The sequence below is a fragment of the Malus sylvestris genome, chromosome 11, assembly GCF_916048215.2.
Source record: "Malus sylvestris chromosome 11, drMalSylv7.2, whole genome shotgun sequence".
NCBI lineage: Eukaryota > Viridiplantae > Streptophyta > Magnoliopsida > Rosales > Rosaceae > Malus > Malus sylvestris.
This window is the reverse complement of record NC_062270.1, coordinates 18,453,729-18,525,817: the sequence shown is the minus strand read 5'-3', so window position 1 is coordinate 18,525,817 and position 72,089 is coordinate 18,453,729.

Below are 72,089 nucleotides of genomic sequence, written 5' to 3'. Positions count from 1 at the left end.
GTGGTTGGCGAGCAGGTGGGGAGTGCTGGGGATTAGGACGAAGTCGCCGATTTGGAGAGGGAGGTTGGGGAGAGAGAAAGTGAAACAGTTTGGTGGGTCGGAGGGAAGAAGGTGGATGCTGCACGGAGGACGATTGAAATCAATTTTGGGATTTTTCTGTGTTTGATTTGAAGAGAAAGAAATTGTTTGGGGGTCTAATTCGTCATTTTTTTTCGTTCCGTCCTATGCATACCAAACATAATACGAAGCTCCATTCCGTTCCGTTCCGTCCCGTCCCGTCCCGTCCCGTTCCGTTCCGTTCCGTCCCGTCTGCGTACCAAACCCACCTTAAGGGAATGAGTTCACTGAACACAATCGAACGAGAGTACTTGCATGGAGGTCTACTCACATGTCAAGCAAGTAACTCTAATGGTTGGAATAATGTAAGTAGTCATTTGACCTGAGGCATCGTCGTTGTCTTATGGCTAAGTACTTAATCTTTGATTATGTCAAAGTCACCCCATTCGTGGGTGTCCACGGCATAATTGGGGTTAAGCCACTTAGTCATGAAGGCAAGTGAATGCGCAACAAGGAATCTCTAATCCTCGATAAGAGAGGAAGAATACTCTAAGATATGATTCGGGAACCTTCGGCCGAAGTATCGAGCGTAATAAAGGAAAGCGTTCCTATACGACTCAATAGAATCATATAAGAAGGAATAATCACATTAGGGGTTTGACATAATATATCCATACCCTAGTAATGTGATTGAGAGTATTGTTTTAGAGAAGGATCGAATTACATTGTAATTCCAACTGAATAGGTTCTCCGAACAACTGTTAGATGTCAGTCATAGCTTATGAGTTCTTCTAGATGATTAAATGTAGTCATCAAAGAAGAAAGGTGAATTAAAAGGAAGTTTTAATTCACTAAGTGATTGGATTAAATATAATCAATTGGATTGATGTCAATCACCTCACTGCCTTGCTAATTAGAACCTAAAATGATTGTACACCGATACACTCTTGTAGTGAGTAATTAATGGATGATGGAAATAATTAATTGGATTAATTAAGTGTTGTGATTAATTTAGAAAGTCTAAAGAAATCATAAAAGCGATAAAAGATCGTTTTGGGCTTAAAGAAACGTTCGGGTTTAATTGGGTCCATTGGGCCTAAACCCATTGGGCTTTTATTCAAGCATTAGATGACTAGAAATAAATAAAAGCCCAAAGCCCAAACAAACACAAAGGGGCCGGCCATTTAAAGTGGAGAGGGAGAGATGTTAGTCAATTTGTTGACTAGGTTTCTTTTTATCTATATAAGGAACTTTATAGAGATTTATTCCTTAGGGTTTTTGTGTGTTTTAAAACAACAAAGAGGCAAAAGAAACATCTCTCTAAAAACAAAAAAGGCCGGCCACCTTGAGGGTGATTTAGCTAACAATCTTTCACCCTTTTGGTTATTCCTCCATCCATCTCACTACACTAGTGGGTGTGGATATTTAGAGGTCTTCTCTTTTGGAGACTAAAGGAGAACCTTGGAGCACTCTTACTAACAAAGTGGAGGAGGCAAGGAGGGAGGCTAGGCTCAAGGACTTCAAGGAGCAAAGGACTTGGAGGTGGTCCATCCTTGGTCTAAAATCAAGATCAAGAGGTATAGACCTATACCTTCACTTTGTTCTTAACTTAAATGTTTTAGATGCATTATATATAAACCTATGAACCTTGAAGGGGATTTGCATGACTATAGCTTTGATATTATTTGATAACATGCTTCCGTTGCTTATGTATATAAATTTTGAATTGTATATGCATGCTAGTCATTTAGAAATCCCATGTGTTAAACTAATAATTTTCCCTTCAAGTGGTATCAGAGCCAAAGGTTTATGTATAATGTGTCCTTTTGGATTTTATGCATATGGGTATTAATATTATGTATGACATAATTATTGCTTCATTCAAAATAAGTTTATCTTTTGTTTTTCAATAGTTGAAAAATGTTAGTCAATAGTTGAGAAAGATATGTATGCAAAAGATGTTTTGTATGCATGAATGAAAATTGAGTTTTGAACTAGTTTGACATATTATTTCTTCATTTAAAGTATGTTTATCTTTTGTTTTTCAATGGTTGAAAAATATAAATCATGAGTTGAAAAATATATGCATGTAAAAAGGTGTTTTAGATGCATGAATGAAGAGTAAGTAATGAACAAAATTTGAGGTTTTGTTCCTTGTGGTAGGCACGGCATTAAGGGGGTTTTTTTTGGGCATGTGTTTGTGTTTTGTTGTAAGACACTCACACATCATTTTAAAGCTAGAAAGTAGAGCCCTTGTCACTTTAGTTTTTTGGGTTTGAAAAAATCACCAAGAATACACAAATCTTGAAAATATGTTCATGGTTTTGTTCTTGGTGTTCATGGTTTGTTTTTGGTGAAAATGGTTTTATTTGGTTTTCATAAATTGTTTTATGGTTTTGGATGATATACTCATCATCCATAGCCTTCCCAAAAATTTATTAAATCCTAGACTTGACTAGGAAATTTCCATCAATCATTTTCACCTAAGTTTTAATTCCAAAACCAAGGGACAAGCAAATTTGGATTTTTCTACTTTGCATTGAATTAAAGCAAGATGGGTGAGACTTCCCATCTCCCCTTAATGTGGCCGGCCACCCTAGTGGATTTATCCACTTGGGGGGGTTTTTGTAATTTGGAAAAAGATATTTTATACTTTTGAGTATTTACAGTTTGACCCCTAACTTTTTCTTATTTGCATTTAGGCCCCTACTAACTAGAAAGTTAAAATATTTGATTTTAATTTAGTTAGTTGTTTAAACTCATAATACTATTATGCCCATATACACTAAATCTAAATGTTCATGTTGCATTCCATTTTGATTATTTAATGTGATTAAGTAGTTAGAAAAGGGTGACTATGGACTTATGCCTTAAACAATAATTGAGCTATGAGATAAGGCGCTAAAATCAAATTGTTTGAACCTTGGGAATGTGTTTTAATTACTGTTTTTATTGGACCTTGTCACATTTGACATTAATCTATCTCTCCCTCTTAGTATGTGTAATTTGTAGGAATTTGTACAAATTGGTTTGTAATTCTTATTATTTCTTAATCTCTTTTAGTTAGTTGATTCCCTCCAGTGCTAGACTAGAGTTTCTTTAACTATTGGTAAGGAGACATAACTAAAAGAGGGTTTTGACATGAGATTAAAGATTAAATGGGTCCAATGCCCTAATTAGCAATGAATGATTGTCTTTCATTTCTAATGGCTCAATGAAAATGTTTTAATTGGATTGAAAAGCACGTAATTAAATTGACACAACCTCCCCGAGTTTATATTCAACAATGTTGGCTCATTGTTGCAATAACCTAATAAGTCTATGGTCATCCAAGAACCTAAGATAACTATAAAGTCCAATTTCAAAGGAATGCAAAAACCTTAGTAGTAGTAGTTACTTCCAATATTTGAAAATTCGTTTTTGATATTGATTTGTTTTTCATAAAACAAATAGTGGGAGTATCATACGCTACTAAACTATAATGAAAACAATTAGTAGTTATATATATCTCCAATACTTTGAAAAATGTTTTGATATTGATTTGTTTTATGAAACGAATAGTGGGGATATCATATGCTACTAATTTCATTAACTTTGGACTAGTAGTTGTAATAGGACATTATTTATTTGAATATGATTAAATAAATAAAATTGATGAGACCTTAAAATCCCTCAACCAACATACAATATTAAGTTGAAAGCGTAAGAGTGCTTTGAACACTTTTTCGTGGCCTTCCACCGTGGTAGGCTCCAATCGTTTATGACTTGTACATCGCCTTCACCCTATCATGCGGGAGTGCAAAGTGCATGTTTATACTCAGGAGGAGTTTATTTAAAACATTTGATGAGGTTAAGGTAGGCAACGAGTGTGGCCAACATCGTATCATCGTGAGGTCATGCTTGAACCCCTATCTAAACCGGCATGGTGGGAAAGAACTTAAGTAAGAGAAATGATGCCAACATCGTATCATCGTGAGGCATTGCTCTCTAGAGGCCAAAAAGATGGGTAATCACAAGAGGTTGTTGTGAATGGGTATGTGTACCCTCTCATTATTATTTTTGCTAGCCAACATCGTATCATCGTGAGGTGGGCTTGGTAATAGTGAGCCTCCCATAACCCGCTAGGAGCTTTCTTTGAAAACTCCCGGATTCCATCTTGAGGGATATGGAATTTGCCAAAAATGGTGGGTGGTGTTATTCTGTTTAAAGACCCGAATCGTTTGACTTAATCGACAATCAAACTAATTATTTTACTGTTTATATATTTAGATATGGTTGGAAGCACACTCGTGAAAATACTCGACAAACATTGCCTGTAGGGGCATAATTTCCCATCGTGGTATTGTAATGTCAAGATTCTCCTAACATTGGAGAAGATTGTTTACGTACTAGACAAGGCTCCACCTCACATACCTCTCGGCCCTGAGGCTACTGAGGATGAACGTGCTAAGTTTGACAAGCACGTTGAGGATGACACACAAGCCAAGTGCTATCTGTTGGCTTCCATCAATGAGGAGCTACAGAGACAGCACGAGGGCATGGACATTGCATCTTCCATAATACTCCATCTTACGGAGTTATATGGTGAAGGGACACGCAACCGTCGCTTTAGCACTGTTTGTGAACTTGTGAAGACCAAGATGGTCAAGGGGGCTCCAGTGCAACAACATGTACTGAAGATGATAGGATTCATTGAACAATTGGAGAACCTTGGTACTCCACTTGACGGGGAATTGGCCCAGGACTTCGTATTGGCTTCTCTTTCTGATTCATTCGCGCAGTTCGTAATGAACTACAATATGAATAAGATGGATAGTACTCTCTCTAAGTTACTAAATATGTTAGTAATTGCCGAGAAGACTATGAAGAAAGAGAACGTTGTAGGGACTTCTGCAGTAGTCTACAACAAGCCATCCTCTTCCAAGGCCAAGCCGCAAGGCAAAGGCAAAGGGAAGGAGAAGAGGCCACCCACTCCTAAGACGAAAGGAGGAGTGAGGAAAAAGAAGGCAAAGGAGCCCAAAGGGACTTGCCACCACTGTGGAAAGGAGGGGCATTGGAGGAGGAATTGCAGGTTATACCTTGCAAGTCTCAAGGACAAGCCACAAGGTAGGGTTTATGTTCTTATCTTCAATTCTAATTGTTAGATCTTCTAAATATTTATATTTGATATAAAGAGCTAATCACTTGTATAATTGTATATAGGTGGAGAAGCCAAGTAGAAGATGAACAAGCAAGGAAAATGTGGTGAAGGGTTCGGCCAGTATGTTTTTTGCTTACTACTTAGGAAGTTTGTTAGGCATTAAAGATAGTCTTTAAACTTTCTTATTTTGTTAAGACTTTTTATGTGGCTTCATACGATGGAAGTGATAGACGCATATTTATGCGACTTAGTTAACTAGTTTTCTTGCATTTACGTTATTAGTTCTTAGTTATTTTAGTACTTTAAGCCATTTTCGTGTGTTTGTAGGTCCAAAGGGCTAAGGTAGCAAGAAAGTGCATTTTGGTGCATTTTGGAGCAGTTTTGAGCTTGGAATGGATTACATATGATATGAGCAAGATGGATGGACGAATTTGAAGACAAAAGAGGCTAAGAACATGCTAAAAATCTGGTGAAACAAATACAAGTTGCAAGAAGGGATAAATTTCTAAAAGGATTGGCCAAAACTTCACTCAAAACACATCAATGCCGTGACTTTTACTTCCACCTCCACCAGAAATTTGAGTAAAGATGCAATGCTTAAATCACCATGACTTGTGAGTGGATGATGCAATGCTTAGCTAACCATGACATGTGAGTGGATGATGCAATGCTTAGCAAACCATGACATGTGAGTGGATGACTCAAAACCTACCCCAACAACAATTCCCACTCTTGCCGTGACTTACCTACCCATTCCACCAGAAATTTGTGCTTAAACAAGTCCATCATCTCCCTATAAATACCATGCAGCAACCTCATTGAATTCATTCAGAAATTAACCATTCTCCAAGCCTTTCCTTGCCTCTCCTACATATCTAAACCCCTTCCCATCCATTCCTCCAAATAACCAACCCTTCAACATCATTCCAACCTTGTTGTTGCGGCAAGGAGAAGGAGAAAAGTCATTGGACGCGCTTGCTATCCAACATGGATCATTGGAACGTTTAGGTGCTTTCTTCCCTTTGTTTTTCAATGTTTAAATTTGTTTATCTTTGTTTTGTAATAATGAGGAACTAAACCCCCCTTGGCTAGGGGGGGATTCGAAATACATGTTTATGCTTGCGTTATGATTTGATTACTTCTAATTGCGTTTCATAAGTTGTGAATTCAATTTACTTATCTATGTGAATTACATTGATTTGTGTGTGTTGGTTGAGAGTGCACGCTTAATTATCATGCATAAATTGAATGCTAGGATATAAGGAAATTTCACCTAATCGTTATGGAATTATATTCACAAGTAGTAAAGGTTGATGATCTCAATCGCGTTAAGTAAATTCTTGGCATAAGTTTCATGCAATCATAGTAACAAGTGCTTCGTTAATGCTTATGGTTTTCATAGAATTTAATGATTCTTGCTTGTATCTCTATTATGCAATCATGTAGGGGACTTGTGGGGAATGTTTTGGGTTGTCGTATGCAATCATCCAATTCAATAACGTTAGGAAAATCTGAAGGTTAATTTAAGCGGACCTAATTAACTTGGGGCGTTGAGAATTCATGGTTTATTGAAATGCAATTGGAAATCGTTTTGTATGCAAGTATAACATGTGTGGAGATGAAACCCTTAGCTAGCCTTCCATTCACCCAATTAAATCAAATTCGTTTTTACAATCTGTTCTAATTTACAAAGTTTGTTTTGTTTTTCAATTCGTCCAAAACCAATCCCCCTTTGTTTTAAAGTGTCAAATTAGTTAGTAAGTGTTTTAGTTTGTGTTTTTAAGTGTCTTAGGTCAAGTTAAAACCAATTTTCGTCCAATTTTGTGTCTAGTGTTCAAAACTGCCCAAATTGTGTTTTTAAGGCAGTTTTGAGTGTTTTGGGGCTGTTTTGAGTCTTTTGGTTTGTTTTGGTGTTTTAAAGTTTAGTGTTGCATTCTTTGAGTCTAGTTTAGTATTTTAAACTTGTTTTTACGTATTTGAGTCAATTCCAAGTGATTTTGCAATCCCTCCTAATCCCCGGTCTAGAACGATACCCTACTTACATCTATACTACAATTGTCAAAAAGAGGGTTTAATTTGTGTGTCAAGTAATTCTCGCACCAAATTTTGGCGCCGTTGTCGGGGATTAGCAACTTTGCTAAATCCCCATTGTTTCTTTTTATTTCTTTTTTTTTGTGTGTTTTAATTTTAGTTTTAATTTTATTTGATTTTGTTTATTTCAGGTACTAGTTTATGACTCGTAGTTCTCAACCAGTTCGTGCACATATATCAGAGTTTGACGACAATTTTGAACGAACTTTGAGAAGGAAAAGGAAAGTACCAGAACCTAATCCACCTAGTTCTAGTTCTGAATCCGAATTTGAAGAAAAGGAGGAGGTAGAAAAAGACATGGAGGTGGACAATCGAACAATCAAAGAACTTTCAGCCTCGGGATTGGACAATGCCGCGCCTCTATGTATCCAATACCCCGCAGCAGCCCGAGGAAAGACAGAAGAATTTGAATTGAAGTCAAGCTTGTTATACCACATTCCGAAGTACCATGGGTTGTCCATGGAAGATCCTAACAAACACTTGAAAGAATTCGAGGTAGTGTGTTCGAGCATGACCCCCGTCAATGTCAATGGGAGTATTTTGAAGATGAAAGCCTTCCCTTTTTCTCTCTTGGAAAAGGCGAAGGATTGGTTGTACGAATTGGCGCCCGGAACCGTCACATCATGGGAAAGCATGAAACGGGCCTTCTTGGAGAAGTTTTTCCCAACTTCTCGAGTCATCCTCCTACGGAAAAGGATAAGTGGAATTCAACAAGAGGAAGGTGAATCTTTTCCTACTTATTATGAACGTTTTAAATCTCTTGTTGCTTCTTGTCCACAGCATCAGATGAAGGAGGAACTTCTTTTGCAATACTTCTACGAGGGGCTACTACCTATCGAACGTCAAATGCTAGATGCCTCGGCGGGAGGAGCCTTGGTGGACAAGACCCCCACGGCAGCAAAGACTTTAATTTCCAACCGTGCGTTGAATGCTCAACAATACGAAGGCGTTGGACAAAGGAGTAACCCACGACCACATCAAGTCAATGAGGTAAGTGCCATAACCGAACTTCAAAATCAAATGGCTAACATTACTACTTTGCTTTCTCAGGTAGTGGAAGGTCCAAAAGTGCAAAACGTGGCAGCTTGTGGCATGTGTTCCATGCAAGGCCACCTTACGGACAAGTGCCCACAGTTGATAGAAAATGGAGGGTGGGAGACCCTCAATGCCGTGGGATTTGACAACCAATACCAACCAAGGAATGACCCCTTTTCCAATACTTACAATCCCGGTTGGCGTGATCATCCAAATTTCAAATGGCGAGAACCCCAACAAGGCCAACAACAAAGCGGATTTAGGCAACAACCCCCGGGTTTGTATCAAAAGCCGTTTGCACCAACTCAAACCCAAGCACAACCTGCCCAAAAATCAGGATCGTCTATTGATAATGATCAAATTTTTAATTTACTAACTTCTATGGCGCAGGGAATGCAAAATAGGGACAAAAAGGTGGACGAGTTGGAGAAACAAGTACGGCAAATTGCCGAGTTTGTTGGGTAGTTTAGAGAACAAGGCAAGCTTCCTAGTTCAACCATTGCGAATCCAAAAGGAGGCTTTGAAACCGTCAATGCAATCATGTTGAGAAGTGGTACACAGGTTGGAGCCAAACCAAAATCATCCAAATCAAGTCACGATGAGGATGAAAAGTTGCTACAAGAGGAAGCACAGGGACCAAAACTCACGGCCAAGGATGAACAATCCTTGCCACCACCATCTATCCCTCCTAAGCCGTCCCAAACCACCAAGGTAAGTCCAAATTCGACTTTTTCTAGTTCCATTCCACTAAATGTGCCCTTTCCTGGCAGGTTTAGGCAATCAAAGAAGGAAGAAGCCGAGAAGGACATTCTAGAGACCTTTTGGAAAGTTCAAGTCAATATTCCGCTCCTTGATGCAATTAAGCAAGTCCCGAGGTATGCTCAGTTTTTAAAAGAACTTTGTACATCAAGGAGAAGGATTTCGAACAAAGAGGTGGTCCAAGTAAGTGAGAATGTTTCTGCCATGTTACAAAGGAAATTACCCCCTAAATGCAAAGATCCGGGTAGTTTTACAATTCCGTGCGTTATTGGCAAGACTAAGTTTGAACAATGCATGTTAGACTTAGGGGCTTCGATTAATGTTATGCCATACTCTATTTATGCATCTATGAACTTAGGTGAGCTTAAAAACGATGGTGTGATTATTCAATTAGCCGATCGTTCTAATGCATATCCAAAGGGTGTTTTGGAAGATGTGTTGGTGCAGGTGGGCAATTTGATTTTTCCAGCGGACTTTTACGTGCTTGACATGGAGGATTCACCCTATTCTACCCCATTGCCGATACTATTAGGGCGGCCCTTCATGAAGACAACCCAAACCAAGATTGATGTGGCTAAGGGAGAGTTAACAATGGAGTTTGGTGATGAATTGATTAAATTCAAAGTTCCTGAATATGTTAAGAATCCTCATGATGTTCGTTCTTGTTTTGCAATAGATGTGATTAAACATGTGGGGAAGGAACATTCATGCGCACCAATCAAGAAGGATGTCCCTAGATGCATCATCGAAGAGGGTATTGGAGTGGAGCATACAAAACATGTCATTACACCCAAAATACCAAATCTGGCCGAGAGCACCACCTTTGCTGCCCCTTTTGAGTCTTCATCTACATGCATTGGTAAGCCTCTTCCTCTAATTCCAATTCCCATTTCCACTAATAGGATATTGCCTTCTGTGGTGCAGGTACCAAATCGAATCCATGATTATGGGAGTTTTTACTTTGACCTTGGGAAGCTCAATGCCACAATCTGGGACCATCATTATCCACTGCCATACATAGACCCAATGCATGAGTATTTTAAGGAGCATGTCATGGAGGATGTACCCCTCCATGCCGTGGCACCTAGTCAAGCTTAAACGGAGGTACCGTCCGGCTGGAAGACGTTAAAGAAAGCGCTTCGTGGGAGGCAACCCATGCATTCGACAAAGGAAGGCCTAGAGAGCACTCCAATTCCAGATTTGCGTTCCTAAACCCTTCTCTTTGTTGTTTAATTAGTTTCTGCCATATTTAGTTTGTTAGTGTTTGTTTGTTTGTTTATGTGTTTTTGTGTTAGTTATGCTTTGAAACATTGAGGACAATGTTTGGTTTAAGTGTGGGGGGGGGGTAACCAAAGTGTTTTGATGCAAATTCGTAGGGTTTTCTCACTCATACTTCCCAATGTTGTTTCTTGCTGTTTTTAGGTGTTTTTAGGCTGTTTTGGTGAGTTTTAGTGTGTGCTGACTTATAACTCTGAAAATCACATAAAAATTTGAAAAATTGCTTTGCAAAACCCAAAAAGAGTTGTTTTTGTGTGTTTGTTTGTGTCTTAGGGTACCTTCCAACACAATGATGAGGATTTGGTTTGTAATTTCATGGCTGTTAAAGAGAGTGATTAACATGGATGAAAGTTTGATTTACTCTTTGTTTATGCTTGGTTGTGGTTATAACTTATGAATTTACATGAAATCTTAAAGGAAAAATCAGTTTTTGTAACATGCTTGAAGGAAAGAACTCAAACTAACGCTACAACCTTGTGAGACTTGAGCCTAAACGTTTATTTGGAGAGTTAATAATCTGTGATTTATTGTTTTCTAAGTCGTTGCATGATCTCATTATTCTTTGCTTGGTTACTACTTAGAAGGCGTTTCATCATTTAGTTCCAAATGCTAGAACTCATACCCATTTCATTCAAAGCATGTCATTGATTTGCATAACACATATTCAAGATAAAGTTGTGTAGTGACCACCACCATAACCAAAAAGCCGTGAATCCCCTATGTCATTATGTTTTGTACGTTTTAATCCCGTTGAGCTTTGTGAGCCTTTTCTTTGTAACCCACATTACCCTCACCTAGCTTAGATTAGGACCATCCATTAACCTTGTTCTTAAAGCGTAGTAAAGCATGATTCAAATTGAATTCCTTTGTGGCAGAAAACAAGTGTGGGGGAAGTGTTTTTCATAAGGAATTATGTGCCATAGGCACGGGTAAAAAGAAAGAAAAAAGAAAAGAAAAATGTGAAAAGAATGCGAAAAGAGTTGAAAAGAAGTGAAAAAGAGTTCTAAAGTGTTGTTTGATGAAGAAGGGGTCCAAAACAATGAATTCGACCCTAAGGAGTTGTTTAAATCTTCCCCTTGTGTTTTAAAGCTAATTTCTGCAATCTAAGTAAATTCTAAGTCTCAATTTCATTACTTTGCTTACTATCACTTTAAGAACGTTTGTTTTCCTTATCCTTTCTTTGTTAGCCAATACCCCAAGCCCCGTTACAACCCTTGACTTCTATCTTGAGTGTTATGTGTTTCAATTTGTGGAGATTGAACTTGGTATGAACATATGGTCACTGGTTCTCGCATCTAAGTAGTAGCATTCCATTCATGAGATCATATCTCAACATGCTTATTAACTCTAGAAATTGTGTTCTTTGTTATACATATATGTGAGCATTCGTTTTTATATCTACATCAATTCTCTCACATATAACTAGTATAGGGTGTGTAGTTAGAAAATCTGAGTGAAAATAGAGTGCGTATCTTGTAAGGATTGAGGGAATTCTCTAAGGCATGTTACTACATTCAAAACATTGTTTTAATTGGTTAATTGTGAATTAGTAAGTAGTGACTATGATTAAGTATGTGCTTAAGTGTTAAATTGACTCAATTCTTTGGGAATGATAATCTTTAACATGTCATGTGCATTGGAAATCCCTAAGGCAAATGTTGGAAGGTTAGGTTATGTTTTATTTGTTTTATTTTGCTCGAGGACTAGCAATAGCTAAGTGTGGGGGAATTTGATAGACGCATATTTATGCGACTTAGTTAACTAGTTTTCTTGCATTTACGTTATTAGTTCTTAGTTATTTTAGTACTTTAAGCCATTTTCGTGTGTTTGTAGGTCCAAAGGGCTAAGGTAGCAAGAAAGTGCATTTTGGTGCATTTTGGAGCAGTTTTAAGCTTGGAATGGATTACATATGATATGAGCAAGATGGATGGACGAATTTGAAGACAAAAGAGGCTAAGAACATGCTAAAAATCTGGTGAAACAAATACAAGTTGCAAGAAGGGATAAATTTCTAAAAGGATTGGCCAAAACTTCACTCAAAACACATCAATGCCGTGACTTTTACTTCCACCTCCACCAGAAATTTGAGTAATGATGCAATGCTTAAATCACCATGACATGTGAGTGGATGATGCAATGCTTAGCTAACCATGACATGTGAGTGGATGACTCAAAATCTACCCCAACAACAATTCCCACTCTTGCCGTGACTTACCTACCCATTCCACCAGAAATTTGTGCTTAAACAAGTCCATCATCTCCCTATAAATACCATGCAGCAACCTCATTGAATTCATTCAGAAATTAACCATTCTCCAAGCCTTTCCTTGCCTCTCCTACATATCTAAACCCCTTCCCATCCATTCCTCCAAATAACCAACCCTTCAACATCATTCCAACCTTGTTGTTGCGGCAAGGAGAAGGAGAAAAGTCCTTGGACGCGCTTGCTATCCAACATGGATCGTTGGAACGTTTAGGTGCTTTCTTCCCTTTGTTTTTCAATGTTTAAATTTGTTTATCTTTGTTTTGTAATAATGAGGAACTAAACCCCCCTTGGCTAGGGGGGATTCGAAATACATGTTTATGCTTGCGTTATGATTTGATTACTTCTAATTGCGTTTCATAAGTTGTGAATTCAATTTACTTATCTATGTGAATTACATTGATTTGTGTGTGTTGGTTGAGAGTGCACGCTTAATTATCATGCATAAATTGAATGCTAGGATATAAGGAAATTTCACCTAATCGTTATGGAATTATATTCACAAGTAGTAAAGGTTGATGATCTCAATCGCGTTAAGTAAATTCTTGGCATAAGTTTCATGCAATCATAGTAACAAGTGCTTCGTTAATGCTTATGGTTTTCATAGAATTTAATGATTCTTGCTTGTATCTCTATTATGCAATCATGTAGGGGACTTGTGGGGAATGTTTTGGGTTGTCGTATGCAATCATCCAATTCAATAACGTTAGGAAAATCTGAAGGTTAATTTAAGCGGACCTAATTAACTTGGGGCGTTGAGAATTCATGGTTTATTGAAATGCAATTGGAAATCGTTTTGTATGCAAGTATAACATGTGTGGAGATGAAACCCTTAGCTAGCCTTCCATTCACCCAATTAAATCAAATTCGTTTTTACAATCTGTTCTAATTTACAAAGTTTGTTTTGTTTTTCAATTCGTCCAAAACCAATCCCCCTTTGTTTTAAAGTGTCAAATTAGTTAGTAAGTGTTTTAGTTTGTGTTTTTAAGTGTCTTAGGTCAAGTTAAAACCAATTTTCGTCCAATTTTGTGTCTAGTGTTCAAAACTGCCCAAATTGTGTTTTTAAGGCAGTTTTGAGTGTTTTGGGGCTGTTTTGAGTCTTTTGGTTTGTTTTGGTGTTTTAAAGTTTAGTGTTGCATTCTTTGAGTCTAGTTTAGTATTTTAAACTTGTTTTTACGTATTTGAGTCAATTCCAAGTGATTTTGCAATCCCTCCTAATCCCCGGTCTAGAACGATACCCTACTTACATCTATACTACAATTGTCAAAAAGAGGGTTTAATTTGTGTGTCAAGTAATTCTCGCACCAGGAAGATCACTATTAGTGCCTAAATGTATAAAGGTATTTATATTAGTCTCTAAATGTATAGAGCTAATACTTTTTGTATTAAACATTATGAATGTTTGAATTATCATATTAATGTAATGTGAAGAATGCCTTTTTTAATATACTATTTCCTTAAAGTAGTGTTATGAATTGAAAATTGTCTTGTTGTATCCTAGATGAGATACAAGATTTATATCACTTATTGTAATGTGATAAACCAAAACTTTAGACTTATCAATTATGGATAGATCTCACATGTAGGACATAAAAGGATACAATGAATCTTTAGATTTGGTTCCATTTGTCTACCTATGAGTTCTATATGAATTGACAAAAGTCTAGAGTATCATTTCTTGAAGAAAACGAAGATCACATTATAATGATATGAGTAATAAGAAAAACGTTTCTTATATGGTTATCACTTGAAACACAATGATCAAGATCACTCTTAATTTTAAACAACTAATTGGGCAATTTTAAAATTGTTTTAAAATGTCAATTGTGTTAGTGATAAAACCAAGAAAGAAGTGTCTAAATCTATAAAAAGTTTAAAGACTTTAGTCACTTAATAACAAGACATTAACTTAGTGAAGATTGAAACAAATGAGCTTGAAATGTTTTAAAGCTACTACACAATGTCTTCTACCAATGTACTCCACTTTTATACATTTTGAATGTATGAAATGATTTCTCATTAAAGTCATAAGAAATAGTGGGACGTGTGAAAATGGATATAAACTTGATTGTGATTGGTTTATTGTTGTCTAAAGTATAATAGTACTTGACTATTATTAAGAGTTTGTAATTTTAATTGTTAAAGAACTCAAGCTCTTCAAACGTTAAAATTCTATGTTGTGTGACATTCTAAAGAATAGTCTTTGAATGTTGGTTTCGTCAACCTAGCATAAAATAGTTATATGTTGGGAGTTGTCCATCATTCTCTTTTATGAGAACAAGCTAAATAACTAAGCATATGGACAAGTTGATGAAACAAAAGGGAACTAAGTTCAAAATGAGTCACAACATATGATTTAACAACAAGACAATCCAAATTCAACATCTCATGTAACAAAATTGCTCTATGTAGTTTTAATAAAGAATAATATAAACCACCTAGAAGGAATGGTTGAGTTTCTATATCCTTAGTAGGAGCCATGCTTCCACTAAAGACTTGGATAATTCTTATATGACTACATTAAAGGCCTTAGTATGACTAAAACTTGAAGTATGGTGTATGACACCATATAATTTAAATGAATAGACTTAATGAAACAAGTCACACATTTCAAATGGAATTACTTGAGAAGGAATTCTTTTGTGTGTGATTCATTTAAGTTAGTGGTAGCAATATGCATTCAAATCAAGAAAATATAATTGTTATTTTTGAATGAATGCTAAGTTACAACAAGCCCAGTGGGAGTGATGTCATAATTTGAGCAACAAGATGTGAATAAAGTCTATTCGATAGACTTAATAAAACATAGATGTTACTCGAGAAATGACAAAACATGACATGGTCTATTTTGAAGTATAGACTTGAAATTGGACTTATTGATATAGCAAGGCTATCTCAATAATGTTATATGGGAATTGAATCTCAAATGTTGTAGATTTAAGAAAGCATTTTCCTATGTGATAGGAAATCACTTTCATAACCCTTATAATGAATGTGTCACAAAATCACAAAAGGGACACATGTATGGACTTGTGAAGTAGATATCCAAAAGTGAAGAACCACAGAGGTTGTCACTTTAAGATATTACTCTATATCCTAGGATCAAAACCAAAGCAACTGATAGAGTATTACTGCCTTTAAGAAAGAAACATTAGAGTGGGACTCTGGAAGCGTGCATTCACTTAGGTTATTAACCAAAGTGAAAAATAAGTCATTTTAACAAATGGAACTTCATAATGGATGAAGTACTAATCATATGAATGTATTGTTAGTATTGTACTACAATGGTCTCAAGGTTGGAGCAAAGTTTGTATAAAGTATACAAACGAAATATATGACGATATATTGTTTTAGAAAATGCTTCAAAAGGGTGTTTTCAATGAAGGGGTTCCTATAGAACCAATGATTGAATCCAAACCATAAGGTCGTTAGTAGGATACTACGACGTAATGGGGCGATAGCTCAAGCCATGGAATCAAGGTCTCATCAAAGTATTCGAACACAAGAAAGAGACATCATCAAATGTTTTGGAAACATTTGATAAGTTAATCCCTTTTAAATAAAAAGGATTAATACATAACCAAGTTAACCTACGAGCATAAGCTTTCTCAACTAGCATGTATAAGATACACCAGTGATTGACTTTAGTGCAAGTGGGAGATTGTTGGAAATATGCCCTGAAAGTCAATCTTTGGAAGAAACCTTTCAGGACAAATGAATCGATGTATAGATGACTCTTATACATCAAATGGCAAAGATACTATTTAGGACTATCTCAATTAACGATATATGTCCTAAAAAATGAATCCATGGACAATGGATCGATTGAAGAAGTAATCTAATGATGTTAGACTACAGAGACCTTCTTCACATAACCATTATGTCCAAAAGGTTCCTGGTCATTGGATTGTCGGAGGGAAACTGACAATGCTTAGACCGGTACATACTGTGTCCGCTTCAAATGAAAGAATGGAAAGTCTCATCCCATTTGTGTAGTGACACTAAGACAAGTATGTAGGTGCTCATTAAGGGAATGAGTTCACTGAACACAATCGAACGAAAGTACTTGCATGGAGGTCTACTCACATGTCAAGCAAGTAACTCTAATGGTTGGAATAATGTAAGTAGTCGTTTGACCTGAGGCATCATCGTTGTCTTGTGGCTAAGTACTTAATCTTTGATTATGTCAAAGTCACCCCATTCGTGGGTGTCCACGACATAATTGGGGTTAAGCCACTTAGTCATGAAGGCAAGTGAATGCGCAACAAGGAATCTCTAATCCTCGATAAGAGAGGAAGAATACTCTAAGATATGATTCGGGAACCTTCGGCCGAAGTATCGAGCGTAATAAAGGAAAGCGTTCCTATACGACTCAATAGAATCATATAAGAAGGAATAATCACATTAGGGGTTTGACATAATATATCCATACCCTAGTAATGTGATTGAGAGTATTGTTTTTTAGAAGGATCGAATTACATTGTAATTCCAACTGAATAGGTTCTCCGAACAACTTCTACATTAGCTTGGGTAGCTATGACATATGGTTAGATGTCACTCATAGCTTGTGAGTTCTTCTAGATGATTAAATGTAGTCATCAAAGAAGAAAGGTGAATTAAAAGGAAGTTTTAATTCACTAAGTGATTGGATTAAATATAATCAATTGGATTGATGTCAATCACCTCACTGCCTTGCTAATTAGAACTTAAAATGATTGTACACCGATACACTCTTGTAGTGAGTAATTAATGGATGATGGAAATAATTAATTGGATTAATTAAGTGTTGTGATTAATTTAGAAAGTCTAAAGAAATCATAAAAGCGATAAAAGATCGTTTTGGGCTTAAAGAAACGTTCGGGTTTAATTGGGTCCATTGGGCCTAAACCCATTGGGCTTTTATTCAAGCATTGGATGACTAGAAATAAATAAAAGCCCAAAGCCCAAACCAACACAAAGGGGCCGGCCATTTAAAGTGGAGAGGGAGAGATGTTAGTCAATTTGTTGACTAGGTTTCTTTTTGTCTATATAAGGAACTTTATAGAGATTTATTCCTTAGGGTTTTTGTGTGTTTTAAAACAACAAAGAGGCAAAAGAAACATTTCTCTAAAAACAAAAAAGGCCGGCCACCTTGAGGGTGATTTAGCTAACAATCTTTCACCCTTTTGGTTATTCCTCCATCCATCTCACTACACTAGTGGGTGTGGATATTTAGAGGTCTTCTCTTTTGGAGACTAAAGGAGAACCTTGGAGCACTCTTACTAACAAAGTGGAGGAGGCAAGGAGGGAGGCTAGGCTCAAGGACTTCAAGGAGCAAAGGACTTGGAGGTGGTCCATCCTTGGTCTAAAATCAAGATCAAGAGGTATAGACCTATACCTTCACTTTGTTCTTAACTTAAATGTTTTAGATGCATTATATATAAACCTATGAACCTTGAAGGGGATTTGCATGACTATAGCTTTGATATTATTTGATAACATGCTTCCGTTGCTTATGTATATAAATTTTGAATTGTATATGCATGCTTGTCATTTAGAAATCCCATGTGTTAAACTCATAATTTTCCCTTCAATTAGAACCTAAAACGATTGTTCACCAATACACTCTTGTAGTGAGTAATTAATGGATGATGGAAATAATTAATTGGATTAATTAAGTGTTGTGATTAATTAGAAAGTCTAAAGAAATCATAAAAGCGATATTAGATCATTTTGGGCTTAAAGAAACGTTTGGGTTTAATTGGGCCCATTGGGCCTAAACCCATTGGGCTTTTATTCAAGCATTGGATGACTTGAAATAAATAAAAGCCCAAAGCCCAAACAACACAAAGGGGCCGGCCAAAGGAGGGAGAGAAAGGTCAAATGTTGACTTGTTTCTTTTTGGCTATAAAAGGAACTTTATAGCAAATGTTTCATTAGGGTTTTTTGGTAGTGTTAAAAGAACAAAAGAGAAAAAGAAAAATATCTCTCTAACACTCAAAGAGCCGGCCACCATAGGGGGATTTAGCTAATCATCTTTTCACCCCTTTGGTTATTCCTTCATCCTTGTCATTACACTAGTGGGTGAGGATCTTTAGAGGTTTTCAATTTTGGAAACTTGAAGAGAACCTAGGAGCACTCATTCTAAACAAAGTGGAGGAGGCAAGGAATGAGGCTAGGCTCAAGGAGTTCAAGGAGCAAAGGGCTTGGAGGTGGTCCATCCTTGGTCTAAGATCTAGATCAAGAGGTATAAAACTACTCCTAAACTTTGTTCTTATATAAATTTGTTTTTGATGCATCTTTCATAAACCTATGCATCTTGAAGGGGATTTGCATGACTATTGCTTTGATATTATTTGATAACATACTTCCGTTGCTTTCGTATATATATTTTGAATTGTATATGCATGCTAGTCACTAGAAATCCCACATGAAATCTCATGGTTTTCCCTTCAAGTGGTATCAGAGCCAAAGGTTTATGTATGATGTGTCCTTTTGGATTTTATGCATATGAGTTTTAATTTTATGTATGACATATTATTGCTTCATTCAAAGTATGTTTATCTTTTGTTTTTCAATTGTTGAAAAATGTAAATCAATAGTTGAGAAAGATATGTATGCAAAAAGTGTTTTGGATGCATGAATGAAGAATGAGTTTAGAACAATTTTTGGGTTTTTGAGTCATAGGGAGGGCACGGCAAAAAGGGGTTTTTGGCTATGTGTTTGTGTTTTTATTTTGAATCACACACACACACTTTAAAGCTAGAAAGTAGAAATCTTGTCACTTTTGTTTTTGGGTTTGAAAAATCACCAAGAATATACAAATCTTGAAAATGTATTCATGGTTTTGTTCTTGGTGTTCATGGTTTGGTTTTTGGTGAAAATGGTTTTATTTGTTTCTTATGCATTGTTTTGTGGTTTTGGATGATGTACAAACCATCCATAGCCATCTCAAAATTTATTCAAACCTAGACTAGTCTAGTTAAATTTCCATCACCCTTTTCACTAAAGTCCTTAAAGCAAAACCAAGTGACAAGCAAAATTTAATTTTTTCTCTACTTTATGTTGGTTCAATGCAAGATGGGTGAAACCTCCCATCCCCATTATGTTGGCCGGCCACCCTAGTGGATTACCCACTTGTGGGGCTTTTTTTTGTAATGTTAAAAGGGTTGTTTACACTTTCAAGTATTTACGGTTTGACCCCTAACTTTTCATATTTGCATTTAGGCCCCTACTATTTGAAAAGTTAAAATATTTGATTTTAATTTTATTAGTTGTTTAAACTCATAATAATATTATGCCCATATGCACTAAATCTAAATGTTTATGTTGCATTCCATATGATTATTTAATGTGATTAAGTAGTTAGAAAAATGGGTGACTATGGACTTATGCCTTAAACGATAATTGAGCTATGAGATAAGGCGCTAAACTCAAATTGTTTGAACCTTGGGAATGTGTTTTAATTACTGTTTCAATTGGACCTTGTCACGTTGGACATTAATCTATCTCTCCCTCTTAGTATGTGTAATTTGTATGAATTTGAACAAATCGGTTTGTAATTCTCATTACTTCTTAATGTCTTTTAGTTAGTTGATTCCCTCTAGTGCTAGACTAGAGTTTCTTTAACTATTGGTAAAGAGACATAACTAAAAGAGGGTTTTGACATGAGATTAAAGATTAAATGGGTCCAACGCCCTAATTAGCAATGAATGATTGTCTTTCATTTCTAATGGCTCAATGAAAATGTTTTAATTGGATTGAAAAGCACGTAATTAAATTGACACAACCTCCCTGAGTTCTTATTCAACAATGTTGGCTCGTTGTTGAATTAACCCAATAAGTCCGTGGTCATCCAAAGAGCCTAAGATAACTATAAAGTCCAATTTCAAAGGAATTCAAAAACCATAGTAGTAGTAGTTACTTCCAATATTTGAAAAATTCGTTTTTGATATTGATTTGTTTTTCTCAAAACAAATAGTGGGAGTATCATATGCTACTAAACCATAATGAACTCAATTAGTAGTTATATATATCTCCAATATTTTGAAAAATGTTTTGATATTGATTTGTTTTATGAAAACGAATAGTGGGGATATCATATGCTACTAAATTCATTAACTCTGGACTAGTAGTTATAATAGGACACAATTTATTTGAATGTGATTAAATAAATAAAATTGATGAGACCTTAAAATCCCTCAACCAACATACAATATTAAGTTGAAAGTGAAAGAGTGCTTTGAACACTTTTTCGTGACCTTCCACCGTGGTAGGCTCCAATCGTTTATGACTTGTACATCGCCTTCACCCTATCATGGGGGAGTGCAAAGTGCATGCTTATACTCAGGAGGAGTTTATTTAAAACATTTGATGAGGTGAAGGTAGGCAACGAGTGTGGCCAATATCGTATTATCGTGAGGTCATACTTGTACCCCTATCTAAACCGGCATGGTGGGAAAGAACTTAACTAAGAAAAATGGTGCCAATATCGTATCATTGTGAGGCATTGTTTTCTAGAGGCCAAAAAGATGGGTAATCACAAGAGGTTGTTGTGAATGGGTATGTGTACCCTCTCATTATTATTTTTGCTAGCCAATATCGTATCATCGTGAGGTAGGCTTGGTAATAGTGAGCCTCCCATAACCCGCTAGGAGCTTTCATTGAAATCTCCTGGATTCCATCTTGAGGGATATGGAATTTGCCAAAAATGGTGGGTGGAGTCATTCGGTTTAAAGACCCGAATCATTTGACTTAATCAACAATCAAACTAATTATTTTATTGTTTATGTATTTAGATATGGTTGGACGCACACTCGCGAAAATACTCGACAAACATTGCCTAGAGGGGCACAATTTCCCATCGTGGTATCGTAATGTCAAGATTCTCCTAACATTGGAGAAGATTGTTTATGTGCTAGACAAGGCCCCACCTCACATACCTCTCGGCCCTGAGGCCACTGAGGATAAACGTGCTAAGTATGACAAGCACGTTGAGGATGACACACAAGCCAAGTGCTATCTGTTGGCTTCCATGAATGAGGAGCTACAGAGACAGCACGAGGGCATGGACAGTACATCTTCCATCATACTCTATCTTACGGAGTTATATGGTGAAGGGACGCGCAACCGTCGCTTTAGCACTGTTAGTGAACTTGTGAAGACCAAGATGGTCAAGGGGGCTCCAGTGCATCAACATGTACTGAAGATGATAGGACTTATTGAACAATTGGAGAACCTAGGTACTTCACTTGACGGGGAATTGGCCCAGGACTTCATTTTGGCTTCTCTTTCTGATTCATTCTCGCAGTTCGTTATGAACTACAATATGAATAAGATGGATAGTACTCTCTCTGAGTTACTAAACATGTTAGTAACTGCCGAGAAGACTATGAAGAAAGAGAACATTGTAAGGACTGCTGCAGTAGCCTAGAACAAGCCATCATTTTCCAAGGCTAAGCCGCAAGGCAAAGGCAAAGGGAAGGAGAAGAAGTCACCCAATCCTAAGCCGCAAGGAGGAGTGAGGAAAAAGAAGGCAAAGGAGCCCAAGGGGACTTGCCACCACTGTGGAAAGGAAGGGCATTGGAAGAGGAATTGCAGGTTATACCTTGCAACTCTTAAGGACAAGCCACAAGGTATGGTTTATGTTCTTATCTTCAATTCTAAATGTTAGATCTTCTAAACCTTTATATTTGATATAAAGGGCTAATCACTTGTATAATTGTATATCGGTGGAGGAGCCAAGTAGAAGATGAACAAGCAAGGAAAAGGTTGGAGAAGGGTTCGGCCACCATATATTTTGCTAACTACTTAGGAAGTTTGTTAGGCACTTAAAGATAGTCTTTAAACTTTCTTATTTTGTTAAGAACTTATTATGTGGCTTCATATGATGGAAGACCACTATTGGTGCCTAAATGAAGGTATATAATTAGTCTCTAAATGTATAGAGCTAATTTTTTTTGTATTAAACATTATGAATGTTTGAATTATCATATCAATGTAATGTGATGAATGCCTTCTAATATATTATTTCCTTAAAGTAGTGTTATGAATTGAATATTGTCTTGTTGTATCCTAGTTGAGATACAAGATTTATATCACTTATTGTAATGTGATAACCAAACTTTAGACTTATCAATTATGGATAGATCTCACATGTAGGACATAAAAGGATACAATGAATCTTTAGATTTGGTTCCAATTGTCTATCTATGAGTTCTATATGAATTGACAAAGGTCTAGAGATTCCTTTCTTAAAGAAAAGGAAGATCACATTATGATGATATAGGTAATAAGAAAAACGTTTCTTATATAATTATCACTTAAACCACAATAATCAAGATCACTCTTGATTCAATTAGTAGTTTTGAACAACTAATTGGGCATTCTTTAAATTGTTTTAAAATGTCAATTGTGTTAGTGATTAAACCAAGAAAGAAGTGTCTAAATCTATAAAATGTTTAAAGACTTTAGTCACTTAATAACGAGACATTAACTTAGTGAAGATTGAAACAAACGAGCTTGAAAGGTTTTAAAGCTACTACACAATGTCTTCTACCCGTATACTCCACGTTTATACATTTTGAATGTATGAAGTGATTTCTCATTAAAGTCATGAGAAATAGTGGGAGGTGTGAAAATGGATATAAACTTGAATATGATTGGTTTATAGTTGTCTAAAGAATAATAGTACTTGACTATTATTAAGAGTTTGTAATTTTAATTGTTAAAGGACTCAAGCTCTTCAAACGTTAAAATTCTATGTTGTGTAACATTCTAAAGAATAGTCTTTGAATGTTGGTTTCGTCAACCTAACATAAAATGGTTATATGTTGGGAGTTGTCCATCATTCTCTTTTATGAGAACAAGCTAATAACAAAGCCCATGGACAAATTTGATGAAACAAAAGGAAATAGTTTCAAAATGAGTCGCAACATATAGTTTAACAACAAGACAATCCAAATTCGACATCTTATGTAACTATAACGCTCTATGTAGTTTTGATAAAGAATTATATCAACCACAAAGAAGGAATGGTTGAGTTTCTATATCCTTAGTAGGAGCCATGCTTCCAATAAAGACTTGGATAATTCTTATATGACTACATTAAAGGTCTTAGTATGACTAAAACTTGTAGTATGATGTATGACACCATATGATTTAAATGAATAGACTTGACAAAGCAAGTCACACATTTCAAAAGGAATTACTTGAGAAGGAATTCTTTTGTGTATGATTCGTTTAAATAACTTGTGTTAGCTAGAGTTGTTGATAGTCTCAAAATAGTTGAGACATCATCAATAAGCTAATGGATCTTAATGATTGTCAATAGATCCAAGACAAGTTAGTGGGAGCTATATGCATTCAAATCAAGAAAATATAATTGTTAAGTTTTTTGAATGAATGCTAAGTTACAACAAGGCCAGTGGGAGTGATGTCATAATTTGAGCAACAAGATATGAATAAAGTCTATTGATAGACTTGATAGAACATAGATGTTACTCGAAAATTGACAAAACATTACACGGTCGATTTTGAAGTATAGACTTGAAATTGGATTTATTGATATAGCAAGGCTATCTCAAGAATGTTAAATGGGGAAATTAAATCTCAAATGTTGAAGATTTAAGAAATCATTTTCCTATATGATAGAAAATCACTTTCGTAACCCTTATAATGAATGTGTCACAAAATCACAAAAGGGACACATGTATGGACTTGTGAGTAGATATCCAAAAGTGAAGAACCATAGGGGTTGTCACTTTAAGATATTACTATATCCCAGGATCAGAACCAAAGCAACTGATAGAGTATTGTTGCCTTTAAGAAAGGAACATCAGAGTGGGACTCTGGAAGCGTGCATTCACTTAGGTTATAAACCAAAGTGAAAATAAACCATTTTAACAAATGGAACTTCATAATGGATGAAGTACTAATCATATGAATGTATTGTAAGTATTGTACTACAATGGTCTCAAGGTTGGAGCAAAGTTTGTATAAAGTATACAAACGAAATATATGACGATATATTGTTTTAGAAACTGCTTCAAAAGGTGTTTTGAATGGAAGGGGTTCTTTTAGAACCAATGATTGAATCCAAACCATAAGGTCATGAGTAAGACACTACGACGCAATGGGGTGATAGCTCAAGACATAGAATCAAGGTCTCATCAAAGTATTCGAACACAAGAAAGAGACATCATCAAATGTTTTGGAAACATTTGATAAGTGAATTCCTTTTAAATAAAAAGGATTAATACATAACCAAGTTAACCTACGAGCATAAGCTCTCTCAACTAGAATGTGTAAGATACACTAGTGATTGACTTTAGTGCAAGTGGGAGATTGTTGGAAATATGCCCTGAAAGTCAATCTTTGGAAGAAACCTTTCAGGACAATAAATGGATGTATAGATGACTCTTATATATCAAATGGCAAAGATGCTATTTAGGACTATCTCTATAAACGATATATGTCCTAAATAGTGAATCCATGGACAATGGATCGATTGAAGAAGTAATCTAATGAAGTTAGACTACAGAGACCTTCTTCACATAACCATCATGTCCAAAAGGTTCCTAGTCATAGGATTGTCGAAGGGATACTAACAATGCATAGACCGGTACATACTATGTCAGCTTCAATTAGAAGGATGGAAGGTCTCATCCCATTCGTGTAGTGACACTAAGACAAGTATGTAGGTGCTCATTAAGGGAATGAATTCACTGAACACAATCGAACGAGAGTACTTGCATGGAGGTCTACTCACATGTCAAGCAAGTAACTCTAATGGTTGGAATAATGTAAGTAGTCCTTTGACCTGAGGCATCATCGTTGTCTTGTGGTTAAGTACATGATCTTTGATTATGTCAAAGTCACTCCATCCGTGGGTGTCCACGACATAGTCGGGGTTAAGCCACTTAGTCATGAAGGCAAGTGAATGCGCAACAAGGAATCTCTAATCCTCGTTAAGAGAGGATGAATACTCTAAGATATGATTATGGAATCTTCAACCGAAGTAACGAGCGTAATAAAGGAAAGCGTTCCTATACGACTCAATTGAATCATATAAGAAGGAATAATCACATTAGGGGTTTGACATAATATATCCATACCCTAGTGATGTGATTGAGAGTATTGTTTTAGAGAAGGATCGAATTACATTGTAATTCCAACTGAATAGGTTCTCCGAACAACTTCTACATTAGCTTGGGTAGCCATGATATATGGTTAGATGTCACTCATGGCTTGTGAGTTCTTCTAGATGATTAAATGTAGTCGTCAAAGAAGAAGGTGAATTAAAAGTAAGTTTTAATTCACTAAGTGATTGGATTAAATATAATCAATTGGATTGGTGCCAATCACCTCACTGCCTTGCTAATTAGAACCTAAAACGATTGTTCACCAATACACTCTTGTAGTGAGTAATTAATGGATGATGGAAATAATTAATTGGATTAATTAAGTGTTGTGATTAATTAGAAAGTCTAAAGAAATCATAAAAGCAATATTAGATCATTTTGGGCTTAAAGAAACGTTCGGGTTTAATTGGGCCCATTGGGCTTTTATTTAAGCATTGGATGACTTGAAATAAATAAAAGCCCAAAGCCCAAACAACACAAAGGGGCCGGCCAAAGGAGGGAGAGAAAGGTCAAATGTTGACTTGTTTCTTTTTGGCTATAAAAGGAACTTTATAGCAAATGTTTCATTAGGGTTTTTTGGTAGTGTTAAAAGAACAAAAGAGAAAAAGAAAAATATCTCTCTAACACTCAAAGGGCCGGCCACCATAGGGGGATTTAGCTAATCATCTTTTCACCCCTTTGGTTATTCCTTCATCCTTCTCACTACACTAGTGGGTGAGGATCTTTAGAGGTTTTCAATTTTGGAAACTTGAAGAGAACCTAGGAGCACTCATTCTAAACAAAGTGGAGGAAGCAAGGAAGGAGGCTAGGCTCAAGGAGTTCAAGGAGCAAAGGGCTTGGAGGTGGTCCATCCTTGGTCTAAGATCTAGATCAAGAGGTATAAAACTACTCCTAAACTTTGTTCTTATATAAATTTGTTTTTGATGCATCTTACATAAACCTATGCATCTTGAAGGGGATTTACATGACTATTGCTTTGATATTATTTGATAACATGCTTCCGTTGCTTTCGTATATAAATTATGACTTGTATATGCATGCTAGTCACTAGAAATCCCACATGAAATCTCATGGTTTTCCCTTCAGCTTACCTAAGTCTCCTCAACATCACACAATACAATTCACAAGTGTAATAATGCAATATTTAAAATGTAACTTATTTACGACATGGCAAACAAAGCATAATTCCATATAAAAACGTTTCTGAAAATCATATATGTGTATATGTGTATATATATATATATATACACACAAATGCCCACTCGTCCTTGGGGTACGTCTCACCTATATGCGATACAACTATTTTTATGTTAATAACTCCTAATAGTTTGCTCAAATGTAAGGTTTGAATATACGAACGTGATCTACTCGATGATATGAACCCACACAAATTTTTAGAAAAAGTTTTGGACACCCGACGCGCCCTCACATGTCGGCCAAGGCACGTCCACACGCGTCGGCCATGCACAGGCACGTGCACGGCACACTGACAGAAACCCTAATGGCATTAGGAATATTTTGTCAAAATAGACGGAATATTCCGTTAAATGGTAACAGCGTTAGAATATTCCGTTAAAGTTAACGGAATATACCTTCTTGTTCTTCGATCGCCCGTCGATCTCCGCCGTCTACACTCATTGGTTTCTAGAAAATTTTCAAAGCTTTATATCAATTTCATTTCTTAACCAAAATCCATGAAATTTATATGGATTTGAAGGTCTCGAAGAGTAGAACACGTTCGTACCTATTGGAAGTCCAAAATCTAACGAAAAACGATCGGAACATTCCTTGGAAAATCCGGCCAACTCTGCAACTCTTTGAACTCACCTATTCCAACGTCCACTCCACTCCAAATCTACTCCAAAGTGCTAGGGAAGTTGCATAGAGACCATCTCGATCTTCAAAACCTTGTAAATCGTCCGTGATCATGTAGAGCAACCTAGCTCCTGATAGGAGCATATTTATGCGATTGAGTTAGCTTGTTCTCATGCATTTATGTTGTTATTTCTTAGTTAATTATGTATTTTAAGTTATTTTTGTGTGTTTGTAGGTCCATAGGCCTTATGAAGCAATAAGATGCATTTTGGTACATTTTGGAGCAGTTTTGGGCTTGGAATGAATATCACATGCATGGAGCAAGGTGGATGGACGAAATTGAAGACTAAAGAAGCTAGGAATGTGTTAAAGAGAAAGAAGAATTAATGTAAAAATGACAAAGAGCTCAGCCACAAAGGGGTGTCACTCCACCATTCACCTTTCCATCATTGCCGTGCACCACCATTGCCTTCCCTTTGGATTCCTATGCCGTGCATCATCATCCATGTTCCCTCCATTGACTCATTTGTTGCATCATTCCACCTCCATTTCCTTTCTCTACCATGTGCACAATCATTCATGTTCCCTAGCTGTAACACCACTCCATTTTACCCCCATGCTTTACATCATCACTTCACTTTCACCTTTGAATCATTTCAAACACCACTCATTGCACTCAATTACTACACCATTCCTTGTTCCCTCCATCATTTCAGATTTTATGCATCATTACATTGAATCATTGCACTCAATTGCTACACCATTCCTTGTTCCCTCAATCATTTCATATTTCAGGCATCATTGCACTCAATTGTTACACCACTCCATGTTCCCCTCCATTGCCATGCACTTCCTCTATAAAAGGAAGTGTGTGTAACATAAATTTAGTTCATACTGAGTTAGATCATTCACTCTCATTTCAACACAACCTTCATCCAAACACATCCATTCATCTTCACATCCATTCCTCCATACAAACAAACCTTCAAACACTCACCAACACCTTGTGCCATAGCAAAGGAAGGGAAGGAAACTGCTTGGATGTGCTTGCTGTCCAACTTGGATCGTTGGAGCGTTTAGGTGTTTTCATTCTTTTGTTTCTAATGTTTAAATTCATTTCCTTTCGTTTTGTTGTAAATATGAGTGGCTAAACCCCTCTTGGCTAGAGGTGATTTCAAAGCCATGATTATGTGTGCAATATAATTTGATAAATTCCAGTTATAAACTCTTGAATCGTGAATGCAATTGGCTTAACTATTTGATTGATAACTTATTTGTATTTGTTAATTAAGGGTCGACACTTAATTGGCATGCATAAATCCGTTGCTAGAATATAAGGAAGTTTCACATAATCGTTACAAACTTATATTCACATGTACTGAAGGTCGCTTATAAACGATCGCGTTAAGTTCAATTCCTATCACGAGTGACATGATGTCATAGTTGCAAGTGCTTTGTCAATGCTTATGATTTTCATTAAATGTAATGATCTTTGATTGTATCTCTATTATGATGTCATGTAGGGAACTTTAGAAGAATGTTTTGGGTTGTCGAATGATGTCATCCAATCCAATAAAACAAGGAAAATCTGAGAGTTAACTAGTGATGTCACGGTTAATTTGGAGCATTGTTGTTCATAATTCAATGAAGTAGTAACTGGAATTCGAGTTGTTTGCATACATATCATGTGTGGAGAAAAAGCCTCTAGCTATCCCATCCATCATCTTATTTCTCAAATTTGTTTTACAATCTGTCTAATTTTTCATACTTGTTTGTTTGTTTCAACTTCGTCCAAAACTCAATCCCCCTTTACTTTAGTGTGTCTAATTAGTTAGAATCTGTTTTAGTTTGTGTTTTTAAGTGTTTTGATTCAAGTAAAAGTCAATTTTCGTCCAAAGTCATTCCTAGTGTCTAGTTTAAGTTTATTTGGTTGTTTTAAGCTGCTTTGAGTATTTTAAGTTTGCTTTGAGTCTTGTGAGTCTTGTTAAGTGTTTTTAAGTTTAGTTTTATGTTTTTGAGTTAGTTTAGAGGTTATTAGCAAGCCCTCCTAATACCCGGTCCAGAATGATCCCTACTTATACTTGTACTACAATTGTCAAAAGAGGGTTAAATTTGTATGTTAAGATAATTTTCGTATCAAGTTTTTGGCGCCATTGCCGGGGATTAGCAACTTTGCTAAGTTGCTAATCCCTGGTTATTTCTTTTTGTTTATTTTTGTGTGTTTTTGTTCCTAGTTGATGAGTTTACTTGTTTTCTTGTTTTAGGTGGTTTATGACTCGAATTTCTCAACCTGTTCATAAGCACATCCTTGACTTTGACGACGATTTTGAACGAACTTTGAGATGAGCAAGGAATCAACAAGAACCCCAACCATCTCAACCGGCTCAGATTTTTTAAGAAGTACAAGACATGGCAGCGGACAATCAAACAAGGAAGGAGCTTTTTTCTTCGGGATTGGACAATGCCGCACCACTTTGCATTCAATACCCTATGGCTGCCCAAGGAAAGACCGATGAGTTCAAATTAAAGTCCAGTTTATTGCACCATATTCCTAAGTTCCATGGGTTGTCCATGGAAGATCCTAATAAACATTTGAAGGAGTTCGAGGTTGTTTGTTCAAGCATGACCCCTGTGAATGTTGATGGGAGCATTCTGAAAATGAAGCCTTTTCCCTTTTCTCTCATGGAAAAGACTAAAGATTGGTTGTCTGAACTAGCCCCCGAAACTGTCACATCATGGGAAAGTATGAAACAGGCATTTTTGGAGAAGTTTTTCCCAACTTCTCGAGTCATTCTACTACGCAAAAGGATTAGTGGCATTCAGCAAAACCAAGGTGAATCCTTTCCTATTTACTATGAACATTTTAAAACCCTTGTTGCTTCATGTCCACAACATCAAATGAATGAGGAGCTTATTCTTCAATATTTCTACGAAGGGTTTCTACCAATTGAACGCCAAATGCTAGACGCCTCAGCGGGAGGAGCTTTGGTGGACAAAAAACCCATGGCTGCCAAGACCTTAATTGCTAACCGAGCATTGAATGCTCAACAATATGAAGGCGTTGGTCAAATAGACATCCCACGGCAGCAACATGTTAATGAGGTAAGTGCTATTTCCGAACTTAAAAATCAAATGGCTAATCTTACTACACTTCTTTCACAGGTGGTTGAAATACCAAAGGTACAAAGTGTAGCTGCTTGTGGCGTGTGCTTAATGCAAGGACATCTCATGGATAAATGCGCTCAATTAATCGAGAATGAAGGGTGGGAATCTGCCAATGCCGTGGGTTTTCAAGGCCACAATCAACAACATAATGACCCTTACTCCAACACTTACAATCTAGGGTGGAGAGATCATCCAAATTTCAAGTGGAGAGAACCACAACAATCTGCCCAACAAGGAGGATTTCAGCCACAAACCCCTGGGATGTATCAAAGGCCATATGTACCCACTCAAGTCCAACCACAATCTACCCAAACCAATTCAGGTACATCCATGGATAATGATCAAATTGTTCAATTACTAACTTCTTTAGTGCAGGGGCAGCAAAATCAAAATAAAATAATGCTCAATCAAGCTAAGGAGGTGGATGAATTGAAGAAACAAATGGGCCAAATGGCGGAGTTCATGGGGCAAATCAAAGAGCAAGGCAAACTGCCTAGCATAACCATTGTGAATCGAATGGGAGGATTTGAATCCGTAAAGGCCATTACCTTGAGAAGTGGAAAAGAAGTTGGAACGGACCCCCAACCAACAAAATCTGCCCAAAAGGAGGACGAGAAGCTGCAACAAGAGGAGGATGTCTAACACACACCCACGACAAGGAAGGAAACAACCTTGTCGTGCACTCCTACACTCCCTAATCCATCCAATTTGTCCACCACAGGTAAGAAAGGTTCCGATTCGGTTAATTCTAACATTATTCCACCAAATGCACCTTTCCCTTGCAGATTCATGCAAACACCGAATGAAGAAAGTGAAAAAGACATCCTTGAAACATTCAGAAAAGTACAAGTCAATATTCCACTCTTAGATGCCATCAAACAAATCCCGAAGTATGCTAATTTTTTAAAGAAGCTTTGCACAACAAGGAACCGGATTTGGGAGAAAGAGGTGGTACATGTGAATAAGAATGTCTCTCCAATGTTGCAAAGGAAGCTACCACCCAAATGCAAAGATCCAGTTAGTTTCAATATCCCTTGTGTTATTGGAAATACGAGGTTTGAACATGCTATGCTAGATCTAGATGCATCAATTAATGTCATGCCATATTCTGTTTATGCATCTATGAATCTATGAGAGCTTAAACATGATGGTGTTGTTATTCAACTAGCCAATCGATCTAATGCCTACCCGAAATGAGTTTTGGAGGATGTTTTGGTGTAGGTAGACCATTTGATTTTTCATGCAGATTTCTATATGCTGGACATGGAGGATGTAGCCCACTCTCCACCACCATCAATCTTACTTGGATGACCTTTCATGAAAATAGCTCAAACTAAGATTGATGTGGCCAATGGAGCATTAACAATGACATTTGGTGGTGATATGATTCAATTTAAAATTCTTGAATCTAATGTGAATCTTACTGATGTTCGTTCTTGTTTTGCCATTGATGTAGTTGAAAACATAGGACAAGAACCTTCAACACCAACCAAGAAGGATGAATTTCCAACCACCAACGAAGAGGAAATTGGAGTGGAGCACAAAGAACACACCACTAACCTCCAAATGCATAATCTGGCCGAAAGCACATTTGGAAAATCTGTTGACAATGTTGCCACTTCATTGCAACACATTGGTAAACCACCTATTCCAATTTCAATTCCCATTTCAACTAATAGGTTGTTACCTTGTATGGTGCAGGTCCCCAATCGAATCCAAGTTGGTGGGAATGATTACATTGACTTAAGGATGCTCAACGCCCCAATCAGGAAGGATTACTATCCCCTTCCATTCATAGAGCCAATGTATGAGTATTTTGAGGAGCATGTCGTAGAGGACATACCCCTCCATGCCGTGGGCCCTATTCAAGCTTAAATGGAGGTATCGTCTGGCTGGAAGACGTTAAAGCAAGCGCTTCTTGGGAGGTAACCCATTTACTGAAATAAGGAAGATTTTTGAATTGCTCCACGATTGGTTTTGCGTTACTAAAAACCTTCCTTTTTCTGCAGTTTTATTTTGCCATAATTGTCATTTTTATTTGTTGCTTGTTTAATTATTTTTGGTGTGGGTTTATTTTTGAAACATTGACAGACATGCAAGGTATTTTTACATTCATTTTCTTGAAAAAAAGGAACATTAAGCAGAAAATACAAGGGAAGCCTTCACAAAGGCTACTTAGGAGAAGTCTCAATAGTCGGCGGAGCCTCAGAAGGAGGAGGCATCAGAGGTTGATCATTTGGAGCTTCATTACGTGGTACAGCCCCAGAAGACGAAGGTAAATGTTGTTGGAACAAACCCACAAACCTCTGATGATCAAGTAAAATCTGACCATCAGATTCCTGCATCTGGTCAATCTTCCTCTTCATGTTTGTAGCATAGTTATGTGCGAGGCTATGCAACTGTTTATTCTCATGCTTGAGCCCTCTAATCTCCTGTTTGAGACTCATCACTTTAGCCGCCAATGATTCAACTTGACGAGTTCGAGCAAATAGGCGTTGGGCCATATTAGACACAGAACCTGCACACTGCACACTGAGAGCCCGAGAATCCTTAACAGCCAACTCATCAGACCGTTTGGAAAGTAGTCTGTTATCTTTGGGAGTGACAAGGTTTCAGGCCACCACCGCAGCGGTCATATCATTCTTCATCACCGAATCCCAAACGGTAAGAGGACCAGTAGGGGATATGAAGGATGTGCGCCATATGTTGTTTGGAGAAGGCATGGCTGCCTCTTCACCAAGGTTCAAGTCAAAATGACGGTTGAAGGGGCCAGACATTTTCAAAGGTGTTGAAGAAAGAAGAGGTCGGACAAGTCAAGATCGTAGAAGTGCAAGAAGGGAGTTTCTACAGGTAGAAATTCAAGTGTGCTTTGAAACGTACTGCGCGCCTCTATAAAAAGCAGCACTCGACGGGATTTCAGATATAGAAGAGGTGAGCTTAGAAATCGAAGAGGCTAATTAAAAAATCGAATAGGCGTTAGCTTTCTCAAAAGCTGGGCTTGCTCAGAAACCACGGGCCAATCTTCTTTTCCAGAATTGTCCGCACTTGTCACATGCAACCTCTGCACTCGACGGAGCTCAGAACTCGAAGAGGCAAGCTCAGAAATCGAAGAGGCATCTGCTTTTCCAGACGTGTCAGCATCTGTCACATGCACACTCAGCTTTGCGGAAATCACAGGCAGTTTGTCGATACGCCGATTCCAGATATCGAAGAGGCACTTGCTTTTCCAACGTGTCAGCGTTTATCACATGCACACTCAGCCTTGCAAAAATTACGGGCAATCTGTCGAAGATTTCCTGTGAAGTAGAAGACACGTGAAGTTTACTATTAAATCATCCAACGGTTGCCGACAAGAGTGAAAGAATAATATGTTCGAAATATGCCCTAAAACCAATTATATGATGATACTTTACGGACATTTCACATGTTAAACTAATCTAGTTTAATATCAAGGGTAAATATTATTGTTTGAGCCGTCTCATATAAATGTTATATGCTTAAACGATAAGTCCAAGGAATATGTGATTGGGAGAATGCAATCTAAAGAAGTTAGATTCATGAGACCATTCTTTCGTAGACACATCCTAAACGTTCCTGATCATAGGATTGCCAATTGGGCATTGACAGTCCGTTAAAATCAGTACAGGCTGTGTCTTCTCTCAGGGAGAGTGACTAGTCTTGAGTCATTGGTGTGTGTGACATCAAGGCAAGTACGTAGGTGCTCAATAGAGAATGAGTTCACTGAACACGATCAACGAAGAGTTCTCATATTCATGTCACATGAGAACTCATGGTTGGGATAATGCAAAGTAGTCCTTTGACCTGAGGCATCACAGTTGTCTTGTGGTTAAGTCCTTGATCATTGATTATGTCAAAGTCACCCCATCCGCGGGTGTCCACGGCATCGATGGGGTTAAGCCACTTAGATATGGATGCAAGTGAATGCGCAACAAGGGATCTCTAACCTTCAAACCGTTTGAGGGAGAATACTCTATGATATGATTTGGAATCTCTGGCCAGAGTATGAATGAGATTTAGGAAGTCGTTCCAAATCACATTCAAGGTAATCATATAAGCACACGAATCACATTGGATAGTAGACATGAATAAATAAACTATCAAACCAAACAATGTGGTCAAGAGTATTGTATTAGAGAAAGACCGTATTGCATTTGTAATCCTAAACTGAATAGGTTCTCTACCTCTTCTGATTAGCTTGGGTAACCATGATATGCTGCTAGATGTCACTCTTGGTTTGTGGAAGCCCTAAACGTGTGTAATCACTAAAGGGAGAATTGAAAGTAAGTTTCAATTCACAATCGATGTGAAATGGTTTTAATCGCCCACTGCCTCGCTAAAAGGAACCTAATGGATCGTACACCGTGTAAGGTGGAGATTGAAGAAACAATGGAGATGAGTAAGAATAATTAAATGGTTTAATTATTTATGGCAAGGATTAATTAATATGTTAATTAATCAAACGAATAAGTTCGTTAAAGACCTTGGGATAGTTTTGGACCACAAGGCCCAATGGGCTTCGAACGTCAAGCCCATTGACTTAAGTTGTATGACAAATTAATTCATAAAGGCCCAAAAGCCCAATAAAACCCTTATGGCCGGCCATGTTAGAGAGAATGGCCTTTTGGTTCTTTAGGTCACTTATTTGAAGTGACTATATAAAGGACTTTATAGCCTAAATTCATTAAGGGTTTCTTTTGGAGAAAATTGGTGAGAACTTGTCTCTCCTTTTCTCTCTAGGAGGCCGGCCCCCTTGGAGGGTGCATCTAGCAATCCCACTACTCCAAGGTCACTCATTTCTTCTCCAATCTAACCTTGGTGTGGATACTTAGAGGTTCTCAATTTTGGGAACTTGGAGAAACCTTTTCATCCATCCAAATCTATAGATTTTAGATGCAAGGAATGAAGGCCCTCTCTTTGGGTGATTAGCCTTTGCTTATGCAAAGAGGAATCTACAAAGGTAAATTTCAACTCACTTTGATTTTGAGTTGACTCTTGGTTCACCAATCTACTAGGCTTTCAATTTCATGGGTAATGTTTTGTTTTTGAATGCATGCAAGCATGATTCCGCCTTTTAATTGTTAATTGCATGCTATAGATGTTATTCAAATGAACATGTTTTCACAAAATCATCCTTCAAGTGGTATCAGAGCCTAGGTCTAGTAGTTAGTGAATCCTTTTGGGTTTTGTTGTTCATAGTTTGTGATTTAAAAGTTGTAATATGTTACAAGCTTTATTCTTGTTTCTTTGAATGTAAATTTTGTTAGAAAATTTGCCATTTCAAATGTTGTAGATGTAGTTCTTATGAGCATGAATATTGAAGCTAAAATTTGGTGCCATGTTTTTGGAAATTTTCGGCCAAATCCAAAGGGTGGATTTTTGGGTTCTTGTTTGACTTGTTAAAAGTGTTTTCAAGTGACTTTTGGAACCCCTATGTACCCTAGTTTGGTTATATGTTATTTCCCTAAAGTTTGAATGGTTTTGGAATGTTTTTGGGTGAAAAATGTTCATGGAAAATTTTTGGGTTTTTCATGAATGTTCTTCATTATTCTTGACATTTTTGCCAAGAACAAAACGTTTTGTGTTTTGATTCAAAGTTTTGATTTATTTCATAAAGTTTATGTTTTATGTTTTTCAAATGATTTAATGTTTTAGATATTTGTTTAAATGGTGTAAGAGATGTAAGAGATATTATGGTGGGTGTGAAAGGATTAATTCCCTTTCACACACACACTTGCACCACTTGCATGCTTTATGTCAAAACTCACAAATCAACACACACATCACTCCATTTCTCTTCCAAAACCGGCCCTCCCTCAAGTGGGAGTACTTTTGGGGCTTTTATGCAATTAAATAAAGTTTTGATACTTTTGTGTATTTGCACTTTGGCCCAAAAGTTTACGTTTTTACGTTTAGGTCCAAAAACGCTAAAGGACAAATTGTTTTGCTCCCTTAATGAAGTTTTTGCATTGTTTAAATTTTGGTTTCTAGTGTAATTACATGAAGTAGTGGACTTTTGTGTTCTTACAAAGTGACCCCAAAAGTTTATGTTTTTGCAATATTGCCCAAAGGTTGTGGTAATTGCATTTTGGCCCAAATTAGGTTGAGAACAAAATTGTTTTGTCTCTTTAAATGAGAATTGGATTTTCATTTCATTTAGCTCCATTTAAATCAATTTTATGGATACAAAAACCAAATGAAAATGTTGCATTCAATTTAATTAGTTAAAGTGTTAATTAATTAAAGGGTGATTATGAACCTAAGCCTAATATAATTGAGCTATGTGAAAGGCCGTTTCAAATTTGTTTGAACCATGGGAATGTGTAGATTAGATTTTGGTTGTAATTTGATTTGATCAAATGTTGTAAAAGGGCATAAGCCCTTCTTTACTTTAAAGTAATTTGTTTTATGCAAATGTTGTAATGAGCATAAGCTCACCTTTACTTTGAAGTACTTCTTTCTTGCTTTATTTGATATGCATGAAAATGAAGTAGTTGGGTCCAACGCCCCTAAGACAACACGCCTTATTGTGATTAAACGCGTAACTAAAATCAATCACCATCCCTAGACCGAGATTCAACACAAGGCTCGTGTTGAATCTAAACAAAGGTTCATAGTCATCCTATGGCCCTAAGGCAACTATATAGTCCATCAAATGAATGCAAAGTTTATGTTAGTAGTATCATATACTCTTGCTTTAAAAACCGTTTTATAAGCATAGTGGGAGTATTATATACAACTAAAACAATCAAATGGACCAATAGTTGTAATAGGACCAAAATTGTTTTAATAAGATTAAAATGTATGTTTATATGTGATGAGACCTAAAACCCTCAACCAAACCATTATTAAGTTGATAAGCGTGAGAGTGCTTTGAACACTCTTTCGTGGCCTTCCACCATGGTAGCTCCAATCGTTTATGACTTGTACACCGCCTTCACCCTATCATGGGGGAGTGCAAAGTGCATGCTTATACTCAGGAGGAGTCTATATACATACTTATTGAGGTGAGTGTAGGCAACGAGGATGGCCAACATCATATCATTGTGAGGCTATTCTTGAACCCCTTCATGAACTAAGCATGGTGGGAATGACTTAACTAAGTGCAATGGAGCCAATATCATATCATTGTGAGGTAACATTCTCTAGAGTCCAAATAAGATGGGTACTTGCATTAGATGCAAATGAGTAAGCGTACTCTCTCATTATTATTAATGCTAGCCAATATCATATCATTGTGAGGTGGGCTTGGTAGTAGTGAGTCTCCCATACTCTTCTAAGAGTTTCATCCAAAACTCTCGAATTCCAATGAGGGATATGGAATTTGCCAAAAAATAGTGGGTGGTGCTATTTGATTTAAAGACCCGGATCAAATGGCTTAAAATCAATCAATTTATATTCGTTATGTATTTGTTTACCAATATATTTGCAAACGCTATCCAACACTTGACAAATAAAAGCCGAAAGCTTTAGTTTCTGGACTTGGTACTACAAAACCATAGATTGTCTTGAATGGCTTGTAAATGTACCTAAGTAGTCTCATCCTCACAATCTTCCTATTGATAATGTATCATTAGAAGAATATGTTAGACAAGGTCTATCATAAAGAGGACAACACTTTTAATGTCATAATTCTTCAATTACAAATTGTTGTATGAAGAAATAAGGGTTGCTTTGAACAACCCTTAATCAATACAAACATTAGTTCTTGTTTCTTTGTTACATGAACAAGGAACTTTAGAAGAAAGCACAAGGACATGGACACTTTATGTGCCATAATTCTTCACTTACAAATTGTTGTATGAAGAAATGAGAGTTGCCTTGAACAACTCTTGAAAGTTTGTAATTATGTTTAGAACATAATGGTTGGTTGACAAAAATAGTCCATCAACATGGACTTATGATGATTTTGAATCATTGAGTGTTGAAGTGATAAACCACTTAACGAGACGGAAACTAGGCAAGGACTTCACCTTTATGTCCCTATCATAATGGTTCACTAAGTTTATTGTAAACTATGTAGTGAACAATAACCACATACTCTCCAAAATGTTTGATGTGTATAAAACAATTGAAATAAGTTTATAGTAATCTAATTGATTGTCTCTATAGTAGAGATGATATGGTAGTGTTAACTGTTTAGAATATAACGATGCTTAAAACCCAAAAGGTTGCAAGGTAGTGACTAATCTCAACTAAATTGTGATACCTCTAAATCATAAATTACGAGTTGGTCAAAGATGGATGCTTTGGATCGTTAGATCCGGATCCAATACCTTCTTGTTAAAATTGTATAGAGGTGAAATGTTCGAATCTTTATTCTTTTGGAAAGAAGAAAGAATCACAAAGTTGTTGAGGTTAATTCACTTAGATGTTAGTGGCACTTGTCCACAACATAGTACTACTCATGTTATATGACATTCACCGAAGATCACTCTCGGTTGGACTATAGTTTATTTTGAATAAACACAAATCCGAATACTTTGCAAAATGTGTCAAAGAATTCAAGTAATGTAAGTTGATGAGTAAGACGTCTAAAGTATTTACCTCCTTAGATTTGATCCAAGTTAAGGTAACACTTTAGAACAGTTTCCTTGAAAGATATCAAGGAAAGAAGCATCATAAGATAATAAATTTCTCCATTAAGGAGAAGAACGAACTTAAATAAGATTTAGTTCGTTGGATGTTATCTATTACCCATATATAGGATATATACTTCTAAAAACAATATGATTGTCAATTAGAATATCTTCCAAATTTTTCATAACTCCATAAGATGTAGTTGGAAAGAAAGACAAATCTTAAGCATGTTAAGATTTGGGGTTGTGAGCTAATAAGCAATATTTGTTTGATAACAATCTTGTGGGATATCCTTAAATTAACTTTTGGATATCGCTTCTATAAACCAACTAACAAATGTTGTTTTGTTGGGTAGTTCATTGTAATCCTACAATGTGATTTGCCTAAAAACAAATGAATGAGAGATAGAACTCAAAGAATGTGTTCTTTGAGAGACAAGAAAGTAATCAAAAAATATAAACAACCTAGTTCCTATACCGAAAGCTCCAAGGTAGTCAAGAAGGATTTAAAAACCGTCTCAGTTGAATGGTTTGAACTTTATGACTATGTCATAGAGTTGCACCTCTTAATTCGAAAGAAATAAAAATGAAAAATCCTTATGACTACATTGAGTGTATATATGATATATACTTAAGGAAATGGTAAAGTACCATTTGACCCGAAATAATGAAACCTTCATAAGCTAATTGGTAGCTTAAGGTAACTACAATCAAAAGGATGGTTGACTTTGAAGAAACCATTTTTGACGTAGTCTTGGTTTCAATTAATTCGAAGATAGCTAGCTACAACTAAATGGTGATTCAATGTTTGGACATAATATGGGTTTCCGAAACCATTATTAAGATAGTCTTGATAATATATGTCTAAAACTATAAATCACAAGACATATAAGTTGTAGAGATCCATCCATCATGAATCTTAGCAAGCTAGTGGGAGCTATAAGCATCTTATGAGAAAAGGATCAAATCGTTTGATTTCTCATAAAGATGTAAATGAATCTTTTGTTTACTAGGTTTACAAAAGATTAGTGGGAGTAAATCATGTTCCTAAAATTTAAATATATATGATATATTAATTTTGGAAATGAAAAGATTACTTCTTCATTAAAGTTATGACTTTAAAACATTATATGAAGATAGAATGTATATTGGAGACATAGTCTATATACATGGGATGTAAATCTATAATGATAGATTTTAGGATATAATTGGATTATATCAATTCCTAATAATAGACAAGAGATGCTAGGAAGTTTCTCGTATGATGATAAACTTCAATTAGAAGGACAACTCTAGTGAGACTAAGAAGTTGCTCTTCTCAAAGAGAACGTACTCTTTGACTCCCAAAGAAATAATGCGTAAATAGAATCCTTTATGCATACGCATAAAGGGGATTTATGTATTTCATATTGTATGAAAAACATTGATATGAGTTGTACCTAGAACCGTACAAGACGATATCAGTGCAAGCCCAGGATCATAACCATGGCAGCTGTCAAGTGAGTCTTTAAGTATTTAAGAAATACTAAAGGATAGGTTCCTCAAAGAATGAGGAAGAATTAGAGTAACGTAAAGGAAGCGTAAATGTATTAGATTATGAATCTAATCCATCATTGGAAGTTTCTTCATTATGAATGAAGAGATAAACAGATATCTCTTTATTATGACTAAAGAGATATTAGGATGGAAACATTAAAAGTAATGACTTTAGTGTGTTCCATTATGAATGCAAAATATATTGCCATATAGAAGTTTACAACAGTGTTGTTTGGATGGGAAAGTTCATTTATGAACTCTCTATTCGGTTCCAACCAGAAAGTGTATCTAGTGTATCGACACTATGACACTAATGGGGCGATAGCTCAAGCCAGGGAATCAAGGTCTCATCAAGGTCCGAACTCAAATGACTGAACCACATGATTGAGAATCATGTATAATGGTGACGTCGTTATTCTCAAGGTTGCTTCTATGGATAACATATAGATATCCATTGTCTAGGCCTACTATTCAGCCATTTATGAAATGACTACAGAAGAGGTATCATCACTGATGATCAAGCTGATTGGCTCTAGTGCAAGTGGGAGATTGTTGGAAATGTGCCCTAAAACCAATCATATGATGATACTTTACGGACATTTCACATGTTAAACTAATCTAGTTTAATATCAAGGGCAAATATTATTGTTTGAGCCGTCTCATATAAATGTTATATGCTTAAACGATAAGTCCAAGGAATATGTGATTGGGAGAATGCAATCTAAAGAAGTTAGATTCATGAGACCATTCTTTCGTAGACACATCCTAAACGTTCCTGATCATAGGATTGCCAATTGGGCATTGACAGTCTGTTAAGATCAGTACGTGCTGTGTCTTCTCTCAGGGAGAGTGACTAGTCTCGAGTCATTGGTGTGTGTGACATCAAGGCAAGTACGTAGGTGCTCAATAGAGAATGAGTTCACTGAACACGATCAACGAAGAGTTCTCATATTCATGTCACATGAGAACTCATGGTTGGGATAATGCAAAGTAGTCTTTTGACCTGAGGCATCACAACTGTCTTGTGGTTAAGTCCTTGATCTTTGATTATGTCAAAGTTACCCTATCCGCGGGTGTCCACGGCATCGTTGGGGTTAAGACACTTAGCTATGGAGGCAAGTGAATGCGCAACAAGGGATCTCTAACCTTCAAACCGTTTGAGGGAGAATACTCTATGATATGATTTGGAATCTCTGGCCAGAGTATGAATGAGATTTAGGAAGTCGTTCCAAATCACATTCAAGGTAATCATATAAGCACACGAATCACATTGGATAGTAGACATGAATAAATAAACTATCAAACCAAACAATGTGGTCAAGAGTATTGTATTAGAGAAAGACCGTATTGCATTTGTAATCCTAAACTGAATAGGTTCTCTACCTCTTCTGATTAGCTTGGGTAACCATGATATGCTGCTAGGTGTCACTCTTGGTTTGTGGAAGCCCTAAACGTGTGTAATCACTAAAGGGAGAATTGAAAGTAAGTTTCAATTCACAATCGATGTGAAATGGTTTTAATCGCCCATTGCCTCGCTAAAAGGAACCTAATGGATCGTACACCGTGTAAGGTGGAGATTGAAGAAACAATGGAGATGAGTAAGAATAATTAAATGGTTTAATTTTTTATGGCAAGGATTAATTAATATGTTAATTAATTAATCAAACGAATAAGTTCGTTAAAGACCTCGGGATAGTTTTGGACCACAAGGCCCAATGGGCTTCGAACGTCAAGCCCATTGACTTAAGTTGTATGACAAATTAATTCATAAAGGCCCAAAAGCCCAATAAAACCCTTATGGCCGGCCATGTTAGAGAGAATGGCCTTTTGGTTCTTTAGGTCACTTATTTGAAGTGACTATATAAAGGACTTTATAGCCTAAATTCATTAAGGGTTTCTTTTGGAGAAAATTGGTGAGAACTTGTCTCTCCTTTTCTCTCTAGGAGGCCGGCCCCCTTGGAGGGTGCATCTAGCAATCTCACTACTCCAAGGTCACTCATTTCTTCTCCAATCTAACCTTGGTGTGGATACTTAGAGGTTCTCAATTTTGGGAACTTGGAGAAACCTTTTCATCCATCCAAATCTATAGATTTTAGATGCAAGGAATGAAGGCCATCTCTTTGGGTGATTAGCCTTTGCTTATGCAAAGAGGAATCTACAAAGGTAAATTTCAACTCACTTTGATTTTGAGTTGACTCTTGGTTCACCAATCTACTAGGCTTTCAATTTCATGGGTAATGTTTTGTTTTTGAATGCATGCAAGCATGATTCCGCCTTTCAATTGTTAATTGCATGCTATAGATGTTATTCAAATGAACATGTTTTCACAAAATCATCCTTCATAATACTGGTTATTAATTGCTATAAATGTCAACCTTCACCCTCCATTGCAAGGCAGACATACATAACCTTTCTTCATCTTCAAGAATGTCGTCCCAACGAAGCCTCTCGAGTTACTCAGTGTTCCTTATTCCTTGGGGTACCTCTGCAAATAACTCATCCAAAGCAAAAGTATTTCATATCATGAAGGTTAAAAGCAAGAGTATCTCATATCATGCTTTCTCCCTGTCCTTCTCCTTGTTGTTGTTTTCATCTGCGGGACAAGGAGAAAAAGAGCAATTAGCCAGCACTTGGTATCAATCTTTCGGAACCGACTGCCTGGAACCCCTTCCTGATTGCTTACCTAGCCTTGTTCTTGAGTACTCATCTTCAACATCTTATGCTTCCTCTTCATCTACCACATCTGCTTGGGGAACAGATAATGGAAGTGAAAATGATACCTCGAAGCATGTGGAGACAATGTGCTAATTTATCCTGAGCTAGGGACAAGGAGAAAGAAAGCAAATGGTGGGCACTTGGAAAGATTGAAGAAAGAAACAGACCATCACCTCTACCTCGTGCTTGCCTGCCGTGCAGAAGAAACCAGCAAAGAAGAATGCAGACTGCACAACCAAGGAACTCTAATATTCCTCACTCATAATTCCAAACCAGTTCGAGATCAAAGCTGTGGAAAGTCAACAAGATCATCTATCTCCAAAACCAGATTTGCGTTCTTAAACTCTACTCTATCTGGTTTTTACTTTGCTATACTTGTCATGTTTATTCGTTGTTTGTTTGTTTGCTTGTTTTTGTGTGAGTTTATGCTTGAAACATTGAGGACAATGTTTGATTTAAGTGTGGGGGGGGTAACCAAGTTGTTTTGCATAAAATTCGTAGGAGTTTATCACCCATTACTTCTAGTGTTGTTCCTTGTTATTTCTAAGTATTTTTAAGCAGTTTTAGAGTGTTTTAGTGTGTTTTGACATAAAAATCCGAAAATTTCAGAAAAATTTGAAAAATTGTTTTGAAAAACCCAAAAAGAGTTGTTTTTGTGTGTTTATTTGTGTCTTAGGGTACCTTCCAACACAATGATGAGGATTTGGTTTTTAATTACATGACTGTTAAAGAGAGTTATAAACATGGATGAAAATTTGATTTACTCTTTTGGTGAATGCTTGGTTGTGGTTTGAATTCACATGCAATCATAAAGGAAAAATCAGTTTTTGTAACATGCTTGAAGGAAGGAACTCAAATGAACACTACAACCTTGTGAGACTTGAGCCTAAACGTTTATTTGGAGAGTTAATAATCTGTGCATCATTGTTTTCTAAAGTCGTTGCATGATCTCATTATTCTTTACTTGGTTGCTACTTAGAAGGCATTTCATCATTTAGTTCCAAATGCTAGAACTCATGCATATTTCATTCAAAGCAAGCTATTGATTTGCATAACACATATTCAAGATGAAGTTGTGTAGTGACCACCAAAGCCAAATTGCCGTGCCCCTATTTCATTCTGGGTTTAAGTTTAAGCCTGTTGAGCCTTGTTAAGCCTATGTTCTTTGTTAATCCACACTATCCTTACCTAGCCTAGTTTTAGGACCATCCATACCCTTGTTCTTGAAGCATAGTAAAGCATGATTTAAAATGAACTCCTTTTTTATCAATGTACTGCAGAAAGCAAGTGTGGGGGAAGTGATTCTTGTGTGTGTGTGTGCCAAAGTCCTTAATAAGGCACGGGTAGAAAAAAAAAAAAAAAGAGTGAAAAGAAAAAAGTTTGTTAAAAAAGGGTCCAAAACATTGAATTCGGCCCTAAGTGTTGCATGAATCTTCCCTTTGTATTTAAAAGTTGATTCTGCATTCTAAAGTGAATTCCAAGTGTCTATTTCATTGTTTTGCTTGCTATCGCTTGAATAACGTTTGTTATTCCTATCCTTTCTTTATTAGCCATTACCCTCAAGCCCTGTTACAACCCTTGACTTCAATCTTGAGTGTTGTGTGTTTCAATTTGTGGAGTTCGAAATTGGTATGAGCATATGGCGTCACTGGTTCTCGCATCTAAGTAGTAGCATTCCATTCATGAGATCATATCTAAACATGCTTAATAACTCCAGAAAATTGCTTTCTTTGTTGTAACATATGTGAGTCCTAGTCTTTCGTGTTTACATTAATCTTCTCACATATACTAGTGTAGGGTGTGTAGTCAGAAAATGTGTGTGAAAATAGAGAGTATCTTGTAAGAAATTGAGCAAATTCTCTAAGGAATGTTACTACATTCAAAACATCGTCTTAATTGGTTAATTGTGAACTAGTAAGTGGTGACTGTGATTAAGTATGTGCTCCAGTGTAAAGATGACCAAAATCTATGGGAATGATGATTTTTAACATGTCATGTTTCATTAAAAATCCCTGAGGCAAATGTTGGAAGGTCTAGGTTGTGTTTTGTTTGTTTCGTTTGTTTTGTTTTGCTCGAGGACTAGCAAAAGCTAAGTGTGGGGGAATTTGATAGGAGCATATTTATGCGACTGAGTTAGCTTGTTCTCATGCATTTATGTTGTTATTTCTTAGTTAATTGTGTATGTTAAGCTATTTTCGTGTGTTTGTAGGTCCATAGGGTAAAGCAATAAGATGCATTTTGGTGCATTTTGGAGCAGTTTTGGGCTTGGAATGGATAGCACATGCATGGAGCAAGGTGGATCGACGAAATTGAAGACTAAAGAGGCTAGGAATGTGTTAAAGAGAAAGAAGAATTAGTGTAAAAATGACAAAGAGCTCAGCCACAAAGTGGTGTCACTCCACCATTCACCTTTCCATCATTGCCTGGATTCCTATGACATGCATCATCATCCATGTTCCCTCCATTGACTCATTTGTTGCATCATTCCACCTCCATTTCTTTTCTCTACCATGTGCACAATCATTCATTTTCCCTAGCTGCAACACCACTCTATGTTACTCCCATGCTTTGCATCATCACTTCACTTTCACCTTTGAATTATTTCAAACACCACTCATTGCACTCAATTGCTACACCATTCCTTGTTCCCTCCATCATTTCAGATTTCATGCATCATTACATTGAATCATTGCACTCAATTGCTACACCATTCCTTGTTCCCTCCATCATTTCAGATTTTATGCATCATTACATTGAATCATTGCACTCAATTGCTACACCATTCCTTGTTCCCTCTATTATTTCATATTTCATGCATCATTGCACTCAATTGCTACACCACTCCATGTTCCCCTTCATTGCCATGCACTTCCTCTATAAAAGGAAGTATGTGTAACATAAATTTAGTTCATACTTAGTTAGATCATTCACTCTCATTTCAACATAACTTTCATCCAAACACATCCATTCATGTTCATATCCATTCCTCCATACAAACAAACCTTCAAACACTCACCAACACCTTGTGCCGTAGCAAAACAAGGGAAGGAAAGTGCTTAGATGTGCTTGCTGTCCAACTTGGATCGTTGGAGCGTTTAGGTGTTTTCTTTATTTTGTTTCTAATGTTTAAATTCATTTCCTTTCGTTTTGTTGTAAATATGAGTGGCTAAACCCCTCTTGGCTAGGTGTGATTTCAAAGCCATGATTATGTGTGCAATATAATTTGATAAATTCTAGTTATGAACTTTGAATCGTGAATGCAATTGGCTTAACTATTTGATTGATAACTTATTTGTATTTGTTAATTAAGGGTCGACACTTAATTGGCATGCATAAATCCGTTGCTAGAATATAAGGAAGTTTCACATAATCGTTACAAACTTATATTCACATGTAGTGAAGGTCGCTTATAAACGATCGCGTTAAGTTCAATTCCTATCACGAGTGACATGATGTCATAGTTGCAAGTGCTTTGTCAATGCTTATGATTTTCATTAAACGTAATGATCTTTGATTGTATCTCTATTATGATGTCATGTAGGGAACTTTAGAAGAATGTTTTGGGTTGTCAAATGATGTCATCCAATCCAATAAAACAAGGAAAATCTAAGAGTTAACTAGTGATGTCACGGTTAATTTGGAGCATTGTCGTTCATAATTCAATGAAGTAGTAACTGGAAATCGAGTTGTTTGCATACATATCATGTGTGGAGAAAAAGCCTCTAGCTATCCCATCCATCATCTTATTTCTCAAATTTGTTTTACAATCTGTCTAGTTTTTCATACTTGTCTGTTTGTTTCAATTTCGTCCAAAACTCAATCCCACTTTACTTTAGTGTGTCTAATTAGTTAGAATCTGTTTTAGTTTGTGTTTTTAACTGTTTGATTCAAGTAAAAGTCAATTTTCGTCCAAAGTCATTCCTAGTGTCTAGTTTAAGTTTATTTGGTTGTTTTAAGCTGTTTTGAGTATTTTAAGTTTGCTTTGAGTCCTGTGAGTCTTGTTAAGTGTTTTTAAGTTTAGTTTTATATTTTTGAGTTAGTTTAGAGGTTATTAGCAAGCGCTCTTAATCCCCGGTCCAGAATGATCCCTACTTATACTTGTACTACAATTGTCAAAAGAGGGTTAAATTTGTGTGTTAAGATAATTTTCACATCAGCTCCATGTCAGAGCTTCTAGTTTCCGAGCTAAAAGTCACCAAAATAGAATACTAAAAGTATGCTAGCAATCGTGAAGTCGAGAGGAGAATGGTGATGGTTTCTAAAAGTTCGATCTGTGTGAGTTTGATGATGTTTGTGCGTGGTGTGTCTCGGGTGTACAGAGGGAGAAGAGTCAAGAATGAGAGAGAAAGAGGAAAGAGTGTATGCGTGTACTTACGTGATTGGGCAGAAGAAGAAAATTATATTTTCTGATTGGGCTACCGTGAGAGAGAGAAAGAGTTATATGTGTAATTGGCCCAAACAAAAATAAAAACAAACTACCTGATTGGGCTAAGGGAGGGAAAAAAACTCATCTAATTAGTTCAAAAATTACCCATTACGCACTTAAATAACCGTAACTTTTTCGTTACGACTCCACTTCGTTTCTAACTCGCTTCAACACACTCATGACGTCAAGTATGATTTAATTACAACAGAGAGAAAGATAATTTAAATCTATACACATACATCCACATCACTTAGCCAACGAGGGCTTATTCATCATTTTTACACACTTGGGGAGAAAATTATATAATTAATTGGGACCGGTCGCCATAGTCTACCTTCCCTTAAGAAAATTTCGTCCTCAAAATTTCTACATATTAACATGTCAATAATGAAAGAATATACGTGGATACAAGTCTCGCATGCGTTCTTCCGTTTCCCAGGTAGCTTCCTCAACTAAGTGGTTCATCCACAAGACTTTAACCATATGAACAGTCTTGTTCCGGACCTTGTCTTTCCAATCCAAAATCGTCATTGGCTCCTTATCGTAAGTCAAGTCTGGGTTAATCTCTAATAGTTGAGGGGGAATCATGTGCGATGGATCAGGGACATATTTACGCAGCATAGACACGTGAAACATGTTATGCACCTTTGATAATTCTGGAGGTAGCTCAAGCCGATAGGAAACTTCACCAACTCACTCGGTGATCTCATAAGGTCCGATATAGCGATGACTTAACTTGCATTTCTTTCCAAACCGTACCACGCCTCTCCATAGTGATAGCTTTAAAAATACCTAATCTCCAACCTTATATACCCTGTCAGTTGAATGTCTATCAACGATACTCTTTTGTCGATCCTGGGCCCCCTTAAGTTAGCTTTAATCACCTGAATATTTTGCGTGGTCTCATCCACAATCTTAAGGCCCACTAGCACTCTCTCGCCAACTTCAGACCAATATAACGGGGTATAACATGGTTTACCATAAAGCATCTCAAACGGTGACATGCCAATGCTAGAATGATAACTGTTATTATAAGCAAACTCGAACAAAGCTAAATGCTTATGCCAAGCGTCTCCAAACTTCAAAATCGAGGATTTCAACATATCTTCTAGCGTCTGAATGGTTCTCTCAGATTGTCCATCTGTCTGAGGATGATAAGTGTGCTGTAGAACAATCTCAAACTAAGGGCTTCCTAGAAAGCTACCCCAAATTTAGAAGTGAATCTGGGATCCAAAAAAAAAAATGATACTAACCGGAACACCATCGTATTTGACAATTTCCAAAATAAACTGTTCTGCCAACTGACTCAACAAGTAATTTTCTCGAACGGGTATGAAGTGTGCTGACTTGGTGAGTCGATCAACTATCACCCAAATACCATCATAACCATTCCACGTACTAAGTAACTTGTACACAAAATCCATGGTAATATCTTCCCATTTCCATTGAGGTACGGGAAGTGGCTGTAATAATGCAAAAGGTTTCTTCCTTTCTGCCTTGACTTGCTGACAAACCGCACAATAACTTACATATTCTACGATTTCTCTTTTCATACCAGGTCAATAATAGAAAGGTCGGATGGTATGATACATCTTGGTACTCCCAGGATGCATCGCATAAGCAAAAACATATGCCTTATCAAGTATCTTTTTCTTTAATTCTGCTATGTCAGGTACATGTATCCGATCACCTTGCATGAGCATACCATCCGGTCTATAGACCCTGAGGTCTTTCTTTTCCCCTCTAAACATTTCTTGTATTAACTCCTGAGATTCCGGATCATTCACTAAAGCTTCGAGTACACGATCTAAGAAAATTGGCCTAATTTGAAAATTAGCAAGTAGAGCTCGCTGGTAATCTTCACCTAATGTGACTCCAGTAGATTGCAATTCAGTCAAGAATGGAACACTGGGTGCATAAAGTGTGTTGAGTCAACCCTGAAATTTCCTACTTAAAGCATCAGCTACAGAGGGGAGTAGGGTGTGGTTGAGTCTTTTGAGCAAACATATGAAAAATAAGAGAATGCATAGCACCTGAATCAATTAATACTCTAGCAAAATGACCAAGAATATTCAATGCACCCATAATCAAATCAGGGTTGCTCTGAGCATCTTGCATATTGATGTGATGAACACGGTCATGCGGCTGCTGATGGCTTCCACGACCCTTATTTCCTTGATCACCATGATAGGAGCATATTTATGCGACTGAGTTAGCTTATTCTCATGCATTTATTTTGTTATTTCTTAGTTAATTATGTATTTGAAGTTATTTTCGTGTGTTTGTAGGTCCATAGGCCTTATAAAGCAATAAGATGCATTTTGGTGCATTTTGGAGCAGTTTTGGGCTTGGAATGGATAACACATGCATGGAGCAAGGTGGATGGACGAAATTGAAAACTAAAGAGGCTAGGAATGTATTAAAGAGAAGGAAGAATTAATGTAAAAAGGACAAAGAGCTCAGCCACAAAGGGATGTCACTTCACCATTCACCTTTCCATCATTGTCATGCACCACTATTGCACTCCTTTTAGATTCCTTCGCCGTGCATCATCATCCATGTTCCCTCCATTGACTCATTTGTTGCATCATTCCACTTCCTTTCCTTTGTCTACCATGTGCACAATATCCTTTCACCTCCTTGTACTAATTGATTCACCACTTACTTACCTTTCCACCCATGCCATGCAAAATCACCCTTATCCCCTTCATGCACCAAATTTCTTGCACTCATTTCATGCACCATTACACTCATTATCCACCCATGACGTGCATCACCCTTGTCTCCTTCATTATTTCTAATTTCATGCATCAAAATATTGAATCATTTTACTCAATTGCTGCACATTTCTTGTCCCCTTCACCCATCAGATTTCATACAACTTTTACCTCCACTACATGCACTTATTGATGCACCATCCACCACATTTGGAATCCCATGCCATGCATCATAAGTCTTGTTGCACCTTTGACTCATTTCTGCACCATTCCACCTCCCTTTTCCTTTCTCTACCATGTGCACAATCATTCATGTTCCTTAGCTGCAACACCACTCCATTTTAACCCCCATGCTTTGCATCATCACTTCACTTTCACCTTTGAATCATTTCAAACACCACTCAATGCACTCATTGCTGCAACACCACTCCATTTTACCCCCTATGCTTTGCATCATTACTTCATTTTTACCCTTGAATCATTGCAAACACCACCAAATTCCCTCCATTGTCGTGCACTTCCTCTATAAAAGGAAGTGTGTGTGGCAGCCATATAATTTAGTTTTTGCTTGATCATTCATCCCTATTTCAATACAACCTTCATCCAAACACATCCATTCATCTTCACATCCATTCCTCCATAAAAACAAACCTTCAAACACTCACCAACACCTTGTGCCGTAGCAAAGGAAGGGAAGGAAAATGCTTGGACGTGCTTGCTGTCTAACTTGGATGGTTGGAGCGTTTAGGTGTTTTCTTTCTTTTGTTTCTAATGTTTAAATTCATTTCCTTTCATTTTGTTATAAATATGAGTGGCTAAACCCCTCTTGGCTAGGGGTGATTTCAAAGCCATGATTATGTGTGCAATATAATTTGATAAATTCTAGTTATGAATTCTTGAATCGTGAATGCAATTGACTTAACTATTTGATTGATAACTTATTTGTATTTGTTAATTAAGGGTCGACACTTAATTGGCATGCATAAATCTGTTGCTAGAATATAAGGAAGTTTCACATAATCGTTACAAACTTATATTCACATGTAGTGAAGGTCGCTTATAAACGATCGCATTAAGTTCAATTCCTAGCATAAGCGACATGATGTCATAGTTGCAAGTGCTTTGTCACTGCTTATGATTTTCATTAAACGTAATGATCTTTGATTGTATCTCTATTATGCTGTCATGTAGGGAAGTTTTGAAGAATGTTTTGGGTTGTCGAATGATGTCATCCAATCCAATAAAACAAGGAAAATCTTAGAGTTAATTAGTGATGTCACGGTTAATTTCGAGCATTGTCGTTCATAATTCAATGAAGTAGTAACTAGAAATCAAGTTATTTGCATACATGTCATGTGTGTAGAAAAAAGCCTCGAGCTATCCCATCCATCATCTTATTTCTCAAATTTGTTTTACAATCTGTCTAGTTTTTCATACTTGTTTGTTTGTTTCAACTTCATCCAAATCAAAACCCCCCTTTTAGTTTCTTGTTTCAAAGTGTTTCAAATCTGTTTTAGTTTTTGTTTTTAAGTGTTTTGAGTCAAGTAAAAGTCAATTTTCGTCCAAAGTCATTCCTAGTGTCTAGTTTAAGTTTATTTGGTTGTTTTAAGCTGTTTTGAGTATTTTAAGTTTGCTTTGAGTCTTGTGAATCTTGTTAAGTGTTTTTAAGTTTAGTTTTATGTTTTTGAGTCAGTTTAGAGGTTATTAGCAAGCCCTCATAATCCCCGGTCCAGAACGATCCCTACTTATACTTGTACTACAATTGTCAAAAAAGGGTTAAATTTGTGTGTTAAGATAATTTTCACATCAAGTTTTTGGCACCGTTGCCGGGGATTAGCAACTTTGCTAATCCCTTGTTATTTCTTTTTGTTTATTTTCATGTGTTTTTGTTCCTAGTTGCTGACTTTACTTGTTTTCTTGTTTTAGGTGGTTTATGACTCGAAGTTCTCAACATGTTCATAAGCACATCTTTGACTTTGAAGACGATTTTGAACGAACTTTGAGATGAGCAAGGAATTAGCAAGATCCCCAACCATTTGAACCTGGACCAGATCTTGAAGATGACAAAGTAGAAGAGCATGAGGAGGCCACGACAAGGACTTTTGAAGAAGTCCAAGATATGGCAGTAGACAATCGAACAATCAAGGAGCTTTCTGCTTTGAGATTGGACAATGCTCTGCCTTTATGCATTCAATATCCAAGGGCGGCCCAAAACAAGACCGACGAGTTCGAATTAAAGTCCAGTTTATTGCACCATATTCTTAAGTTCCATGGGTTGTCCATGGAAGATCCTAATAAACATTTGAAGGAGTTTGAGGTTGTTTGTTCGAGCATGACCCCTGTGAATGTTGATGAGAGCATTCTGAAAATGAAAGCTTTTCCCTTTTCTCTCTTAGAAAAGGCTAAAGATTGGTTGCATGAGCTAGCCCCCGGAACTGTCACATCATTGGATAGTATGAAACGGGCATTTTTGGAGAAGTTTTTCCTAACTTCTCGAGTCATTCTACTACACAAAAGGATTAGTGGCATTCAACAAAACCAAGTTGAATCCTTTCCCACTTACTATAAGCATTTTAAAACTCTTGTTGCTTCATGTCCACAACACCAGATGAAAGAGAAACTTCTTCTTCAATTTTTCTACGAAGGGCTTCTACCAATTGAACACCAAATGCTAGACGCCTCAGCAGGAGGAGCTTTGGTGGACAAAACACCCATGGCTGCCAAGACCTTAATTGCTAACTGAGCATTGAATGTTCAACAATATAAAGGCATTGGTCAAAGAGACAACCCATGGCAGCAACAAGTTAATGAGGTAAGTGCTATTTTTGAACTTCAAAATCAAATAGCTAATCTTACTACTCTTTTTTCACAGGTGGTTGAAAAACGAAAAGAACAAAGTGTAGCTGCTTGTGACGTGTGCTCAATGAATGGACATCTCACGAATAAGTGCCCTCAATTGATCGAGAACGGAGGGTATGAATCTGCCAACGCTGTGGGTTTTGGGAGTCAAAACCAACTAAGGAATGATCCGTTCTCGAATACATACAATCCAGGTTGTAGAGATCATCCAAATTTCAAATGGAGGGAGCCCCAACAAACCGAACAACAAAGTGCATTCAGACAGCAACCTCTGGGATTCTATCAAAGGCCGTATGCACCCGCACAATCCCAAACACAACCTGCCCAAAATAACTCAGGTTCGTCTTTTGATAATACTCAAGTTATTCAGCTACTAACTACGTTGGCGAAGGGTCAGGAAAATCAAGCCAAAGATATGCACAATTAGGCCAAGAAAGTGCAAAATCAAGCTCGAGAGGTGACTGAATTGAAGAGATAAATGGGACAAATGGCTGAGTTCATGGGGCAATTTAGTAGAGAACCAGGTAAGTTACCTAGTTCGACGGATGTGAATCCAAAGGGAGGCTTCGAATCTGCCAAAGCCATCACCTTACGAGTAGAAAAAAAGGTGGATCTGATCTCAGCCCATCTAAATCTAATCAAAAGAAGGATGAAAATATGTAATCCGAGGAGAAGAAACAAGGTCTGCCCTCGGCAAGGATTGAGCAATCTTTGCCACAGCCACCTACACACCCTAATTCTACGACCAAAGGTAAGTTGGGTTCAAATTCCATGACTTCTAATTCCATTCTAACCAATACACCCTTTCCTCCCAGGTTTATGCAATCAAAGAAGTGGTGCGAAAATTAACTTAACACACAAATTAAACCCTCTTTTTATCAATTGTAGTAAAGTATGTAAGTAGGGATCGTTATAGGACGGGGATTAGGAGGGATTGCTAAATCACTTGGAAACTGACTTGAAAACGTAAAAACAAAGTTTGAAACACTAAACTATACTCAAAGAATGCAAAACTATACTTTAAAACACTAAAACAAACCAAAAGACTCAAAACAGCACCTAAACACTCAAAACTGCCTTAAAAACACAATCTGGGCAGTTTTGAACACTAAGGAAGAATTTTGACGAAAATATGTTATAACTTGACTCAAGACACTTAAAAACACAAACTAAATTGATTTCTAACTAATCTAACACTTCAAAATAAAGGGGGAATTGGTTTTGATGAATTTGAAAACAAAACAGATTGTAAATGAATTTGAATGAAACTTATGAATGGAAGGCTAGCTAGGAGGTTCTTCTCCACACATGTCACACTTGCATACAAAACGATTTCCAGTTGCTTTTCGATAAGCTATGAATACTCAACGCCCCAAATTAACCGTGAATTGCACTAATTAACCCTCAGTTTTTCCACAAGTTATTGGGTTGGATGATTGCATACGACAACCCAAAACATTCCCTACAAGTTCCCTACATGAATTGCAAAATAGAGATACAAGCAAGAATCATTAAGTTCTATGAAAAACATAAGCATTGACGAGGCACTCGTTACTATGATTTGCATGAAACTTATGCCAAGAATTTATTTAACGTGATTGTGACTAGCAACCTTTACTACTTGTGAATATAAGTTCATATTCTAGCGTCAAATTCATGCATGAAAATTAAGCGTGCACTCTCAACCAACATACACAAATAAGTTTTTATACGAACGGGTAAGTAAATTGAATTCACAACTTATGAATTACAACTGGATGTAATCAAATCATATTGCAAGCATGAACATAGTTTCGAATCACCCCCTAACTAAGCGGGGTTTAGTTCCTCATACTCACAAAGCAAAGATGCATAAATTTAGACATTAAAAACAAAGATAGAAAACACCTAGAAATGCTCCAACACTCCCAAGGCTTGGGCATAGGCACGGCACCAGGTTTCTTCTTCTTTCTCCTTCCTTGCAAGCTGCGGCACTAGAGGTTTTGGACAGGTTTTGGGTGGTTTTTATGGTGTAGAATGGATGGGGAATGGTATGGAAAGATTTAGGATTGATGGGTGGTGTGGCTAGGGGTGATTTTTGGCTGAATTTGGAGAGAATGGTGTTTGAAAGTTGCGGCCAAGGAGCAAGGATAAAATATGTTCTGTTGATGAATATGGGAGGTGGTATTTATAGGCTTGAGAGAGGTGATAGGAGCATATTTATGCGACTTAGTTAGCTTGTTCTTGTGCATTTACGTTGTATTTCCTTAGTTATTTTAGTGTTCAAAGTTATTTTTGTGTGTTTTCAGACTCTAAGTACAAAGTATGCAAGAAGATGCATTTTGGAGGCCTTTGGAGCATGTTTCGGGCTTGGAATGGATAGCAAATGCATGGGCCAAGTGGATGGACGAATTTGAGAACTAAAGAGGCCAAGAATATGAAGAATTATGGTCCAAAAGATGAAGAAAACAGCCCAAAAATCTGTCACCCCAACTTGCATTCCTTGCCATGCAAACCACATAGAATTCCCTTTGGATTCCATGCCATGCTTGATCACTCTTGTCCCCTACATAATTTCTAATTTCATGCTTCAATTCATTTAATTATTACACTCAATTGCTTGATACCTCTTGTTCCCTTCACTCATTAGATTTTAGACAACATTTACATCCATTACATGCACCAATTGATGCTCCATCATTCACATTTGGAATCCAATGCCATGTGCAACACATGTTGTTGCACCTTTGACCCATTTGTTGACACATTTCACCTCCCTTTCCATCTCTATGCAATGTACACAATCATTCATGCTCCCTAGCTACAACACCACTCCATTTTACCCTTCACACTTTGCATCATTACTTCATTTTCACCCTTGGACCATTGCACACCACACACACAAATTGCCATGCATTTCATCCTTAACCTAACCTGATTTTCTAAGGTTTTTGGGGCCTATAAATACATGTTTACACCCCTTGGCCAAAGGACAATCCCCCATATTCATCATTGTATCACAAAAATTCGTCCATACACACCCTAGGAAGCAAAGCACCCCAAAAACACCATTCTAGTGCCTAGAAAACATAACAGCCACTCCACCTTCTTCCACCCTCTTTGCCAAGTTCTCCACCACCCTCCAACCATCAAACACTCCTCCACACTCACCCTAAACCCTTCCATACCATTCCCCATCCATTCTACATCATAAAACTACCCAAAATCTGTCCATAACCCAATCTGCCGCAAGCAAGGGAAAGGAGGAATCTTGGATGCACTTGCTACCAAGTTGGAGCATTTTAGGTGTTTTCTTTCCTTTGATTTTAATGTCTAATTTTATGTATCTTTGCTTTGTGAGTATGAGGAACTAAACCCCTCTTAGTTAGGGGGTGATTCGAAACTATGTTCATACTTGCAATATGATTTGATTACATCCAGTTGTGATTCATAAGTTGTGAATTCAATTTACTTATCCGTTCATATAAAAACTAATTTGTGTATGTTGGTTAAGAGTGCACGCTTAATTTTCATGCATGAATTTGACGCTAGAATATAAGGGAGTTTCACCTAATCGTTATAAACTTATATTCACAAGTAGTGAAGGTTGCTAGTCACAATCACGTTAAGTAAACTCTTGGCATAAGTTTCATGCAAATCATAGTAACGAGTGCCTCGTCAATGCTTATGTTTTTCATAGAACTTAATGATTCTTGCTTGTATCTCTATTATGCAATTCATGTAGGGAACTTGTAGGGAATGTTTTGGGTTGTCGTATGCAATCATCCAACCTAATAACTTGTGGAAAAAACTGAGGGTTAATTAGTGCAATTCACGGTTAATTTGGGGCGTTGAGTATTCATAGCTTATCGAAAAGCAACTGGAAATCGTTTTGTATGCAAGTGTGACATATGTGGAGAAGAACCTCCTAGCTAATCTTCCATCCATAAGTTTCATTCAAATTCACTTACAATCTGTTTTGTTTTCAAATTCATTAAAACCAAAATCCCCCTTTTACTTTATTGTTTCAAAGTGTTTAATTTCTGTTTTGGTTGTGTGTTAGAGTGTTTTGATTCACCCAAATTTGTCTAAGAATTTGTTTACTTTGTTCTTGTCTTAATTTAATTATTTTCGTCGAAAATCAACCCCATCTTATTTCTTTGAGTCATATTAATTAGAACTTGTCTTAGATTATGTTTTTAAGTGTTTTAGTTCATTAGAAAACCAAAATTTGTCCAAGTTTGTGTGAGAGTCCCAAAATTACCCAGATTGTGTTTTTAAGGTAGTTTTGAGTGTTTAGGGGCTGTTTTGAGTCCTTTGGTTTGTTTTAGTGTTTTAAAGTATAGTTTTGCATTCTTTGAGTCTAGTTAGTGTTTTAAACTTTGTTTTCACGTTTTCAAGTCAGTTTCCAAGTGATTTAGCAATCCCTCCTAATCCCCGGCCTAGAACGATCCCTACTTACATACTTTACTACAATTGATAAAAAGAGGGTTTAATTTGTGTGTTTAGTTATTTTACGCATCAAATTTTGGCGCCGTTGCCGGGGATTAGCAAAGTCGCTAATCCCTTGTCTTGAGTCTTGTTTAAATTGTTTAGTTTTTCTTATTTGTTTTGTTTTTAAATTTTGCACCGTGTGTGTGTGTTTTGTTTGTGTGCCGTGTATAGGCACCTTAATTCCTTACTTGTGCCGAGTCTCTTAAGTTGGTTATTAACTTTGTTGCTCTTGTGTGCAGGTACTAGTTTATGACCCGTAGCTCACAACCTGTTCGTGAGCATATCTCCGACTTTGACGGTGATTTTGAGAGGACTTTGAGAAGGAAAAAGAAATTGCAAGAGTCTAATCCTCGTAGTCCCAAGCCTGAATTAGAAGAGCAAGAAGTTGAGGTTGAAGAGAAGGCCACGGCACAAGTGGGAGAAGTAGTGCAAGACATGGCCATGGACAACCGAACACTCAAGGAGCTCGCCGCTTCGGGATTAGATAATGCCGCACCTTTGTGTATCCAATATCCCGCGGTTGCCCAAGGAAAGACCGAGGAATTCGAGTTGAAGTCAAGTTTGCTCCACCACATTCCAAAATATCATGGTCTGTCTATGGAGGATCCGAACAAGCATTTAAAAGAATTTGAAGTGGTGTGTTCAAGCATGACTCCGGTTAACGTCGACGGAAGTATTTTGAAGATGAAGGCTTTTCCATTCTCTTTAATGGATAAAGCCAAGGATTGGTTGTACGAGTTAGCTCCCGGAACTGTCACATCTTGGGAGAGTATGAAGAGGGCATTTTTGGAGAAATTTTTCCCAACTTCTCGCATCATTCTTCTTCGTAAAAAAATAAGTGGAATTCAACAAGATGAAGGTGAGTCTTTTCCTACATATTATGAGCGATTTAAATCACTTGTTGCTTCTTGTCCACAGCATCAGATGAAGGAGGAGTTGCTTTTGCAATAGTTCTACGAAGGGCTCCTACCACTTGAACGTCAAATGCTCGATGCTTCGGCGGGTGGAGCATTGGTAGACAAAACGCCCATGGCTGCAAAAATCTTGATTGCTAATAGAGCATTGAACGCTCAACAATACGAAGGTGTAGGCCAAAGAGGACCCCCACGACAACAAGTGCATGAGGTAAGTTCCGCATCCAATATTCAATCTCAATTAGCTAATCTTACTTCTATTATTTCACAGATGGCCGAGGGAATGAAGATTCAAGGACCCTTGGTGTGTGGCGTATGTTCTATCCAAGGACATGCTTCCGAAAAGTATCCTCAACTCATCGAGAATGGTGGATGGGAGAGTGCTAATGCCATTGGGTTTCAAAGCCAAAATCAGCCAAGACATGATCTATACTCCAACACGTATAATCCGGGGTGGAGAGACCATCCAAACTTCAAATGGAGAGAGCCACAACAAGCCCAACCACAAGGAGGCTTTAGGCAACAACCCCCGGGCTTCTACAACAACCCATACGCACCCCCTCAAGTCCAACCACAATCTGCCCCAAATAATTCAGGTAATGCTTTGGATAATGATACACTTGTTAAGTTACTAACCACTTTGACTAATGGGCAGGAAAATCAAAACAAAAGAGTGGACCAACTAGAGAAACAAATGGGGCAGATTGCCGACGTTGTTGGGCAGATTAGAGACCAAGGAAGGCTTCCTAGTTCTACCATTCCAAACCCGAAGGGAGGCTTTGAAAGTGCAAAGGCCATACTCTTGAGAAGTGGAAAAGAGATTGGGGCAGGTTCTTCATAAAAAACAGGTCACAAAGAGGATGAAAAACTTCAATTTGAGGAGGAGGAAGCATGCCCACCCACGACAAAGGTGGACACGCCTATGCCGCAAGTGTCCATGGCCCCTAAACCTTCAAATCTGTCCAATAAGGATAAGAATGTGTTAAATTCAATTCCTACTAATGTTTTTCCTTTGAATGTCCCCTTTCCTAGCAGATTTTTGCAATCAAAGAACGAAGAGGAGGAAAAAGATGTTCTAGAGACATTTAGAAAGGTGCAAGTCAACATTCCCCTCCTTGATGCCATAAAGCAAATCTCGAAGTATGCCAAGTGTTTAAAGAAGCTTTGTACAACAAAGAAACGTGTCCGGGAGAAAGAGGTGGTACATGTAAGTGAGAATGTCTCCGCCATCTTGCAACATAAACTACCCCCCAAATGCAAAGATCCGGGAAGTTTTACAGTTCCGTGTGTCATTGGTAATACCCGTTTCAAATCTGCCATGCTTGATTTAGGTGCTTCTATAAATGTTATGCCATATTCCATTTATGCATCTATGAACTTAGGAGCATTGAAAAATGATGGTGTAATCATACAATTGGCTGATAGATCTAACGCTTATCCAAAGGGAGTTTTGGAAGACGTTTTAGTGCAGGTTGATCATTTAATCTTCCTAGCGGATTTCTATGTTCTCGAAATGGATGAATCAGACCATGCCCCTTCATTGCCCATCCTCATTGGAAGGCCATTCATGAAAACGGCTCAAACGAAGATTGATGTGGCCAAAGGATTAGTAACTATGGCATTTGGTGGTGACATGATTAGTTTTAAAATTTCTGAATCCATTGAGACTCCTAATGTTGTTCATTCTTGTTGTGCCATTGATAAAATAGAAAATATAGGACCGGACCATTCAGCACTAGGCACAAATGATGCATCAAGAACCATGCAAGACGAGGGAATTGGAGTGGCGCACAAGGACCATACGGCCACTGCTCTCAAAATGCTCAAATTGGCTGAACGCACCATAGGGAAGAATGTTCACATTGCTGCCACTTCATCACAACACATAGGTAAGCCACCTAATCCAAATCCAATTTCCATTAAAGTTGATAGGTGGTTCCCTTCTTTGGTGCAGGTACCCAAGCAAATCCCCGATGGTGGGTGTATGAACATGAACCTTAGGCAACACAACGCACCCATCAACAAACATCACTATCCATTTCCGTTCAAGGATGTAATCTATGAGAACTTTGTTGAGCATGTTGTGGAGGACATTCCCTTGCATGCCGTGGGCTCCAGTGGGGAGTAATTGTGTTCATCGTCCGGCTGGAAGACGTTAAAGAAAGCGCTTCTTGGGAGGCAACCCATGTATTAAAAAAAAGGAAGATCTATGAATCGCTCTACAATCAGTTTTGCGTTTCTAAAAACCTTCACTTTTCTGCATTTTTATTTTGCCATGATTGTCATTTTTTTATTTTTGTTGTTTATTTAATTATTTTTGGTGTGGGTTTATTTTTGAAACATTGATAGATATGCAAGATATTCTTACATTCTTTTTCATGAAAAAAAAAAAAAAAAGGAACATTAAGCAAGAAATTGCAAGAGGGAGCCTTCACAAAGGCTGCTTAAGAGAAGTCTCAGAAGTTGACGGAGCCTCAGCAGTTGGTGGAGCCACGGAAGGAGGAGGTATCAGAGGTTGATCAGTTGGAGCTTCACTACGTGGTGCCGCCCCAGAAGACGAAGGCAGATGCTGTTGGAACAAACCCACAAACCTCCGGTGATCAAGTAAAATTTGACCATCAGTATCCTGCAGCTGGTCAATTTTCCTCTTCATGTTTGTGGCATAATTATGTGCAAGCTTGTGCAATTGTTTATTTTCATGCTTGAGTCCTCTAATCTCCTCTTTGAGACTCTGTATTTCAGCCGCCAACGATTCAACGTGACGGGTTCGAGCAAATAGGCGTTGGGCCATGTTGGACACAGAACCCGCACACTGCACGCTAAGAGCCAAAGACTCCTTAACCGCCAATTCATCAGACTGTCTAGCGAGCAGTCTGTTATCTCTGGGGGTGACAAGGTTCCAGGCCACCACCGCAGCGGTCATGTCATTTTTCATCACTGAATCCCCAACGGTAAGAGGACCAGTAGGGGATATGAAGGACGGACGCCATATGTTGTCTGGAGAGGGAGGGGCTGCTCCTTCACTAAGGTTCAAGTCAAAACGACGGTCGAAAGGGCCAGACATTTTTCAGAGGTGTTAAAGAAAGAGGAGATCGGACAAGTCAAAATCGTAGAAGTGCAAAACGGGAGTTTTTACAGGCAGAAATTCAAGAGTGCTTTGAACGTCTTGCATACCTCTATAAAAATCAGCACGCGATGGGATTTCAGAGATCGAAGAGGTGAGCTCAGAAATCGAAGAAGCCATTCGAAGATCGAAGAGGCGCCAGCTTTCTCAAAAGTTGGGCTTGCTCACAAACCACCAATTCCAGATACCGAAGAGTGTCAACTGTCTCAGCCTCGTCAGCACCCATCACACGCAACTCAGCTTTGCGAAAATCACGGGCAGTCTGTCTAAGCACCGATTCCAACCATCTGTCTCTCTCAGCCTCGTCAGCACTTGTCACATGCAATCTCTGCCCTCAACAAAGCTCAGAACTCGAAGCGTAAATTCCGGATATTAAAGAGGCCTCTGCTTTATCGAGACGTGTCAGCATTTGTCAATTTGCACATCTACGTTACGTAAATCACGCGCAATCTATCGAAAATTTTTGGAGAAGCGGAATGCACGTGAAAACTACTGTTAAATTATCCCAGGCTTGCCGACACGAGTAATGGAACAATGCCTTCCCAGCCATTAAGAAAATTCTATAAATGTTGAACTTCAAAGTGAAGCAGTCTCACCCAACTTTCAGCCTCACTTAACCCTTCATCCTCTCTGAAATGGCTTTCCAACAAACCCTCTCGAGTCACTCTGTATTTCTCATCCCCTGGGATACCCCTGCAAACAACCCATCCAGAGCACAAGTATTTCATATCATAAAGGTTGAGAGCACGAGTATCTCATATCATGCTTTCTCCATGTCCTTTCTCCAGCCAGCACCTACTCTCGAGTACTCATCATCTTGTGTTTCCGCTTCGTCTCTCACGTATAAGGGAAGTGAAGATGATACCTCGAAGCATGTGGAGACAACGTGCTGATTCATCCTCAACTAGGGACAAGGAGAAAGAAAGCAAGAGGTGGGCACTTGGAAAGATTGAAGAAAGAAACAGACCAACACCTCTCCCTCGTGCCTGCCCGTCGTGCAGAAGAAACAAGCAGAGAAGAATGCAGCTTGCACAATCATCCCAGCGGAAGGAGTCTGAGATGAAGAACTAGAGAAGCTGCCACATCTGCTTGGAGAACAAATAAGGAATTGCAACATCGCCAAAGAGAAAAGCTTCGCCGTACAATTCCAATCCAGTTCAAGATCAAAGTTGTGGAAAGTCAACAAGATCAACTATCTCCAAAACCAGATTTGCGTTCTTAAACTCTACTCTGTCTGGTTTTTACTTTGCCATATTTGTCATGTTTATTTGTCGTTTATTATTTGCTTGTTTTTGGTGTGAGTATATGCTTGAAACATTGAGGACAATGTTTGATTTAAGTGTGGGGGGGTAACCATTGTTTTGCATGCAATTCGTAGAAATTTATCACCCATTACTTCTAGTGTTGTTCCTTGTTATTTTAAGTATTTTTAAGCTGTTTTGGAGTGTTTCAGTGTGTTTTGACATAAAAATCCGAAAATTCATAAAAATTTGAAAAATTGTTTTTGAAAATCCAAAAAAGAGTTGTTTTTGTGCGCTTATTTGTGTCTTAGGGTACCTTCCAACACAATGATGAGGATTCGGTTTGTAATTGCATGACTGTTAAAGAGAGTTATAAACATGGATGAAAGTTTGATTTACTCTTTATTTATGCGTGGTTGTGGTTATAACTTATGAAATCACATGTAATCATAAACCAAAAAATTAGTTTTTGTAACATGCTTGAAGGAAAGAACTCAAACTAACGCTACAACCTTGTGAGACTTGAGCTTAAACGTTTATTTGGAGAGTATAAATCTGTGCATTCTTGTTTTCTAAAGTCGTTGCATGATCTCATTATTCTTTGCTTGGTTATTACTTAGAAGGCGTTTCATCATTTAGTTCCAAATGCTAGAACTCATGCCTATTTCATTCAAAGCATGCTATTGATTTGCATAAAACATATTCAAGATGAAGTTGTGTAGTTACCACCACCAAAGCCAAACTGCCATGTATCCCATATCGTTATATGTTTAAGTTAACCCCATTGAGCCTTGATAGCCTACATTCTTTGTTAAACCACATTATCCTTACCTAGCCTAGTTTAGGACCATCCATACCCTTGTTCTTGAAGCATAGTAAAACATGATTCAAATTGAATTTCTTTTGATTAATGTATGGCAGAAAACAAGTGTGGGGGAAGTGTGAGTTATTATGCTTGTTGAAAAGAAAAGAAGAGTTGAAAAAAAAAAAAAAAAAAAAAAAAAAAAAAAAAAAAAAAAGAGTTTTAAAGTGCTGCTTGTTGAAGAAAGGGTCCAAAACATAGAATTCGGCCCTAATTATTGCTTGAATTTTCCCTTCGTGTCTAAAAGCTGATTTCTGCAATCTAAGTGAATTCTAAGTTTCAATTTCATTACTTTACTTGGTATTGCTTTAAGAACGATTGTTATCCTTATCCTTCATTTGTTAGCCATCACCCCAAGCCCCGTTACAACCCTTAACTTCATCTTGAGTGACATGCGTTTCAATATGTGGAGTTTGAATTTGGTATGAGCATATGGTGTCACTGGTTCTCGCATCTAAGTAGTAGCATTCCATTCATGAGATCATATCTAAACTTGCTTATTAACTCCAGAAATTGCTTTCTTTGTGATACATATATGTGAGCGTTCGTTTTCATATCTACATCAATCTTCTCACATATAACTAGTATAGGGTGTGTAGTTAGAAAATCTAAGTGAAAATTGAGTACATACTTTGAAAGGAATTGAGTAAATTCTCTAAGGCATGTTACTACATCAAAAACATTGTTTTAATCGATTAATTGTGAACAAGTAAGTAGTGACTATGATTAAGTACATGTTTAAATGTGAAGATGATTCAAATCTGTGGGGATAATGATTTTTAACATGTCATATGCATTGGAATCCCTGAGGCAAATGTTGGAAGGTTTAGATTGTATTTTATTTGTTTTGTTTCGTTTTATTTCTTTGTTTGCTCGAGGACTAGCAAAAGCTAAGTGTGGGGGAATTTGATAGGAGCATATTTATGCGACTTAGTTAGCTTGTTCTTGTGCATTTACGTTGTATTTCCTTAGTTATTTTAGTGTTCAAAGTTATTTTTGTGTGTCTTCAGACTCTAAGTACAAAGTATGCAAGAAGATGCATTTTGGAGGCCTTTGGAGTATGTTTCGGGCTTGGAATGGATAGCAAATGCATGGGCCAAGTGGATGGACGAATTTGAGAACTAAAGAGGCCAAGAATATGAAGAATTATGGTCCAAAAGATGAAGAAAACAGCCCAAAAATCTGTCACCCCAACTTGCATTCCTTGCCATGCAAACCACATAGAATTCCCTTTGGATTCCATGCCATGCTTGATCACTCTTGTCCCCTACATAATTTCTAATTTCATGCTTCAATTCATTTAATTATTACACTCAATTGCTTGATACCTCTTGTTCCCTTCACTCATTAGATTTTAGACAACATTTACATCCATTACATGCACCAATTGATGCTCCATCATTCACATTTGGAATCCAATGCCATGTGCAACACATGTTGTTGCACCTTTGACCCATTTGTTGACACATTTCACCTCCCTTTCCATCTCTATGCAATGTACACAATCATTCATGCTCCCTAGCTACAACACCACTCCATTTTACCCTTCACACTTTGCATCATTACTTCATTTTCACCCTTGGACCATTGCACACCGCACACACAAATTGCCATGCATTTCATCCTTAACCTAACCTGATTTTCTAAGGTTTTTGGGGCCTATAAATACATGTTTACACCCCTTGGCCAAAGGACAATCCCCCATATTCATCATTTTATCACAAAAATTCGTCCCTACACACCCTAGGAAGCAAAGCACCCCAAAAACACCATTCTAGTGCCTAGAAAACATAACAGCCACTCCACCTTCTTCCACCCTCTTTGCCTAGTTCTCCACCACCCTCCAACCATCAAACACTCCTCCACACTCACCCTAAACCCTTCCATACCATTCCCCATCCATTCTACATCATAAAACTACCCAAAATCTGTCCATAACCCAATCTGCCGCAAGCAAGGGAAATGAGGAATCTTGGATGCACTTGCTACCAAGTTGGAGCATTTTAGGTGTTTTCTTTCCTTTGATTTTAATGTCTAATTTTATGTATCTTTGCTTTGTGAGTATGAGGAACTAAACCCCTCTTAGTTAGGGGGTGATTCGAAACTATGTTCATACTTGCAATATGATTTGATTACATCCAGTTGTGATTCATAAGTTGTGAATTCAATTTACTTATCCGTTCATATAAAAACTAATTTGTGTATGTTGGTTAAGAGTGCACGCTTAATTTTCATGCATGAATTTGACGCTAGAATATAAGGGAGTTTCACCTAATCGTTATAAACTTATATTCACAAGTAGTGAAGGTTGCTAGTCACAATCACGTTAAGTAAACTCTTGGCATAAGTTTCATGCAAATCATAGTAACGAGTGCCTCGTCAATGCTTATGTTTTTCATAGAACTTAATGATTCTTGCTTGTATCTCTATTATGCAATTCATGTAGGGAACTTGTAGGGAATGTTTTGGGTTGTCGTATGCAATCATCCAACCTAATAACTTGTGGAAAAAACTGAGGGTTAATTAGTGCAATTCATGGTTAATTTGGGGCGTTGAGTATTCATAGCTTATCGAAAAGCAACTGGAAATCGTTTTGTATGCAAGTGTGACATATGTGGAGAAGAACCTCCTAGCTAATCTTCCATCCATAAGTTTCATTCAAATTCACTTACAATCTGTTTTGTTTTCAAATTCATTAAAACCAAAATCCCCCTTTTACTTTATTGTTTCAAAGTGTTTAATTTCTGTTTTGGTTGTGTGTTAGAGTGTTTTGATTCACCCAAATTTGTCTAAGAATTTGTTTACTTTGTTCTTGTCTTAATTTAATTATTTTCGTCGAAAATCAACCCCATCTTATTTCTTTGAGTCATATTAATTAGAACTTGTCTTAGATTATGTTTTTAAGTGTTTTAGTTCATTAGAAAACCAAAATTTGTCCAAGTTTGTGTGAGAGTCCCAAAATTGCCCAGATTGTGTTTTTAAGGTAGTTTTGAGTGTTTAGGGGCTGTTTTGAGTCTTTTGGTTTGTTTTAGTGTTTTAAAGTATAGTTTTGCATTCTTTGAGTCTAGTTAGTGTTTTAAACTTTATTTTCACGTTTTCAAGTCAGTTTCCAAGTGATTTAGCAATCCCTCCTAATCCCCGGCCTAGAACGATCCCTATTTACATACTTTACTACAATTGATAAAAAGAGGGTTTAATTTGTGTGTTTAGTTATTTTACGCATCAAGAGGACCACTCCATTTCCTTTTCATGTGCAGCTTGTGTGGGTGTGTGTTGTCATGTTTCCCCTTTACATTTACACACACATGCTTCATCATTTCAACCACCAAACACACACATTTTTTGCCATGTTTTCCTTTACATTTACACACACATGCTTCATCATTTCAACCACCAAACACCCACATTTTCTGCCCATGCCGTGTGCTCCATGTGTTTGCTGCCATGTTCTTTTCTTTGCCATGTGTTTGCTGCCATGTTATCATCCTAGCTATTACACTTGCACACACACATGTTCTTTGCATCATTTCAGCCACAAAACAAGCACAATTCCTTCCCCTTTGCCGTGCCTTTCTTCCACTTTGCATGTGGGTGTCTTTGCATGTGTTTTGTGGCAGAAATGTTGTGTAATGATGAGGGGTTGTTGCTGCATTTGTGTGAAGGATGATTCCAGCTCCTCTTTGCATGTGTGTGCTGCCATGCTTCATCCTAGTTGTAACACTTGCACACACATCATTTCAGCCACAAAACAAACACAATTCCTTCCCATTGCCGTGCCTTTCTTTCACTTTGCATGTGGGTGTCTTTGCATGTGTTTTCTCCCTCTCTTGCGGTGAGATTGCATGTGTATGAGTTGTCATTGTTTACCCTTGCATTTGCACACACACACTTGCACACACATATGCCCAAAACGTCCATCCTCATGCATGCAATCCATTTCAGCCCAATATTGATCCAAAATGCACCACAATGCACTTTTCTTGCCAACGTTGTTATTAAGACCTACAAACATACGAAAATGACTTTAAACACTAAAATAACTAAGGAAACACAACGTAAATGCACGAGAACAAGCCAATTAAGTCGCATAAATATGCTCCTATCAAATTCCCCCACACTTAGCTTTTGCTAATCCTCGAGCAAAACAAAGAAATAAAATGAAACAAAACAAATAAAACACAACCTAAACCTTCCAACATTTGCCTCAGGGATTTCCAATGCACATGACATGTTAAAAATCATTATCCCCACAGATTTGAGTCATCTTTACACTTAAGCACATACTTAATCATAGTCACCACTTACTTGTTCACAATTAATCGATTAAAACAATGCTTTTGATGTAGTAACATGCCTTAGAGAATTTACTCAAGTCCTTACAAAGTATGCACTCAATTTTCACTCAGATTTTCTAACTACACACCCTATACTAGTCATATGTGAGAAGATTGATGTAGATATGAAAACGAACACTCACATATATGTATCACAAAGAACGCAATTTCTGGAGTTAATAAGCATGTTTAGATATGATCTCATGAATGGAATGCTACTACTTAGATGCGAGAACCAGTGACACCATATGCTCATACCAAATTCAAACTCCACAAATTGAAACGCATAACACTCAAGATTGAAGTCAAAGGTTGTAACGGGGCTTGGGGTGTTGGCTAACAAATGAAGGTAAGGGAAAACAAACGTTCTTAAAGCAATAGCAAATAAAGTAATGAACTTGAAACTTAGAATTCACTTAGATTGCAGAAATCAACTTTTAGACATAAGGGAAAGATTTAAACAACTCTTAAGGTCAAATTCAACTTTTTTTTTTTTCTTTTCTTTGCACGAATTTTTCTTTTCTTTTCTTTCCACCAGTGCCTATGGCACACTACTTACATGAGAAACACTTCCCCCACACTTATTTTCTGCCATACATAATCAAAAGGAATTCAATTTGAATCATGTTTTACTATGCTTTAAGAACAAGGGTATGGATGATCCTAATCTAGGCTAGGTGAGGATAACGTGGGTTAACAAAGAATGTAGGCTAACAAGGGTCAATGGGGTTAACTTAAACATATAATGAAGTAGGATACACGGCAATTTGGCTTTGGTGGTGGTAACTACACAACTTAATCTTGAATATGTGTTATGCAAAATCAATATCATGCTTTGAATGAAATGGGCATGAGTTCTAGCATTTGGAACTAAATGATGAAACGCCTTCTAAGTAGTAACCAAGCAAAGAAAAATGAGATCATGCAACGACTTTAGAAAACAATAATGCACAAATTTTAACTCTCCAAATAACGTTTTAGGCTCAAGTCTCACAAGGTTGTAGCATTTGTTTGAGTTCCTTCCTTCAAGCATGTTACAAAAACTAATTTTTTTCTTTATGATTACATGTGAATTCATAAATTATAACTACAACCAAGCATAAACCAAAGAGCATATCAAACTTCCATCCATGTTTGTAACTTTCTTTAACAGTCATGCACTTAAAAACCAAATCCTCATCATTGTGTTGGAAGGTACCCTAAGACACAAATAAACATACAAAAACAATTTTTATGAGATTTTCGGATTTTTATGTCAAAACACACTGAAACACTCCAAAACAGCTTAAAAACACTTAAAACAGCAAGGAACAACACTAGAAGTAATGGGTGATAAACTCCTACGAATTTCATGCAAAGAATTTCATGCAAAACAATGGTTACCCCCCCACACTTAAATCAAACATTGTCCTCAATGTTTCTGATAGGAGCATATTTATGCGACTTAATTGGCTTGTTCTTGTGCGTTTACGTTGTGTTTCTTTAGTTATTTTAGTGTTTAAAGCCATTTTCATTTGTTTGTAGGTCTTAATAACAACCTTGGCAAGAAAAGTGCATTTTGGTGCATGTTGGATCAATATTGGGCTCAAATGGATTGCATGCATGAGGATGGACGTTTTGGGCATTTGTGTGTACAAGTGTGTGTGTGTAATTGCAAGGATAAACAATGACAACTTATACACATGCAAAGAAGCCCACATGCAAAGTCAAAGACTCTAAGTACAAAGTATGCAAGAAGATGCATTTTGGAGGCCTTTGGAGCATGTTTCGGGCTTGGAATGGATAGCAAATGCATGGACCAAAGTGGATGGACGAATTTGAGAACTAAAGAGGCCAAGAATGTGAAGAATTAGTGTCCAAAAGATAAAGAATTCAGCCCAAAAATGTCACTCCAAGTTGCACACTCCTTGCCATGCAAAACACATAGAATTCCCTTTGGATTCCCATGCCATGCTTGATCACTCTTGTCCCCTACATAATTTCTGATTTCATGCTTTAATTCATTTAATTATTTCACTCAATTGCTTGATACCTCTTGTTCCCTTCACCCATTAGATTTTAGACAATCTTTACATCCATTACATGCACCAATTGATGCTCCATCATTCACATTTGGAATCCAATGGCATGTGTCACACATGTTGTTGCACCTTTGACCCATTTGTTGACACATTTCACCTCCCTTTCCATCTCTATGCAATGTACACAATCATTCATGCTCCCTAGCTGCAACACCACTCCATTTTACCCTTCACACTTTTTATCATCACTTCATTTTCACCCTTGGACCATTGCACACCACACACACCAACTTGCCATGCATTTCATCCCTAGCCTAACCTGATTTTCTAAGGTTTTTGGGGCCTATAAATACATGTTTACACCCCTTGGCCAAAGAACAATCCCCCATATTCATCATTTTATCACAGAAATTCGTCCATACACACCCTAGGAAGCAAAACACCCCAAAAACACCATTCTAGTGCCTAGAAAACATAACAGCCACTCCACCTTCTTCCACCCTCTTTGCCTAGTTCTCCACCACCTTCCAACCATCAAACACTCTTCGACACTCACCCTAAACCCCTCCATATCATTCCCCATCCATTCTACACCATAAATCCACCCAAAAATCTGTCCACAAGCTTCATGCCGCAACAAGGAGGAAGGGAGATCCATTGATGCACTTGCTTTCCAAGTTGGAGCATTTTAGGTGTTTTCTTTCCTTTGATTTTAATGTCTAATTTTATGTATCTTTGTATTGCAAGAATGAGGAACTAAACCCCCTTAGTTGGGGGGTGATTCGAAACCATGTACATGCTTGCAATATGATTTGATTACATTCAGTTGTTATTTCATAAGTTGCGGATTCAATTCGTTCATTTACTTGATTGATAACTTATTTGTGTATGTTGATTGAGAGTGCACGCTTAGTTTTCATGCATGAATATGATGCTAGATTATGAGGGAGTTTCACCTAATAGTTACAATCTTATAATCACAAGTAGTGAAGGTCGCTTGAAAACGATCGCGTTGAATGAATTCTTGGCACTAGTTTCATGCTCATCATAGTAACGAATGCCTCGTCAACACTTATAGTTCTCATTGTGCTTCATGATTCTTGATTGTATCTTTATTGTGCTCATCACGTAAGGAACCTTTGAGGAATGCTTTGAATTGTTGTATGCGCTTTTCCATCCAATTCATTAACTTAAGGAGAACTTGAAGGTTAATTTAAGCGTATCTAATTAACTTGGGGTGTTGAGTTTCATAATTTATTGAAAGAACAACTGAAAATCATTTTGTTTGCAAGTGGGTCATGTGTGGAGAAGAACCTCCTAACTAGCCTTTTATCCATCCTTTTCATCCAAAAACGTTTTACAATCTGTTTTGTTTTAAAGTTTCTGTTTTGTTTTCAATTTTCGTCCAAAACAAATCCCCCTTTATTTTGAAGTCTTAGATTAGTTAGAAAGTGTTTTGATTTGTGTTTCTAAGTGTTTTGATTCAAGTTTTCATCCAACTTCGTCCAAGTTCTTGTTAGGTTCTCAAAACTGCCCAGAAAGTGGT